This window comes from Diabrotica virgifera, chromosome 6 (genome assembly GCF_917563875.1).
Source record: "Diabrotica virgifera virgifera chromosome 6, PGI_DIABVI_V3a".
NCBI classification, from domain to species: Eukaryota; Metazoa; Arthropoda; class Insecta; order Coleoptera; family Chrysomelidae; genus Diabrotica; species Diabrotica virgifera.
This window is the reverse complement of record NC_065448.1, coordinates 91701595-91773683: the sequence shown is the minus strand read 5'-3', so window position 1 is coordinate 91773683 and position 72089 is coordinate 91701595. Positions and strand designations below refer to the sequence as shown.

The 72089-nt window shown below is 34.2% G+C and overlaps 1 protein-coding gene across 1 annotated transcript; it reads left to right on the top strand.

Annotated features, from left to right (window-relative positions):
- Positions 1-37600: 37600 nt before the first annotated feature.
- LOC114330780 (hexokinase type 2-like) lies at positions 37601-39431 on the top strand. The gene has a single exon (XM_028280190.2). It carries the CDS (start codon positions 37701-37703, stop codon positions 39384-39386), a length of 1686 nt encoding a protein of 561 aa, XP_028135991.2. The 5' UTR covers positions 37601-37700; the 3' UTR covers positions 39387-39431.
- The last annotated feature ends 32658 nt before the right edge of the window (positions 39432-72089 follow it).

Sequence of the window (72089 nt, the reverse complement as noted above, 5' to 3'; positions counted from 1 at the left end):
TTGCTATTTTTCTCGTTTTCTTTAAAAATATTTTTAAATTTTTAAAAATGTATGGGTTTTACAATAAACGTTTATATTTAATGCAGGTTAATGCATGTGTGCTTTTAAAAAAATGACAACGAATAGCAATGAAGGGGGCCCCTATATCTCTAGTGCCCAAGGACCGAAGTTAGGTTAAACCGGCACTGCCTATTTGCACACACATGGTAGAAAGAAATAATAAGGAACTTGACAACAGTAATGAAATGCACACATTGAAAAAGTCTAGAGATATTTTTATAACATAATATACTTACTAAACGGAAATTCGCGTGTTCATTTAATTGAATGTATACAGTGGCTCATCTTGTAAATTCTTGTGAGTAAAACATAACGTCAAATGTGATAACGAATATTTAACAAAGGTTTTTACAGAAGAGGAACAAACCAGGTATAGGTTTTACACTGCAGTAAATATTTTGCTTTCTACTTTCTACAGTGAGTAAAGTCATGACAAGGATGATACTAGAAAGAATGAAAGAAACTATAGACCAGTTGTTAAGACCAAACCAAGCGGGCTTCAGGAGTAATAAAGCATGCACAGATCATATTAACACATTAAGAAACATTGTAGAACAAACAATAGAATGGCAGAGCAAAATCTATATAAATTTCATTGACTTTAGACAAGCCTTTGACCGGATTAACAGAGAAAAAATGTGGGAAATACTAAAGAGATATGGAATTCCATTAAAATATATAAGAATTATCAAAATGTTCTATGAAAACTATACCGCACAAATCATGCACAATGGGAAACTCACAGAACCAATCAACATAGACAGTGGAGTCACACAGGGGTGTATTCTATCTCCAACCATATTTTTGATCTTAATTGACTGGGTCATGAAGAAGGCAACGAAAAATAAAACAGGAATTAGATGGAATGCTTTCGGTCAGCTTGAAGATCTAGACTTTGCAGATGATATATGTCTGGTGTCCGAAAAAAGACAACATATGCAGAAAAAAACAGAAAAGGTGACAAAAGAAGCAAGAAAAATAGGACTAGAGATTAACACAAGAAAAACCAAACTTATGAAGATAAATACGGAAAGAGAAATGGGTATATTTATTGAAGGAGAAGAAGTAGAAAATGTACAGAAGTTTTGCTATCTGGGAAGCATAATTGACGCTAGCGGTGGAATAGAAGAGGAAATTAATGGAAGGATAACTAAAGCCCAAAATGCGTTCTATATGCTGAAGAAAACATGGGAGTCCAATAAATTAACAACCAAAACCAAAATCAGGATATTTAATACAAATGTAAAGAGCATTTTGCTATATGCAGCAGAAACTTGGAAAATAGAGAAAAAGATTATACAAAAGGTTCAAACATTTGTAAATAGATGCCTTAGACGAATATTGCAAATATATTGGCCAAATCGGATAAGTAACAAGGAACTTTGGAGAAAAACTAATCAAGAGCCGATAGCCAAAACGATAAACAGACGCAAATGGAAGTTTATTGGACACACATTAAGGAAAAATGAAGATGATATAACCAAACAAGCCCTGGATTACCAACCAACTGGAAAAAGAAAACAAGGCAGACCAATGACATCCTGGAAAAGAAATATTACCAGAGAGCTAGAAGACAATGGGTTAACATGGAAAGAAGTGAAAGCCCTGGCCAGAAACAGAGATGAATGGAGGGGGACTGTAGAGGCCCTATGTTCCAAATGGAATCAAGAGGAGTAAAGTAAAGTAAGTAAGTAATGCATGTGTGATCTTAAAAAAAATGACAACGAATAGCAATGAAGGGGGCTCCTATATCTCTAGTGCCCAAGGACCGAAGTTAGGTTAAACCGGCACTGCCTATTTGCACACACATGGTAGAAAGAAATAATAAGGAACTTGACAACAGTAACGAAATGCGCACATTGAAAAAGTCTAGAGATGTTTTTATAACATAATATACTTACTAAACGGAAATTCGCGTGTTCATTTACTTGAATGTATACAGTGGCTCATCTTGTAAATTCTTGTGAGTAAAACATAACGTCAAATGTGATAACGAATATTTAACAAAGGTTTTTACAGAAGAGGAACAAACTAGGTATAGGTTTTACACTGCAGTAAATATTTTGCTAGTTTCCATTTTTCTATCCCTAGTTGGTTAAGGTTTTTCATCGTGTGTGCAGGTTTGTGTGTGGGCCTTTTACTTAAGTTTTCGTCTTGAGCAGTCCTCGTTCTAGGAGGATGCCGTCCTGTATTTTATCAATCCAACGTTGACTGCTCCTGCTCTTAAAAAAAGAATCTTACTCATTCATTTCTATTAGTGTTTCCTGTTGGAAACCTCTTTATGTTGGATTGTTTTCATGACTTTGGTCATTATGATTATCGTGAATGTTGTAAATGTAAGCATGGTTTATGGTTTCTGTGTTTGTCCTAAAAGGTGTTTGTTTCTTCTTAAAAGGTCTTGTTGTTTGTTTTCGTAACATATTTCGGTTCGTAGTGTAAACATATAGCACTTGATACAGTGTCTATAGTTGGATGAATATGGGCAATTTGCACTCTTAGATTGAATTGATCGGTTTGAAGTTGTGAGGTAATACTTATATCTGGGATCATTAATCACAAACACATGGTCACTACAGGAAGAGATAAGACGTAGATGTTGTATTAAGAATTATTTTGCCTTATTTTCTTTAATATTTCATTAATAATTATCTTCTTCTATTTGGTTTACCCATTTCCCCCTTTAAAAATTGGTTGGCCCTCTTTTATTATCCTCTTTTATTATCCTCTTTTATTATCCTCTTTGATTATCATTTTATTATCCTTTTTTATTATCTTCTATTTAATATATCTCTTTTTATTTAAATTATCATCTGAACATACTGAACGTACCTCGTATACATTCTCACTCCGTAAGTATCTGTCTCAATACGGAACATGCCCGCCACCTATGTCGCACTGTCATGAAAGTGTCACTTCATCCGTCATCCCTACTCTATGACATACACTGGAAGGGAAAAATTAATCCTTAACAAGGCATGTAATTCGAAAAAAAAAATCATTTTGTTCCATCAAATCATCTCTTGGGGTAAGAATAACATTATATTATAATTATATTTCTCCGAACAGTTTTTCTAATGTTTTTTATCTAACCTAACTTCCAATGTCAGACCATGTGTTCTGATATTTTAGTTTCAATTTCTGATCTTTTTAATTTACATACATGCATGTTTAGTGATCAAAATTTTAACTATTCTCCTCATCTTAATTCTATGTAATTTACCCTTGCCAATTACTATTTCTGAATACTATTTGGCAAAGGTACATTTTGGTTTTTCTTCTTGATCGTTGATATGTGTTTACTCTTCTAGTTTTTGGAATAAAATCACCGTTCTCCCTCCGGGAGTTTCAACAACCCTCAAATCGCCGGCGATACAACAACGAGGACCATGTCATCAGGGCTGCAACCACATAACCCAGACTGCAACGACCAACATCCGTAGGCCTGGTGGAATACAACACCTACAACCCCAGAGCCCGTTGCAGAACCAGCAGCAGTACCATACGACATCAAGAAGATACCATCAGCTACCAAAAGCCATAAGTATAATCCAGAATTGTTAGTTTTTGGCAAGAATTTGAATACATTTGTTAATGCAATTTACTAAGTCATTTTATTTATTATATCTTTATGAACAATAAACATGATTGGTTAAAATATATTGTTTTGTTTGCTACCATTCTAAATTTTCAGAGTTCATATCTAAGGTTAGGACAAGACGAACACACACCTGAGTGACTGAGCTAAGCTAAGGGTGTAGCGATGGCTATCTTAGTTGATTGAAGTAATATTTTCGAATATTATTTCGATTAGCGGGGTAGTCAATCGCCTAATTCGTTACAATGTGATCTAGCAAAAGTCGCCACAGCAAAAATTACCACAATATGGAAGAACTGTCAAATTTCAAGAGCGTTAAAGATGAGGTTGATCAACTGCTTAATATTCAAAATACTGACCTACGGATGTGAATCTTGGATGCTGAGAAATTCGGAAAGAAGAAAGATAGACGCCACTGAAATGTTCTGTTGGAAACGAATGCTACGAATTCCTTGGACCGCCCATAGAAAAAATAATTCAATTTTAAGAGAGCTAAAAGTTAGCCAACGACTCTCCAGTAAAGTCCATCTCCAACAATTAAAATACTTTGGACATGTTATGAGAGCAAACACAGAAAACATGGAAAGGCTCATTATACAAGGAAAGGTGGAAGGCCGAAGATCACGAGGAAGATCCTTAACAAGATGGATCGATCAAATTACAGGAATATGCAAAAGACCTATGCATGAGTAAATAGAAATGACTAAAAACAGAGATCTTTGGAGACGGACATCACGGACATATCGTCGGACGAATACACGACATCACGTCGACCACTACACTCCCTCGGGGGGGGTCAGGATTGAAGAGAGAGAGCACTCTTAGATGGTTGGTCTCGATTGGTCCAATGCAAAGTGTGCGATGTGTCGCTCTATGATTGACAGATTATTTAAAATATTTTGTGAGGACGTGACATCTGCTGTTTGTTTATTGTAAGGACTGACAATTATACCGTTACATATAATTCTACTACATTAATTTGTTCACTTACCTTTTGTTACATCACGACTAGGGTGGTTCGAAAAAAACTTTTTTTTTTTTTATTTCAGATCGCTATAGTGCGCAAAAGTTGCCATTGGTATAGACTTGAAAAAAGCACTAATTATTAGTTTTTTATTAATTTGTCTTCCGGTCGCGCAATGCCATCAAAATTAGCAAAAATTGTGAAAAACCTTAATTTTTCATATATTTTTTTAACAGGCCAGATGGTTTTAATTGCGTTCCTATACCATGAATTAACTACTAAAAGTATGTAAAATCAATATAAATGCACTTATTATACATTTGTTTCATATCTTTCTGTCGCGCAACATAATACAAAATGAGTAAAATTAGTAGTTTTTGCAAAATTTCAAAGTTGGACTGTTTGGTACGATTTAATCATACGACTTTTAGAGATGGTATAGTTTAATTTAATTACATTAATATATTTAAAATCCAAGCATATAAGATAAATTTTTATTCTTGACGTCGCGCGTCGCGTTGAACGGATGTTTAGGTCTACTAGGTACTTCTTTGACTTTTCGTGATCTTCGATGAAGGGCAGCCCTTTTATGACTGCCTTATATGGCACCTTAATTTTCACCTTTATTGCTTTGATTATTTTTGCTTTGGGATTTAATATTTTCTGTGCCGATTATGTCCTCTATTTGTCACCACTAGCCTTGAAGCTGCAGCTCCCATTTTCTCGCTATCGAAGCAGGAGGAAGTTAAGTCACAGGGATATTTTTTAAAATATTTTAGGTATTTGCAGAGTAGCTGTACCTACTGAAAATAGTGAACGTGTAAACGTTGAATGTCCAAATATGTAAAGTGTAGTATTAGTATAGTGTATGTACAGTAAATAAAAAACATATGTTGATATTATAAATATTACTCCCTAGTTCTTCTTAGCCTTCTATCGTCCACGTTTGGACATAGGCCTCTCCCAACTCCTTCCATCGGTCTCTATCCTGAGCAACATATTTCCAATTCGTTCCGGCTACTCTTTTAATATCATCAACCCATCTCATCTGTGGTCTTCCTCTCGGTCGTTTACTTTGGTAAGGTCTCCAATGTTGTATCGTGGCATTCCAACGTTGGTCTTTTTGTCTAACAGTGTGGCCTGCAAAGCTCCATTTAAGTTTGGCAACTTTTGTTGTTATGTCCTCGACTTTTGTTTTTGATCTTACCCAGTCGCTCCTCTTTTTATCTGACAGTCGTATACCTAACATTGCTCTTTCCATAGCTCTTTCTGTTGTAGCTAGTTTATTCATATTTGCCTTGGTTAGGGTCCAGGTTTGACACCCATATGTCATGATAGGAAGGATGCACTGGTTGAACACTTTGGTCCTCAAATATTGAGGTATTTTGCGGTTCTTAAGTATCCAACCAAGTTTTCCAAATCCTGCCCATGCTAGTCGTGCTCTCCTATTAATTTCCGCACTTTGGTTTTCTTTGTCAAGTTTCAGGATTTGGCCTAGGTAGATATATTCCTGGACTTTTTCTATCTCACTGCCATTTATAGTTATGCGTCTGGGGTCATCTGTGTTTGTCATTATTTTTGTTTTCTTCATGTTCATTTTTAGGCCGACGTATTGGGAGCTGCCTGCGAGTTCCTCTATCATAATTTGCAGTTCCTCGAATGAGCTCGCTATAATCACAATGTCGTCAGCGAATCTGAGGTGATTTAGCTTCTTGCCATTAACGTTAATGCCATAGGTTGACCAATTTGTCGTTTTGAAGACGTCTTCTAGTGCTAGGTTGAAAAGCTTTGGCGATATTACGTCTCCTTGTCTCACGCCTCTCTTAATAGGGATGGGATTTGTATTTTCGTCTAGTTGTACTATCATAGTTGCATTTTCATATATATTATGTATTAGTTGTCTATATCTCGAATCTATTCTACAATTATTAATAGCTTGTTCTATGGCCCACATCTCGATACTATCAAACGCCTTTTCATAGTCTACGAAGGCAAGAAATACGGGTAGTTGGTATTCATTTGCCTTCTCTATCAATGTTCTCATTGTCAGCAGATGGTCTGATGTACTATATCCTTTGCGGAAGCCAGCCTGTTCCACTGGTTGGTAATTGTCCATTTTGTAGGTCAACCGGTTGTTAATAATTCTCATGAATAGTTTGTATACTTGACTGAGCAACGATATCGGTATATAATTCTGTAGGTCACATTTGTCCCCTTTTTTGTGTAAAAGTATTACTAGACTTTCGTTCCAGTCTTTAGGGATCTTGCTATTATGGAGACATTTATTAAATAGCTCTGTTAGTATAGGGATTGTTACTGTCTTGCTTGTTTTCAAGAGCTCGGCAATTATACCGTCCTGTCCTGGAGCTTTATTATTTTTTAGTTCTTTTAAAGCTCTTTCTATTTCGAATCCCTTTATATTTGGTAGTACTTCTGATCCCACGTTTTTTATTTTTCTTTTGACGTTCTCCTTTGTTGATTCATTAGGCTGGCTTTGCGAGCTGTACAAGCTTTTGTAGAAGTCTTCGACTATTTTTGTTATTTTATATTTGACCTTCTCTTCCTTACTATTGGCGTCTTTAATTTTAATGATTTTTTGAACACCCAATGCGGGTCTTAGACATTTTAAGCCTCTGTTGTTTTCAATGACTCGCTCTATTAAGTTCTCGTTCCATTTTTGTAAGTCGCGTTTTAGTTCTTTTCTAATTGTTTTATTAAGTTCTATGTATTCTTGAGTATGGCGTTTGTTTTGGGTTAGTAGTTGTCGTCTTTCCGTCATTAGTTGTTTAGTTTCGTTGCTTATTTTGTCTTCTTTAGTACTTGTTTTCTTTGCGACCTGTAGTCCGGCTTCGAGAAGGTTCTTATTGATGTTTTTGTTAATTTCGTCAATTTCATCTTGATTATGTGAAGGATCATATTTGAACTTATCCGCTAAGACCTCTCGGAATTGCTCTTCATTTGTTTTTACTTTAAAGGCATCTATTCGCGTTGTTTTTTTAAATATTCTTTTCCTCTCTTCTTTCATGTTAATATTTATTTTTGCTCTAACTATGCGATGGTCACTACCCGTTGTTACGTTGTTTATTGTTGTTACGTCTTCGAATATTCTTTTGTTGTTTGAGAGAAAATAGTCTATTTCATTTTTGGTGGTTCCGTTAGGTGCAACCCATGTCCACTTTCTGTTAGGTTTCTTTTTGTAGAAGGTATTCATAATATACATGTTTTCTTGTTCCAGAAATTCCATAAGTTTTTCTCCCCTTGTGTTTCTTGTGCCGAATCCAAAATTTCCAATCTTGCTTTCAGAGTCTTCAATCTTACTTCCAATTTTGGCGTTAAAATCTCCCATTATTATTATTTTGGATTCTCTGTTGGTGTCTATAGCTTTTTTAAGATCTTCGTAAAAAGTGTTTATTTCTTCATCAGTTGCCTTTTCAGTTGGAGCATAAACTTGCACAATCTTTAATTTGGTTTTTGGATTTAGTTTTAAAATCATGTATGTAACCCTGTCTGAGATGCTGTCAATTATTTGAATTTGTGATTTTCTCTTCTTGTTGATTAAGAAACCTACTCCACCGTATGTATAGTCTTCATTGCCTTTATAATAGAGCCTGTTGCCTGAATGTAAGTCCACATACCCTTCACCTCTTCTTTTAACTTCTGATAGTCCCATTATATCCCAATTCATATTCCCTAATTCCTCTTCTAGTTCGTAGAGTTTTTCGTCTTTTGCCATGGAACGGATGTTGTAAGTTGCTATATGGAGTTGTTTGTTGTTCTTCTTTTTCAATGTCGACTTGCCTCCCCCAGAATCCTCGAGGCAGACCGTTATTTCGGTGTGGGACTGTGGAATAAACTTCCTACCCACCTGGGGTATCTTCCGTATATCTGTTGAAACCGACATTTTTGATTTGTGGAGGTTTTGGCCATAACCCACCACGCTGGCCAGACGGGTTGGTGGGTGGGAGGGGATATTAGGGAAGGAATTTGGGGTTTGGATAGGATAATACGGAGGTTGGGGCCTGGTTACCTCTAAATAGGAAATGGAGGAAAAAACCAACTCCCTAGTTAGATCCCCTAAAAAAATTGTACGCAATTGGATTCTACCATATTGTATCTATCAAAACTTCCAATATATATATTTTTAATTTGTTCTAATAAAGACGATCTGTAGCCCTGTACTTTCCGACATTTAAATATCGCCCTATATCGCGCAATGTGGAGAGCTATTGTTGATTTGATTAGGCAAGCCGTACATTAACAAAAAAATAAGTTGGAAGTCATGGCGTCCTAATTACTGTTTTTTTCTGTCCCGTAGTCCTTCAAATACTATGAAAAACATACTAATTTGAGACACCCTGTACTCTACTAGGCAACTTATGATCAGATTAATAATATGAAGTCTACAGTCAATCATATTAGACGCAGATAGATTTTTTGGTACCTACAGTAAGTTTAATGTTTCTCTTTTTTCAGCCAAATTATATTCGGTACCTAATTACGTTACACCAGCATAGCGTTCAATGGTAAATCAATCAATGAATACAAGACAAGGTCTTTAAAAGTTGTAACACTTTTCTACCAAAGATATATCATAAGTTCTGAATATACCGCAAATATCATCTTAATAGCCTAAGACCTGAATGTCAGTTGATAAATCTTTGATGGGAAATATCTACAAATGCGACTCATATCATTGTATAAAGCATATGCGACAAGAGGTCTATTCATAGCCTAGTTTATAGTACCTTCCGAATGAATATCAATAAAATATCCAATGCGGACTTCATATAAAAATAATCATTATTGTAGTTGAACAGAAACATACGCCGTTCGAAGGATCAGTTATTTATATCTGACCCGAAGACAAGCTTTTCAAACTTCTCAGAATCATACTGCACGACTATAAAATAGGATTAAATCTTGCTGTCTTTGTGAATCCAGAGGTGTCGGTTGAAAGGGGCCGCATCAGTCTGAAGTATCTCGATTGTTGATACATTTGTGTACATTATAGACATATTCGTAAATACATAATAAGTACTCACTTTCACTTAATTTACATTTCTAAACCCTCATAATTTTTGTCCTGCGTTCTTTCTTTTCCTTTCTTCGTTATACAGGTCACAATACATCTACGTTTAAAACTTTCTATTTATCTGGATGTCTAATAAGTAAACCTCCTTCGCCGATTATGGAGCTCCGATTTGAAAAAAAAACATTAGTTCTAGAAAGTCTAACATTATTAGGTATTTATGTCAAGTAGTATATTTTTGACAATTTTGGCCAAAACTGACCGAAAAGGGCATAAACACAAACGGAGAAAAGCTTAGCCATCTGAGGTTTGCATATAATATTGTACTAATAGCTGATAGGGTACATGAGGCCCAAAAACTTTTAAATCAGCTCTACTTTTTCTCGCTAGAAGGGGGATTGAAAATAAAGATATCTAAAACCCAGATGATGACAAATCTTGTAGTTAGCGAAGAGATATGCGTAGGAAGAAGATCCACAAACCTGTTAATGGCTTATATATGGGTCATGCGATTCGCATATGAAAAATAACCACACCGTTGAAGTTCTCCGTCGTATAAAACTGACTTGAGCAGCCTTCGGCAAGCTGACAGCTGAACTAAATTTTCAAATCGTCTGATATACCAATATGTCTTAAAAGAACAACGTTTAATCAGTGTGTTTTGCCATTGTTCATTTACGGAGCAAAAACGTTGACCATGACAAGGAGAACAGTGCAAAAGATCCGAGTGTCTCAAAGGGCGATGGAGGTCATTTCACTACGAGACAAGATCGCGCTAGCTACGACAAAGATCAGGAGTGGCTGATGCAGTAGAGATAATAGCAACACTGAACTGGAACTGGGCAGATTACATGGCTCGAATGACAAATAACAGATGGACAAAGAGGATACTGTAATGTAGACCAAGAGATGATGCCTACCGAAGCAGTGGTCGTCCATCAACACGTTGGACTGATGATCCAAAATGTTTTCCTAGGAATTGGATGCCTCACAAGATCAAAACAGATGGAAAATTATGAGGGAGATCTATGTTCAGCAGTGGACAAGCGAAGAGCGAGTGATTGAATAATTATGATATTTTTTATAGCTGTATAAATTTGACGTGTTTGGAAAAATTACGTTTATGGAGAAAAACGATTTTCGATATTCCATTAAACAATATTATTTGAGAAATAAAATAGCGAAGGAAACAAGGAAAACTGGATAAATGCTATGGAACTAATGCTGCTTCAGACTACACTTGAAATTTTGATTTTGGCCGTGAATTTCTTAGTGGCCGTATATCTACATTGGATGATTGGAAGTTTAAACTTTTTATCAAACATGAGGATGTACATCAAATGAATTCTTCAGAGCAGCCATCTCTAAACTACTAATAGCTACGATGATTGACTTGAAGAAGTTAAATAATGGTCCATTTTTCTCCCATGCCGAAACATCAAAAACTGGTCGAACGGCAGTACTCGACCCATTCTTCAACAAAGATATGGAGGTAGAAAGTGCCAATTTTAGAGACTTAGATTCGAAGGTATCATTATTCATTCTTCGCTTCGCCACTGCTGGACATAGAAATCGCTCATAATTTTACATCAGTCTCAATCTTGTGTCTCTTTCATCCAAATGCCATAGCAATGTTTTAGATCATCATGTTGTAGTCGATCTCTGCTTCGATAGGCATAATTTATTGGACTCCATTCCAGTATCCGCGTTGTCCATGTGTTATCTGTCAAACTGAAACAAAAGTCATCATTTAAAACAAAATTATTTTGTATAAACAAATTTTAAATTATAAACAAATTATAAATTAAAAAAAGACCAAGTTTTTAATCTAATTGCACATGAAACAACACCAAAAAATGCTGTTCCACATCCTACCAGACTGAAAACAATGGGAACCTTCTCTGGTAACACCTCCGAGGCTTCTACAATTTGCAAATTATATATTATATGTGGACATACGGCAGCGTATGTCGACAAGTATTAAGGAGCATTATCAACGTGCCTTGGTACTATAGCATTAGTGAACCCCAAAGGAACTTAGAAATGGATACTGTCTCATATGACGTTGGAACTACTTTTATGTTCTAAGCATATATGACTTCTTCCCCCTATACATTTCTTTTTTAAAAGTCTAGAAGCAAATACAGACTTTTTTAAAGCGTTATTAGAATAAAGGAATACTCCTTTAGCAGGGTGCAATATTTCGCCTGCAGAATTGATTTTTAAGAAACAGTTGCTTTCAGATAAACTTTTGAACCATCCTTGAATAGTGAGTCACAGAAACTAGCTGAAAAAAGGAACATGGATAAGATTCATTAAGATCAAATTTCGAAAGGTAGGTCAGAATTTAAGGTAGGTGATAGTGTAATAATCAGGTTAGAAAAAGAGAAACACTGGATACCAGGGGGAATAGTAGGGAAATATGATACTCCTAGTCGTATATGGTTCGGGATAACTTTGGCAGAGTAAAGAGACGAAATATTTCATTTTTCAGACCATCACCAAATGAATGTCCTCCCATTCAGAAAGAAGATAATATGTTTCCATTCATTAGGTCTGAACCTTGCTCCTCACAAACAAGTTTAAATATTAATAACTTCAAGCCTGTGATTTGTTCAAATGAACCAAATCTTTGAACCAAAATTGCGTCTAGTAACTCAAATTGTAACAGTAACCTTACTTTATTTTACTTTACTTTATCGTGTCCGGACATGTCATTTATAAAATTTCGGCCCAGTATCGGGCTACGTCGGTTTTATGATCGTTGGCGAGCCACAAATCTTCGAGGGTACACCGATAAGGACAGTTTCTGCATGTAAAAAGATGTTCCATATTCTGCGTTTCTCCACAGTCACAGTTTACATCATCTTGGTCTATTTTCCCCCATTTTACCATGTTTGATTTCACTAAAGCGACCCCCGTTCTTATCCTATTCATAGTTTTCTAAGTTTTAAAGTCTAAAGACTGGCCGGTCCATTGAACCTGAGGAACAGGAAAATACTCAGGCGATTCATCCTGCACTGTTCCAAAGAAGCTTTTCCTGGATTTTAGTCGCTTTCGTGGTGTTCGAGCTTTGTATAGGGCATGCCGCTCGTCCGCAATCTGTTTGATTTTCTCTATGTGCTCTGCAACGCCTCTGCGTGTTGAGGGTTTTGCAAAACCCGCTGCTTTATATAAGCTTGAGAGTGGTGTTGGTTTCATGCTCCCCGTTACTATCTTGCATGTTTCATTTAGCGCAGTATTGACTTGTTAAGCGTGGGTAGATCTGCCCCAGACTGGGTATGCATATTCAGCAGTTGAGAAATACAGTGCCTGTGCCGTTGACGCCAGGACATGCACCTCATTTACTTCCCGTTAGCTTTTTGAGGATGCTGTTCCTAGTTGTTACTTTTCCTCTCGTTTTTATGCAATGTTGTTTGTAGGTAAGGGATCGGTCGAGAGTTACTCCAAGATATATAGGTTGGTCTGTGTGCTCTAGTATATTACCATTCCACACAATTTGGAGTTTTCGCTTGGCTTTCTTTTCGCGAAGGTGGAAGGCGCAGACTTGTGTCTTAGAGGGATTGGGTCTCAGGGAATTTTGCAGATAGTAGTTTGTCATTGTTTTTAAGGTAGTTTCGAGCCTCTTCTCCACTTCTTCAAAGCTATTTCCTTGAGCACATACTGCAAGATCGTCAGCATAGAGGAAATGCTTGGTTTCAGTCGGCGTAGGTTGGTCGTTTGTATATATATTGAAAAGCATTGGTGCTAAAACACTTCCCTGTGGGAGGCCGTTCTTTTGGACTCTCCACCTACTTACTTTGCCCTCCAGCACAACGAAAAAACGTCTGTTTTGCAGTAAGGAATATACGACCTTACCCAGATGGTGGTCATTGAGAGTGTCGTATAATTTGCGGAGCAATGTTTTGTGCCTTACTGTGTCATAGGCTGCTGTCAAATCTACGAAAGCAGCCCCTGTTATAAGTTTTTCTTCAAAGCCCTCTTCAATGTGTTCTGTTAGTACGAGGACTTGACCGGTGCAAGATTTGCCGGGTCTGATTCCTCCTTGTTGTGGGATGAGGTGCTTGTCGACATTTTTTTTCTATTCTGGCGAGGATGAACCTCTCATATAGTTTGAAAAAGTGCCACAACAGGGAAATAGGTCTGTAGCTACTGGGATTTTCTAGGTCCTTTCCTAGTTTTAACAAGGCTATCACTTTAGATTTTCTCCATGATTTTGGAATTTTGCAGTCTTTGCAGCACGTGTTGTATTGCAAGATCCAGTTTTTTGCTCCTTGGCCTAGATGCTTTATTTGTTCACTGCATATAATATCATCCACACCTGCAGCTTTGCCGTTTTTTAACCTGTTCATACCGCCGTGGTAAAAGTGTAAAAGTGTATACTTATTAGTGTAAAAGGAGTTCCTAGGTTGTTTGTCTCCTGATTCAATCCTCTTCTAGTATATGGGTCTGTATATGTGTTCTTATTTCTTCCATTCATAAGGAGTTGTGTAACAACTTGGTTTGCTGTAACCTTGCAAGGTGGTTTATGTTCTTTTGGGTTACCGCTAAGTTTTTTTACAAAGTTCCATGCTATTTTGCTACTATGTGTCATGTCCATTTTCTCCAAGGTTTCAATCCACTTTTCCTTTCTGGCTTGACTTAGCTGTTCCGCATTCAACCGTTTCTTGGCTAAAAGGGTCAGTGGAATAGAGGGTTTCGTATGCTCTCATTAGTTCTTTGGACTCGTTGGACATCCCGGGAACATATTGTTGCCTACATCCTCTAGGTGTAGCTTTTCTAGACACATTTTTTATTACTTTTACAAATTTTTCGTAGTTCTCTACTTTTGGCTCAAGACGTAGCAGCTCAGAATCTAGTATGTCTGCATACTTTTGCCAGTTTGCCTTTTTGAAGTTAAATCTCCTTCTGAATGGAATAGTTTGAGGTCTGACAATTGGAAAGATGTTTATACCAATTGGTCTATGCTGAGTTTTGGGTATGGGGCTATATACTACTTTGGTACATCGGTCTTCGAGGTTATTAAGTTATTACTTGATAAACAGATATCCGGGTTATATCCCCTTTTCCAAACTTTGCTCTGAAAAGATGGTGGAAGTTTAGGATCGTGGATTAGCGCGAGGCCACTCGTTTGAGCCCATTCTTCTACTCCATTCGCATCCGAATTTGCATAGCCCCAGAGTAAACTGTGACCGTTAGGCCCGGTTGTACAATCGAAGTTCAACTCCGGCTCAGCGCCATTACCGAGTTCAGGGCAAGTAGTGCGTTGTACATACAAAGTTTAATTCTTGAACTCGGTTTAAGCCCGGGTTCAGCTGAGCGGTCGATGTTCGGCAGTTTAACGCTGGTTCAAGGATTTTTAACCTCACATTTTTGTCGTTGTCAACGGAAATCATAATATTTTCACCTTAAAAATGAACTTCACTGAAAATTTTAACTAGTAATGAAGATTTTCTGGAAATGATAAATATTGTAGAATGAAGGAGAACACAGAAAACAGTGTAGGGCTAGAGAAAATCATTTTGAAAAATGGAATGATAACGAATTTTTGCCAAGATTTTGGATATCTAAGATGCTGTGTTGTTCACTATTTGCATGAAACTATTGCTCATAGAATAAAAAATCGAACAGATAGGTAAGAACGAAAACAAGTGGCAAATTTGTTATTGACATTTCAAGAACCAAGCTGTATCTTCTAAGAACATGGTTTTTATTACCCTAAATTATGTAAGGTTTTATGCAGTGAAGTGGACCCATATCAGTTTTAAGCAACAGGCTCCTTTTTGCAACTTGTGGATGATTTTGAAGCAAATGTAGAAAATGATTTTGTTAATCTATTAAAGTAAATGTACATAATTTATTAATAAATTTTGTATGCTTATGTATAGGTACATATCACTTTATTTAGTAACGATTACAAATTAATTTACATTCTAAAATTATTTAAATACCCTACCTACTTCCCTAGAATAAGGCAAATATTAACATTTTTGATTAAATTTTAAATCATAGCTGTAAACAGTTACATATTTATGAGAAGAGAATGTGAACATTGAATTAGTGTCTTCGTTGGTGATAGTGGTTACGGAGTCAAGAAAAACCTAATAACACCATTACGCAATCCTTCATCACAAGCTGAAATTTTATTTAATGAGGCACAATGAGAATGCAGAATGCATAGACAAAATTGAATGGGTATACCGAATAACAATTGTTAAGTGCCATGTGATTGGTTTTTAAGAAATCGAACTGTTAAAATTGGAATAATGGTAAATTTATAAATTTAAGGGTTAGTTATTACAGTGAAACCTCGATTATCCGTCAGGGCACAGGATCAAGGGTACCTATGACGGATAATCGAAAAGACGGTTAACAGAACATCAAAATTTTTTTAAAAATTAGAATAGAATAGAACAGAAATATGATTTATCGTCACTGAAAATTTTGACAATTTTATCGACAAAGCTTACAGTCAAAAGAAAAATAATATCAATACCAAATAAAAACTACAATTTCCTAAAATTAGATAAATTGTCAATATACAGTATATAAGATATAAAAGCAAAGACAAAAGCAATTTATTGCAAAATTTATATAAATTGCAAATTGAACATACTTACAACAAATAAAATACAACATTAGGAACTGACAAGTTTACACATAGTGACAATTCACAGTACAACTCTCAAATTTTATTTGTATGTTTTATTTGACAATATGTCATAAGAGGGATTTGTGTTCATACATCTAATACATACTGTTGTACATGTGTTCGACATACGTTCGTACAATCGAATCAATTTGGTTTAAAATATTCTGAAATTTTTGTTTGTTGTACTGTTGCCTCATATTTTGAAACGGCTAAATTTCTTAATCGGCTGAAGATCATGTAATCTACTTTATTGACTTCTTCTTGTCGAGAATACCACTAGATGCATTGTTTCATGATGAACTGTTTATTTCAGCGAATTTGGTTTATCACAATGCTCAAACACAATGAATTTGAATAAATTTTTGCTTATGTCGTCAATACCACTTACGTACGGACCCTAACGGTTAACAGAGGTGATGGTTAATGGAGAGATGGATAATCGAGGTTCCACTGTAATACAGTTTGTGACTAACTGTACTGTATTATTAACCATTTTTTAATGGCATGGACTATCTGTCAATCAGCTAGTCAAAACATGACTAATTAAGAAGAATATACATTTAAAGACCGTAAACTTCATAAAATATCAATAACGAAGTAAAGTTAGTTCAGTTGAGATGTAATTTAAGTACTGAAATTAAACAGATGGTACTAAGCTAAAGTAATTAATTACTAATCATTAAAATGTATAAATTTACCATTATTATAATTTTAACAGTTTTTGTCCGATTTCTTAAAAACGAATCACATGGCACTTGTTATTCGGTAGACCCATTCAATTATAATTGGAGCATCAAAGTTACACAATATTGCAATGCTTTTTAATAACCCTTCGCCATACTACAAGAAGAAGAGGAAGTAGCAATGGCATTAGCCAAAAATTTAGAAAATTTAACTGTCTAGAGAATCATGAGAAGCAATACAATTTGTCAAACGTAGGAAGAGGTTGAAAATCTTTTGCATGAATACTTTGTTAATTTAACATTTAGAAATTTAAACTAATACATACAACTATTTATTTATAAAAATATCTTAATATCTGCTACAATCAATGGCTTTGATGAACTTCTTTAAAATTTTGGGGGCTGACATTTGTTTCATTTTACTTTGTACAATTTTGCTGTATTTTTTGGACAAATATACCAATATTTCTTCTTGAGAGGTGAAATTGGAAGGTATTTTTGCGTCCATTGTAGAAAAAAATACCAACAAACAATTTTTTACAAAAAGAAAATAAACACATTGCAATAATATCCTAATACTTATAATACCTATTCAAATGGTCTGTTCACAAATTTAACGTAGGAAATTGATTAAACTAATAAACCAAACGATAAAAAAATACCGATAAAACTAATAACAGTAATAAAAGAATAATATACAAAAACCAAATAATAATAGATAAATGGCGGGAAAATTGATGTCAAGAATTGAGGGGAATTGCTTTGAATACGCATGCCTTACGTTGCCAACCTAACCAAAATTTATATGAACCTCGGCTTAACTGAACTTGGCATTGAACAACCCGAATCAAGTTAAACCGACGCTCAAAATTGAACCCGGTTCAACTAAGCGATCGCTTAAGCCACCAATGTACAATCGGGCCTTAAGTCTACCAGTATAAGCTGATTCGGTTGTGAATGGAAGTTTGTTGGGGGTGAAAATATAAAAGGGTCGTTTGGGAGCTTGTATATCGAGATTATTGTGCATTTTCCGACAATGGTTATTACCTCTATACCGTTTACATTTGTTGTTCCCACAGATGAGACTATGGTTTGACTTCTCACAAATATCGCGCTCCCATGCTTATTGTGTGGTATCTCCGCAAACAGTTTCATACCTGAGATTATCGGTCTCGCTGCAGTTAGGTCTCTGTGGGTTTCCTGAATGCACAATACCTCACATTTAGTGTTTTTGCAGAATTTCGATAATATGTCTTGCTTTGCTGTAGTGATGCCCTCGATATTTATGCTCGCTACCGTCAGTGTTGGCTCAGAGAAGAACCGTTGTGGCTTGATGTTTGCCATTTGATTTGGTTTGGTTTGGTCCGATGTTGGAAGGATCAGCCGTCTACTAGTAGAGGTTTCCAGGGGACGCCGTCAATAGTGTTTACTGTTTTGTAGTTGATGTGGCAGTATTGATCTCGTGGAGGCTCCTTCCGTGTCCCGCAACAGTAACCTGAATTTAGGTATTAGTAACATAGTTACAACAAGGTCTGGTAGAGCTGTTGTTAAACCAGCTAGGTATAAAGACTAGTTTTGAGTTAGACATAAGATTTCGTAGATATATTCCTAGAGTATGGTCAGAATAGTTGTTTTTGTTTCTCAATTCTTTTAAAAAATAAATGTATAGGAGGAAGACGTCTCACATGACGTTAGAACTACTTTTATGTTCTAAGCATATATGACTTTCATGGCCTTAAGACAACTATGGCCAACTTCATGTTACTAGACATAAGATAACCTCTTTTGTAACATGTAACATGTAACATGTGACTTGAAGTAAAACTTTAAAATGAAATAAAAAGTAAATTATTTCTATAATATCAAACGCAAGACAGATATTGTTAACAAGACCACTAAACAATTTACCAAAAGTCACCAATAACAACTTTTTTAACAAGTCCATTCAGTTAAGGCCATCCAGTTCCTTGCCAACACAGATCTGGCTAGAACACTTAAAAGGAAGAAACCATTCGTGTCAGTTAAGTGAAAAGCAGAGTATAGTGCAAGTAATGATAGAAGTTAATATTTTTGCAATAAATTAACAAAATTTAGGGAATACTAGTGAGCTTGCCATATTCTCCAGTTTTTATTAATAATTTAGGCTAGAAAAAAGTTTTCCATTGATGATATTGTTTAATCAGATATACTGTTCTAAAGCATCTTATTGGTGTTTATAAAGTACTCTTTGATTTGATTTGATTTGAACTTTTAATCTGAAGTACCTATGTTTAGCCAATAGACTAGTGGAACATTTAAATTATAATATAATTTTAAGACAAATATCTATAAATTATAGGTACCAACGAAAAATGTGTAGTCAAGAAAAAATGTTTCGAAATCAGACACTTTAATACAATTTTTTATCTTAATTCTTTAATATATTAGAAATATTGACTAGTTCCTATTTATTGGTAAGGGGCAAATATTTAATAGTTATTTATGATATAAATGTTAAAAGTACAATTTTAAGGCACGCATGTGAAAGTTTGCAGAATGAGCGAAGCGAATTCTGCAATTCACATGAGTGCCTTAAAAATGTACTTTTTAACACGTATATCATACAATATTTTTTCTACAAACGTTATAAATTTATAAAATACAATATTTTTGTTAATTGCTGAAACCATGAATCCTATGACCCGTAAAAGGTAGAACTGGTTGTCTACACTCGAGGGGAATACAGTTTAAATTAAATTTTAAAAAACCTTTTAAACCACCTTTTTCAAATTGCGCAAGTTGTACTATTAATATTAATGTTAATAAATGAAATATAAATATTTTCACGTTTTACAATTTGACAATTCACTTTTAACCTTAAATTTTTTAAAGCACTAGTGCCTTAAAGTAGCATTTTTAACGCTCTTATGGAGTGCTAAAATAGTTATTTATGAAACAGTTCGTGAGGTATGCTTTTTGCGAACTTACGCGATATTTAGAGCACGAGCGACAACGGAGTTGTCATCGCGTAAGTTCGCAAAAAGTACTTCACACGCACAGTTTCATACAATATTGTATCTACTCTTCGATAAACAAATAAAAAAACTGTAACTCTTGGTCACTGGAATTCATTTCTATTCTAGAATTTTTAGAACTTTGACATTTAAAAATAGTTTCAAACTACTAACAAATTTAAAAAGCTACTTTCAAACCAATAAGCTGTCAAAAAATTTGTTGTAAGTCATTGCTCATATTGTCATCACCATGAGAACGCGAAAGTTAAGGAAATTTTATTATATAAAAGTGTGCCGAAAAACCCATTTAAAGTGTGCGAAAAAGTAAATCCCATCTAAAATACACTGTTATTTCACGCACACTTTAAACCCTTCACGCACTGTTATCTATAATGACAGTTTTCACAAACTAAAAACTTATACATAATATGACATAGAGTAGTTAATTGCATTTTTAACACGGTTGTAGAAAAAGATATTTTAAACTTTATGAAACCACAAAAACAATACTGAATGTTGTATATTATAATCTTTATCATTGATAATAAATAATATGAAAAATATTTGTGGGCTACGCCAATGGATATTGAATTTTATGCCAATTGATCCAATTGATTGTATATCCTCAAAATCCCATAAAGTATATTGTAATGCATAAATTCAGATTAATGATTCAAAGAAACTCCTACAACATCGCAAGAAAAACTACCAACTTAAAAAATTAATAATATGCAATAAATAATGAAAGCAGCTGCAAACAATTTCGAATTATTTTTGAATTTAAGAAATACGTCAATATAATGTGTCAATTTAAATGTAAATTGTTTAAATTATATCAGAAAGTAAAAAATATTACCGTATTGTTCATAAAATAAATGATGCATCAGAAATAATTAGAAATATAGTTTTGATCTGAATAAAGGTATTATAATTATTGTCGATATAGTCATTTAATAAACATAATGATCTATTAGATAAACTTAAATATTTCAAGTTGTTGTTGTTTATTTGGGTTTATATGACTGCGGACACAAAACTAAGTTTTCATTTCAAGTTGAAAACTAAGTAAAATACAAAAAAAAAAACAAATTACATAAAACGAGATTTACCAGCATCGAGCAGCATAAGGACACAGTACTCCAGAGAAAAGATTAACAAAATATGAAAAATAAAATTTAAGAAACGCTTTTCTTTAGTTACGTGTAACTAATTTCTTTAGTTACGTGTAACTAAAATTAATATAAAAAAATCAACCAAAAAACAAAAAATAAAAAAAAGTCAAACTCTAGGGATTATTCGAAAAAAACTGTTAGACAGATTACTTAAATATCCAAAAATCTCACACATTCGTTAAAAAATTTAAAAAATTAACACATTCGTTACAGAAAAGCGTGGGGCGCGTCTTCATCGAATAAGCGGTTTGAGGATAAATACTTTTTTAATTTTCGCGCCCGACACTTTTCGTTAACGAATGTGTTAGATTTTTTCAAACTTTTAACGAATGTGTGAGATTTTTGGATATTTAATCTGTCTAATAGTTTTTTTTTTTCGAATAATCCTTCGAGTTTGAATTTTTTGAAGTTATACTTCTTTAGGCGCGATTGAGAGTAAAATTTTTCATAAATCTGCGCGCATGCGCACACACACAGTATGACGTTTAGTTGCTAATCTTTCAAATTATGTATCAGCGCAAATAAGCCATTAAAATAATATATTAGTGTTTTTTAGTAAATGTATTATTTATTATAATTTTGTGTCTTTGGATTTGTTTTCCTTGGGCGTAAAATAATAAAACATCTATTTTTATATTTCACTTGTTACCGTGATGTGTAATTATGTATATCTGAAACGTCAGTAACATGCGCCTTGATGTCCTGGTTGGTAGAGCATTGGACCAGAGATCGAGAAATCGCGAGATTGCGGGTTCAAATCCGGTACGATTCATAATTTTTTCTTTTATTTTTAATATTTGGCATTGTTAAGTTGTGGTTAATTTTTGGTAATTGTTGTTAATTGTTTGTATTGTAACTGTTAAGTATATTTATTTCGTTGAAATTATATAATAGAAGTATAACTTCTTACGTGCGTACAAAGTACACACACACATTCTTTTTTTTATTTTTTTGCTTTTTAGTTGATTTTTTATATTTTTAATTTTAGTCACTCGAGTTATAGCCATTGACCCCCTATTGGCCAATACCGTAAATCCTACGTGTCAGCGCCTGAACTATGGTCGACCTTATTCCCAAACTGCAACTTGTGTATTATTGCTTATTTTTCAAATGTGTAATGTATTTCATTTCATTGATTGTTCGAGGTGTGCAAGTATTTGGAAGGGAATTGAGAAACGATCGTTCGCGAATAGCGGAGAAATATTGCAACTTTCTTAAATAATTCATATTGTCAATTGAAATTGTCAAATTGACGTACATTTCATATCGACTCTCATTGAATAAGAAAAATTATATGTTGCTCCACAATATTGATATGCTATGCAATTATTATATAAAGGTAAATTTAATTAATTCTATTTTGCTTGCAGTACTGCATTTTAATAACTAATTTTATTTACAACATACAATTGTTTACGTTTTAATAACATAACCTGAATATTATTTTTTCTTTTTATTATTTTTTTGGACTATGGCCTTGACAATTATCCAGTAACCAGGACTAATATAATTGGCCAATATATATAAAAGTGCGAATAAAGTTGCAGAGCGTAGAAATAGATGTCGCTTTGCCGAACTTTCTTTGTAGAGTAAAGTCGCATTTTTTACATTGTAACTATTAGATCACAAAAAAGTCAATTCTCGCGACTTGTATTTTTAAAAATTGTTTTTAAAAATAGTTCCGAAAAGGAAGAAATTATTAGTCTCGTAACTAAAGAAAAGCATTTCTTAAATTTTTTTTCATATTTTGGAAAAGGCAGTCAAATTAACGTCTAAAGGTTTGACGCAAACTATTGAACTAAAGAAAAGCGTTTAATAAGGCAAAAACTACCATGTTCAGGACATCTGACCAATCAGGTTGCCAATGGGTTTTTTGGGTACGACATACTTAACTTTATAAATACAAAAATGCCCGTCACACTTGGGACGAGAATTTTAGTTATTAATAAATAAGGGTAAATAATGGCAGTTTTTTTCGTTTAAATCGCTACAGGTAAAAATGGGGTAATAATTAATGCCTGGTTGCACCAACAAATCTTAAGCTCCAGCTTAGCCCAGCTCAGCTTTTAGATAGGGCCGCTTTATATCTCACTTACGATGCACCACAATTTTAGATTCTTACACGATTTCTTCGATTTGCACATCATTGTGGCAAGCTGAAAATTGATCTAAGACTCAATGGTTCAAAGCGTAAAGTGGTTCAAAACATTGTTTCGTAAACTAAGCTTTAAGCAACCAGCTGTTGGAGCAACCAGGCATAAATTATCTTATTTAGAGTATTCATTTTTGTAGTAGATGAACAGTGGTTTAAAATTGCAGTTTTTAAATTTTGGTTCAACGATTTGTTGCTTCGCAAATTGCAAAATTAGATTAAAATTTCGAAAATCAAAAATTTGCTATAACTTGTGCGAAAATAAACTTAAGACTTTGATAATGCATGACAAACAAGTTAAGTCAAAAAGTACATAATATAATGCAAAAGAAAATTCAAGATGATTCGTGAATTAGTTTAAATTTTATTCAATTTGTTTATCCCACGGAGCTTTTGTGCAATGTTATTGTTCAGAAAGTAATAATGACAGCATTTTGCGGGTATCACATTAAAGAAAAATACCAATATTTTCATTATGTTTAATAAAAAATCAACAAGTCATTTTTGCAATATTGCAAAAATATTTTAATAAAGTAGAGTGATTTTTTGCCTATAAATATTTGAATAACTTTGTTAATATTAACTGTAAATTAAATCCACTTTGTTATGTGTAATGATATTTTTAGACAAATTATCACAAACAAAAATTTCGCCTAGACCAACTCAGGTCAAAGTTAGCCACTTTTTTTATTTAACTCACAGCTAATTTCACTAAGTTCAACACAGTGGTTAATAAAGCTTTAAAATAGACGTCTTAACGAAATCGGCACGGGGTCGGTGGAGGGGACATATTAAAATCATTTTCGGATTTTGATCATTAATTTTTTTCGTACAGTACATTTGTATGTACATACTCGAATATGTCTTGTAGAGTACGTTATGTACACCTAACATTAAAAATGTTAGGGGGAACCCGTTATCAATTAGGAATATGAAAAATAGATTACGGCCGATTTTCAGACCTACCCAATATACATAAGTATATAATTTCATAAAAATCGGCCAAGCCGTCTCGGAGGAGAATGGCACCTAACACTGCGATAATAGTTATTAATGAAACAGTTCATGAAGTATGCTTTTTGCGAACGCACGCGATTTTTAGAGCACGAGCGACAACGGAGCGAGTGCTATACATCGCGTAAGTTCGCAAAAAGTACTTCACGCACAGTTTCATACAATATTTTATCTACGAGAAACAAATAAACAAACTGTAACTCTTCGTCACTGGAATTCATTTCTATTCTACAATTTTTAGAACTTTGACATTTCAAAATCCTAACTACTTTCAAACCACAAAACTGTCAAAATTTTTTTTGTAAGTCATTGCTCATATTGTCATCACCATGACAACGCGAAAGTTAAGGATATTTGATTATATATGAAAGAGTGCCAAAAAAACCATTGAAAGTGTGCGAAAAAGTAAATCCCATTTAAAATACATTGTTACTTCACGCACGCTTTAAATCCTTCACGCACTGCTATCTATAATGACAGTTTTCACAAACTAAAATCTTATACATAATTGACATAGAGTAGATACAAGAATTTTAAAGATGTTAATATACAGATGGCCATTAAAAAACGTGTAAAATTTCATAAAAATCGGTTAAGCCGTTTCGGAGTATGGTAACTAGCACTTTTAAAGGATAATTTTATTATCTATATTATAGAAGTAACTGTGAGTTAAATAAAAAAATCGATAACTTTGACTGTAATTAAGCTGGGCGAAAAGTTTTTTTTTAAATTCGTGTAACAATACCAGCTTTTTAAATCCCAAAGTGGATTTAGCTCAGATTTAGATTATGTGAAGAACAAGAGACATTCACCAAGTCAATTTACCAACTGGTGAAGTGTTTTAAACATTTACTAAGAGCAAAACTTTACGATATATTTACGTTACCTATGTAGTTACTCAAAATTAATTTAAATATCAGAATCTTCCTCTACGGCTTCAATACTGTCTAGATACTTTTAATAGCATATAAAATAAATTTGATTGGTTTGTCAAAATCGGTATATATCCATAAATGATCAGTATAATATATGTTAATAAATGCTCCAGAATAGTCGTATTATATGAACATTAAAATAGTGAAAATAACGAAGTTATAAAAAATGATATAATAAATTTGGTAGTCCCAGTTTAAAATGACAAAAATAGAACGAAACTACAGTTACACAAATAAATGATCAAATCGGTGTTAAATGTATCGGAACTATAGGAAAGAATGGAATCGAAATAGAAAAGAAGTAGACCACCAAACACTTGAGGGTAATGAAAAGGTACAAATTCCAGTGTTTGTCCAGATCACGTCTGAACGTTTGTCCCGTGAATGGTCTGGCGAGGGTGCGGAGGAGATCGACCATTTAGGTCACTAATTGCGACTATGTCACACTCGCGGCTACAGGAAATGAGATAATCCAACTTTCGGAGAATCTTTGACGATATTTTAAATTTTTGTATTATACGGGAAGGAAAATTTACGTGACACGAGGAACTTTTACGGAATTTTAGATATAAATAGATAAATCCTATATTTTAGGTGAGTTAATGTTTGCAAACAACCAAAATTATGCATTGATATTGAACCTGATATTTTTTTATTTATTTTAAAATATAATCTGGTACATCATAGTAAGTACCTAACACTAATAAACATTTTTGTTAAGCGAAAATATAATATATAAAGAGTTTTAGTTAAATAACTATCAACTTCTAGTGGGTTTATTATTAAAAACTAAAACTAAGTATAGATACTTGTTTTCAAAATGGTAATTCCAAAAAAGTTCTAATGTTTAGTCTATTTAGTTGTGTGGAATTGTCCAATAAATTTATTGCTAACTCGTTGAAGTGCTTTTTCCAGTCATCTAAAATATTTATCACTGCATTTGACGATCATGTGCTTCACTGTAGGGATCTTTCAATCCCTCTAAATGTCTGCATTTGGAATGAACCACGACGCATTGGTGGTGGCACGAAAAATCTTATATTGAATTCGCTCCAGTAATGCTAGGTTGCTGTCTGCTGCAGTTCTCCACAGTTCAATCACGTATGTCAAGATGAGCAGGATGATTGCTTTATTCACTAATATACTAATATTTCGTTAGATAGAGATAAGGTGGATTTACGGTCGAGTAACCATTTTGAATTTTACTCCTAATTTCTTCCTCTACATCCAGATATGTGTTCCTAATGTTAGCCTCTTGTGAAGGTGTAATCCAAGATATTTTATATCATTTTTAGAAATGTTAATGTTAGGCATTAGGATATTCGGTGTTTCTTTATGATATTTAGTAAGTAGGTAGCTACTACGTTAACTGATTTTGCTTTCTTGATCTTTATATTCCATTTCTTAGCCCATATTTTAATTAAATGTATGTTTTCTTACAATATTTCAGCTGTACTAATAAGTACACGTATTTGTGGGATCTGAGTTTTTTGACCAGAATTGCAATGTCATCTGCGATTGTTGCGATTGTAGATTCTTCTCCAATTGAGAAATCAGGTTTAAAGATTGTGTAGAGAATTGGTTCCAAGACGCTACCTTGCGGGACCCCAGCATTTATGTGTGTGTGTGTGTGATGAGAGAGTGGATGGCATTAGACCATGTCTATTTGCCACAGAATTTTTTAATTTAAAATTGATTGTATCTTCTAGGTATAATTACTTTTTCATATATCTATTTTAGCTTCTAAGATAAATTTAATTAAAATATCGTAAATTCCTTTGTCTTGTTGTGCTAATAGAGTAGTGATACTAATCGGTAGACTTGTAAGTTTTCTTAGTTCTTGATACAGCGTATCTGTATATGCAGTATATTTTTGACACTCTAAGAAAATATGATTTATATCGGCTACAGGATTTTCCGGACAATGGGTACAATGCGGAGAGTCAATGATACCTATCCGAAACAAATGGGCTGGGAAACGTCCATGATTCAATTTTAAACGAGATACTATAGACGAATGTCGCCTATTATAATTCCAAGTGTTAATATGTGGAATAATTTTTGGTAATGCTGGGGGAATTTTAAAATAATGACTTTCAGAATTGGATGAAGATGTTCTGTAATGAGCCTCCCATCTATCCCTAACATCTTCCTTATACAAATTAATAATATCTAATGAGTTATAAATATTTAAACTCAATTCTGAATTCAATGCTTTTTTGGCTGCAAGATCAACAGCTTCATTTCCAGATATCCCTGAGTGACCCCTTACCCAAACTAGTGTAACTCCTATACCACGCTCTTGCAGTTTAAATATACTATTTCTTATAGATAATATAAGATTATTTTTATAGTGTTTTATTGGGGAACTATTAATTGCCTGCAACACTGAAAGAGAGTCACTTACAATTATCACAGATGAAGTTACATTAGCCTCGCACCAATCTAGAGCTTTCCCTATGGCTATCGCTTCTGCACTAAAAACTGTTAAATAATATGGAACTTTAAATTCCTCAACATGATTGGTGTCTGAAACGAGAAATGCACAGCCTGTTTTATTTTTATTTTTTGATCCATCCGTATATATGACTGTTTTATTTTCTCCTAGATTACCAAGTACAGATTTGAACATTAATTTTGTGAGATTTGAATTATCCGGATAGTTTGGTATGATAATGGTTGGTTTAAGTATTAAAGCTTCAAAGTTTGTTTCGTATAATGGATAGTTATTTAGGGTATATATAAGTTTTTTATGCTTTTCTGTATAAATAAAGGCATCAGCAAGTGGAGGAGAATTTTTAATTCTCCAATATTTGTTTATAAAACTCTGAACTGCTACATCTGCGATTTTCTTGACCATAAATGTACTAAACGTCCTGTATTTTATAATTTGTTTGTTCGCTAAATATTGTCTACGAAAACACAAGGGCGGTTCTTGTGCTTCAGCAAGAATTGCACTATTTGGTGAGGAGACCATAGTTCCTAGACATATCTTTATTGCTTTATACTGTATTCTGTCTAAAATTAATAAATTTGACTTACTAGTTGAGGCGTAAAGTGTACATCCATAATCCATTATTGATCGAATGTAGGACTTATAAAATGTAAGGGATATATTAACATCTGCACCAAATTTATATTTGGAAACTACGCGCAGAAGGTTAAGCCCTTTTTCACATTTCTGCTTTACGTGTTTTATGTGACTCGTCCATAAAAGCTTATTATCAATATGGACACCTAGATATTTATATTCTGTCACTAAGGGAATAGTAATGTCACCTATGGTACAAAGATCAGAGGTTTTTAGTCTGTGTCTGGTAAGACACATTACCGCTGTCTTGTCCTGTGAAATACTAAAACCCATATTATTAAACCAATCACGCATGCAGTAGAAAATATGCTTTAAGTCTCTAATACATTGTTCATATGAATCTTGGATGGTATAAAAACAAATATCGTCCGCGTATTGGATAATTTTTATAGTGTCATCCATCAAACCATGCAGTTCAGCTGTGTATACGTTAAATAAAAGTGGACTCAATATAGATCCCTGCGGTAAACCGTTACATACCGTTCTTGGTCCGTGGAGTACATTTTTGTGATCACGAATATATATTTTCCTGTTTAAAAACAAGTTTATTATATCAGTTGCTACCCATTTGCTGATACCCATTCCACACAATTTTAGTTTTAAGATACTCAAATCAACCACATCATACGCACCTTTTAAGTCGACAAATAAACATAACATGTATTTATTTTCAGAAAAACATATTTGTGCATCAGTAACCAAATGAGTCAATGCATCAATAGTACTATGACCTCTACGAAATCCGTACTGTGCAATGGGTAGAAGAGAATTGCTTTCAATAAAATATTCTAGTCGAAATTTAATCATTCGTTCAAATGTTTTAGTAAGACACGACATAAGTGATATAGGACGAAATGATGACGGTAATTTTGGATCTTTATATGGCTTTTGTATTAGACATATGACAATGTTTTTAAGACTCTCAGCATAATCTTGTTTCAACCACCAGTTGTTGAAAACTTTTAAAATGATTTGTTTTGCTGAGTCTGGAAGATTGTGTAAAATTTTATAGGTAAAACCGTCCAAACCAGGAGCCGTGTTCTTGGTTTGTTTTAGTGCCAAAGAAAGCTCTGAAAAGGTGAAAGCTTCAGAAGTACTATCAAAAGTAGACCGAAAATGAAAATTATTTAGATCTTCCACGTTGACATTGGAGGCTGAGGGCGGGGCAAGCTGATTCAAAACATCCTCAATTAAATCGTTATTTAATGGAGGTCTCTTTTGTTGGTGATATTTGTTTCTGATTGATTTTATATAATTCCAAATTTTAGAAAGTGGAGTAGATCTATTAAGTTCATTAATAAAATTCACCCAGCTATTTCTTTGTTTTAATTTGAAAATGCGTTTAGCCTTTGCAGAAATATTTTGATAGACCAGGTAATTGGGAAAATTTCCTTGTCTTTTAAAAACCTTAAGGGCTTGGGAACGAGCTTCTACTATTTTTGAACACTCTTCGTCCCACCAGTAGGGCCTTGGCGAAGAAGGAAGAAATGGTTTTTTAACAGGCATTGATTTAGAAGCTGCTGAAGATATAACGTCAAATAAATGTTCTGTCAGTTGACAGTTATCTAGATCATTGACAGGAAAGTTAATATTTATTTCATTTTCAATAAGTGCTTGGAAAAAAGACCAATCAGCCCGAGAGTCGTTCCATTTGGATGCAGGATTTATTTCGAAAGATGTAGGGGAAATCTGAAGTTCAAATTGTATAGGATAGTGGTCAGAACCTAGTGTATCTTCTCGTACGGACCAATTTATCAAATCCGCCAAGAAAGGAGAGACAATGGTTAAATCGACTGCAGAGTGGTTGCCATTTGGATTTACCCTAGTGGGTGATCCATCATTTAAAGTAACTAGTTCCAAAATATCTATAACTTCTATTAAAACCTTTCCACCACGATCTTCCGGGATAGGACCCCACCTGTAATGGTGTACATTAAAATCACCACAAAAAATTGTACGAGAAATATTAAACTGTTGAAATAAATTTAACCAATCCTTCTTTGTCACAACTATATCAGAGGGTTTGTATATTGAGACAAAAGAAATATTCATATCCGGAATAAATACTGCACATACTTCAATGCCGTTTTCAAAATTTGGGACTATTACACATTCTTGATAGTTTATGGTTTGTAAAATAAAAATACCAACGCCTCCATAACCATTATCTCGACATTTTTTATAGAAATTGTAACCTTTTATATAAAAATTACTATTAGACTTGAGCCAAGTTTCGGAAACAATGATTACGTCAACGTGGTTTGTATTAAGGTAATTTAATAAACTACCTTTGTTAGTTGTTATTGATCTACTGTTCCACTGTAAAATAACTAATTGACTTCTAAATATTTGTTTGTTAGCCATTAAAAGTACTTATTAAAAAAATTGTTTTTCACTTGAATCAGATTCACTAAATGTATCCATAATATCAGTCGGATCGTTTGAAACGAAGGCATTCTCAACAAAATCCCTGATGTTGGATTCCGTAAGAGTATTAAGTGAAAATTGAGAATTTTTTTGAAACTTATTTATAAAAGATGTAATTAGCATTATAGTTTTTTCTTTATAATCTATAAACTCTTCTCTGTAGGGGTTAGGAATAATGGGTTTAGATTTTTGACTAGGTTTATTTGATTTTTTAGGTGGCATATTATCAGCTGTAGGAGAGGTTGGATGTGATCGCTTAATGGATTTTGTAATGTTTGGTTTAGGCATTGATTTTGGTTTTTTAATAGTGAAAGTAGATGAGCTATTACCTGAAGTGTTTGGTAGGGACGGAAAATTATTATCATTACTTAATATTGAAAATCTATTATTAGTCGTTACTTTTGCATATGATGGGTTGTTATATATGTGTTCTGCTTCTTTAAAAGATATATTTTCTAAGGCCATAATTTGTTTTATCCCTTTTTGTTTTGTGTATACAGGACAGACACGTGATACTGAAGGATGGCTGGTATTATTACAATAAATGCACATGTTTTCTTCCTTACATTCTTCTTCCGTATGACTGGTATCTGCACACCTTCGGCATCTCTGATTTTTTGATTTGCATTGCTTGGCTGTGTGGCCGTAATGCAAACATTTGAAACACTGTACAACGGGTTGTACATAAGGTTCAACGCGGAAGTTACATAAATTTATTTGTACACATTGAGGAATTTCATTCCCTAAAAATTCAATAATGATCATTTGTCTATCAATTAAGCACGCATTTCCATCAGAGTCGATAATCCGCCTTTTCATACGCTGAACACCCACTACCTCTCTGTTTGATTTGATTGCAGTTAATAAATATTCTTCGGAAAAGAAAGTATCTACCATTTTGACCACCCCTTTTTTATGAGTGTAGAATTTAGGAATAAATGCTATTAAATCATTTTTAAGAATAACATCGTGATTAACTAATGAATTTGCTATTTCTAATGAATTGAAAATAACTTTAACTCTATTAATTCCAACGGGTTTAATGTCAATTACATTATTCTTCAATTTCTCATCAACAAGAAGAAAATGGCCAATCTTAATGGGGAATAACCTTCCTAGGTTCAAATTTTTATGCTGCACGAAAACAAAAAAGGGCCCTTTATCGCCTGGTCTATATTTATTATTAAAATCGATTTGTACATACCTGTTCTCCGTGTTATCAGTTTCACTGTTTTTTTGATCGGGCGGCTTATCGGCCGCCCTTTTTTCGGACATTACTACTTACTAATTAATAATTGTGTTAAACTAAATCCTATCAAAACTAAATTTATATTGTCTCTTTTTTTAAATCACTTCCGCAATAATAAACGCACAAAACTCGAATACGACTGGTCACTTTGCCTAACGAATTCGAACTGCCCAGCATTTATGTTGAGGATGTTAGACACACTTTCCTCGTATCTTGCATAAAATAGTCTTTCTTCGAGGTATGCTTTGATCTTTTTTATTTTTCTACTATCCTCTGCACTTGTTCAGCTGTGTCGGGGTTTTCGCGAAAACCGAACTGATGATTAGGTATATTAAAAATGAATAACCATTTTCAATTTCGTTGCAAAACGAAAATACACCCGCATCGTAGTCTAGTCCAATCAGAGATTGCAGCAAGCACCTCTACCGGTTTCGAAACTTATTAGTCTCTCATCAGGAGGCACATATTATGCTGCTCTCTCTGATCCAACCAAAACAAACCCCGGCGTGCAGTCACGGATTGCAACGAACGCAATGGCATAGATGTCCTAGCAGCAACTGCTAGCAAAAGACTAAGTTTTCAATCTAATGGCATGTAAAACAACATAATGTTACTCCACACCCAATTAGACTGAAAACAATGGGAACCTTCCCTGGTTACACCTCCGAGGCTTCTACAATTTGCAAGCCATAACGGATGCTTAGACTAAGGAAGATGTGGGAATTTTACAATTTATAATTCACGTCCCATCTGCTCATCGCGGTAAAGTTCCAACGAGAATGGTTCCCTTCGTACTCCAATCAGAGTAAATATGTAAATCAAAAATGAATAACCAAAAATTAATAATCAATAATGAAAACTTAGTCTAGATTAAAAACGTAGTCATTAGGTATATTATTGTTGTTCTAATAATCAGTCTACATGCACTGATTTTCTCTGCAACTTTGGACATAACTCGTAATAGACTAATGGGTCGGTAGGATGTAATCTCATGTGGAGGTTTTCCTGGTTTTGGAATCATAATGATCGTAGTTATGCTCACTTCCATTGCGCAGCAAAGCAGCCTGTTCTTAGTATCGAGTTAATGATTTGTATTAGACTTACTATTCTTTTTCTGGGTAGGTCATTTAAAATGTTGGCTCTAATCAGATTATGTCCAGGCGACTTCTTTTTATTGAAGTTTTTTATTAGACCTTTTATTTTATTAGGAGTTCTACATTTGGGTGGAAGATTCATTAGATTAGGACTATTTAATTTAAATATTTATAGATGTCGTCATTCTCATTTGCTCTGTTTGTTAGCGGCTGAAATACTTCTCTAGGTGTTTTTCGAAAGTGTCTGCTTTTTCCTGATCTGTCTTTAACCATTTGAAATCTTCTGTTCTGATAGGTGGAATTTGGTTTTGTTCAGATCACGTCTGAACGTTTGTCCCGTGAATGGTCTGGCGAGGGTGCGGAGGAGATCGGCTATTTAGGTCACTAATTGCGACTATGTCACACTCGCGGCTACAGGAAATGAGATAATCCAACTTTCGGAAAATCTTTGACGATATTTTAGATTTTTGTATTATACGGGAAGGAATATTTACGTGACACGAGTAACATTTACGCAATTTAAGATATAAATCGATAAGTCCATATATTTTAGAAAAATTATTGTTTACACACAGCCAAACTAATAACATTGTTTATATAGTAATAGTTGGTCAGCCCAATAGGTAAATTTGTTTGATTCTAAACAAGACAATCACCAGATGTCACCAACATTTTTGTCAGGGTCGCATCGTCACGCGTAACAAAGATACATCCAAAATGCATTGACACCAAGTTGGATACGGTCATATTCATAACACCCCCACTTTTATAGTTTCCAATTATTTTCAGATCTTGGCTGTGAATTCCTTGCTTGTTGGATTTTGTGTAGAATTGGCACCATCTTGGCGTGCTTTACTTGATCAAACCCTTTCTTGCAATCAACCAATTGACAATACGTCGCAATTGACGTCTCTGCAACTCTGGAATAAGACTTGTATTGAGAATGCAGCCTCTCTCGTACCAACAGAATTATTTATGAACCTGAATTGGTTGTGGGAAATTTGATTTTTGTTTAGCTTGTAAATTTCCTTATAGATTATTTTTAGGGTAGAAGAAGAACTAACTGACTTGAAAGCCGTCAATGCGAAAAGACAGGAGGAATCCCTAAGCCCTTTATTGTTTGTTCAACTTGATCATGGATGAAATAATAAAACAAGGAATGGTAGGGGAACCGAAGCGGGGATTTTTGCAGTTACTCGAGCGCGTCAGATTATCACATGGGGAGAAACCTGGTACCCTGTAGATGTACCTCTACCATATATTGGCTCTTAACACAGGGAAGTTCGTTAAGAGGGCCCGAAAAAAAAAATATATCCTTAAAAATAATCGAAATTGTCAAATTCACATAAGGTAAGTTAAGTACATGCAAAAGAGTGTATATTAAAAAAATCTGACGATTTGAGCGGGGCGTAAGCAAATGGGTGAGTAAAATAGTTTCAAAAAAAAAGCGAATATTTCGCGAAATGAACGTCAGATCGAAAAACTAAAAAATACGTCTTCAATATTTTTGAAAAATCTATCGAATTTTACTAAAATTGACCCCCCACTGAGAGGGGTGGGGGTTACTTTAAAATATTAAATGGGACCCCCAAATTTTTATTGAAGATTTGGATTCTTTACGTAAAAATAAGCAACTTTTATTCAAGACATTTTTTCGAATTATGGATAGATGCCGCTATAATCGGAAAAAACGATTGTTGGAAATGCAAAATTAAATTAAAAAATGGAAAGTCCCCACTAAAATAGAAAATTTCATTTAACTTTTTTTGGTTTTAGTACCTAGCAATCACAACCCAATAGGTCCCCATAACGCTCGAGTGACTGCAAATTTAGCATACTTTGCTCCCCTACCATAAGAACTAAAAACGGATACTAAATGAGAATAAACTAACTTAAACTAATCTGTCTGCTACGGAGACGACGCAATAATAATCTCTCAAAGGAAGATGATTATCCAAGTATACTGCAACAATTTAATATATCCGCTAGAAAATTTAACATGTTAATTTCCCCAAAAAGGCTAAATGTATGGTTAAACAGCAAACACTAAGATATAAACTAGAGCTGGACCGTCAGATAATGGAAAATGTTATTGAGTTTAAATATCTCGGCAACACACTGCATACCAAGCTAAGGAAATCTTGAAACAGAAGTGGAAGTTCAAGTGAATAAAGCAAACAGAGCCGTAGGTTGTCTAAAAGAAACAATATGGAAATATAAAAATAGCCGAAAAGAAATGAAAGGCGGAATTTACAAAACAGTCATCATACCAATAATGACATACGCAGCAGAACAGAATCACGACGGATACAAGAAGAAAAAGAATGCTGGAAACATCAGAGAGAAAACCCTTTCGAGAAGTGCAGATATATGAAGGAGATGCAAGGTGGACAACACTAATAACTGGCAGAAGAGCAGAATGAAATGATCACATAAGCTGAATGATAACAAATAGAGTAGCAAGTGGTAATAAGGACGACGGGAGACAGTTCCTCAATAGGAAGGTGATCAGTGGGGGGGGCCACGAAAATGATTAAATGACAACTTACATATCTCTCCCATATACCCATCACTGATTCTTTTTCACTAGTGAGTGTTGCATTTTTTTTCATATGAATTGTAATTCTGGTATCCATTTTCAGTTCTTTTTAACTTATTGATGAAACGACCTTTTATATTTTTTCTGAAATTTGTCCTCTATTTCCTGTATTATTTTATTCGTTGTATTCTCTTTTATTTCGTCTACATACCATTGTCATTATTCGTCTTTGATCTTCGTAACTCTGGTTCCTACCATCATTATTATATTTGGATGCAAATAATTGTCTTCATATTTCCTTTTCCTCTGCTATTTTAAGGCATTCTTCATCAAATCAATTCTTCCCTGCTTTCATTTGTCTCTTTTGTCGAATAATTTTATCATTTTCTCTAGTTATCACATCTCTTGTAGTCTGCCACACTTACTCTATTCCTGGTCTCTCTTTGTTATACTGGGGTAATAGCCCTTTATTTAGTTCACTGATATACTCTCTTTTTAGTTCCACTTCGCTTAGTTTTTCTATATCATATCGATTTTTTCTCTTTGAACTTGTTTTTTCCAATGTAGCTATCTTTTTGCCCCATTTCACATATTTGACATCTGATCAGAAAATTTCCGAATCCATTTCGGCCCCTTTCATATTTTTTTTTAATTTCATGTCGTTTCTTTCCACCAGTACGTGATCAATTTAGTTAACCGCCTTTCCGTCAGGAGACCTCCAGGTTCCTTATGTATTAGTCGTTTAAAACTGATTAGTCTTTGGTCATTATCATTTTTTGTCACTTCATGCTTGCTATGTATTCCAGTTATTGCGTTATACATATCTCCTTTTCTCACTTTTGCATTGCAATCGCCGATTACTATTTTTATATCATGTTTTGGTATATGCTCATATTGATCCGTTAGTTTCTCGTAGAATAGGTCTTTAGTTTCATCTTTTTCCTCGCACGGGGCGTGTATGTTAATTATACGTATATTCCTTTTTTCTCCATTTATTCGTATTACGCCCATTCTCTCTGAGATAGGCCTAAAGAACATAACTTTTTTTAAATAAAAATAAACATACATTTTTTTCCAACTGCGAAACCTGTTTCCAGCATCCTATCTTTCCCGCCACTCTTAAAGAGCGCTATACCCTCAACTTTGGTTATTTCATTTCCCATTTGTTTAGGCTTCTGTAAAGCCAAAACGTCTATTTTGTACTTCTTTATCTCAATGGATAGCTCTTTAAACGCCCCTTCATAAAAGAATCCTCTAATGTTCCATATCGCTAGTGTCATCCCATTTGTGTATTTTTTCTTTTTAAACTCCCCCATCAGTTCTCTTGTTTCGTCCTTTCAGAAGATGGAGAATAATGCAGAAGAAAATAATGGAGAAGATGGAAAACATATTAAGTTGTGAGAAAAAAAGAAATGAAATTAGTAGAGATAGGAAATTTAGCGATAGTAACCTATAAATTTACAGTACATTGATTATTTCCCACCTTTAGACGTATCAGAGGAGTATGTCAACTAAAACTGTCACTATCACAGTGGTAGTTGCCAAACTCATCCGATGCTTCTAAAGGTAAGAAACAATCAATACAATGTAAACTTATAGGCTACTGTCTCTAAATTTCTCACCTCTACCTACTAGTTGCATCCCTTTTTATTTCCCAACTTAATATGCTTTCCATCTTTTGTCATTATTTCCAGTTATTATTAACTTTCTACTTGCTTGGGTCATTTCCTTTACACCAGTATTATCAGCCCTTATCATTTTTTTTGCTTTTTCTAATTTTTTTTTCTCTCTGTTCCACTTCTATACATGCCCTTATATCGTTATCTTACTAAAGCCCATTTTTACTTGTTTTCCAGTTGTTCGTTCTCCAGTTGCTCTTTGTCTTATCAGTTGAAATAATATACCGTCCTGTTTTACAATCATGACACTTTGAAAAATATTAACAGTCGACTATGCTATTCTCTAATGACATACACGTCATTTAATTTTATTTAAATCTATAACGTTCAAAATTCTAGTTTTATAAATATTATAGCTTTGAATTATATAATATGGCCTCACAATGTAAAAGTGCAGTATGCAATCCTCCACATTTGCGGATGAATCCACCACAAGATATGGAGATAATTCCAGCTCGACCAGAAATAAAAGAAAAATGTAACGAGTTAATTATTACAGATGCCAAAATGAAAACCTATATGAAGTCTTTTCTTGAAAATATTGAAAGAGGTTTAAAAAAATCAACACATCCCAAATCTATTGTAAAATGTTTTCCAACATATGTTCAAGACCTTCCTGACGGAACTGAGACAGGCAAATATTTAGCTCTCGATTTAGGTGGCAGTAACTTCAGAGTTCTATTGGTAGATATTAGGAACAGGCAGTATACAATGGACCAAAAAATCTATAGCATACCACAAGAAATTATGACAGGACCTGGTGACCAACTATTTGATTTTATTGCTGAATGCTTAGCAGAATATACTAAAGAAAAAGGAGTCGCTAATGATAATCTTCCCTTAGGGTTCACTTTTAGTTTTCCACTAGAACAAAGAGGGCTTAAGGTTGGTATATTAGAACGCTGGACGAAAGGCTTTAGCTGCGAAGGTGTCATTGGTAAAGATGTAGTACAATTGTTAAACGATGCCATCGCCAGAAGAGGAGATATACAAATTAATATAGTTGCGGTTCTAAACGACACCACAGGTACTCTTATGGCATGTGCATTCAAAGATTTAGATACAAGAATAGGGCTTATTGTTGGTACAGGCACCAATGGTTGCTACGTAGAGAAACAAGTTAATGCAGAACTGTTCGATGAACCAGACAGAGGTTCTGGAAACGTTATTATAAACATGGAATCGGGAGCGTTTGGTGACGATGGTGCATTAAATTTCTTAAGAACTCAATATGATAGAGATGTTGATGCTAGATCCATAAATACTGGTCGACAGTTACACGAAAAAATGATATCAGGCATGTATCTTGGAGAACTAGTTAGACTGGCAGCAGTTAAATTTGCAAATGAAGGAATTCTCTTTGAAGGTAAACTTTCTGATGATTTTAAAACACCCGACAAATTTGAAACTAGATTTGTTTCTGAGATTGAAGCTGATCCTCCGGGTGTTTTTACTAATGTAAAAGATATTCTTAACAGCTTAGGAATGACACATGCAACCGAACAGGATTATCATGATATTAAATACCTGTGCCAGTGTTTTTCAAGGAGAGCTGCGGTATTAGTTTCGTGTCTTATTACAGTTTTGATACGAAGAATGGCTTATCCCAAAACTACAATAGGAATAGATGGAACGCTTTACAAAAATCATCCTCACTTTCATGATACATTAATGTCACAAGTAGAAATGCTTTTGAAACCGGATACATACAAGTTTAACATTTTGCTTTCTGAAGATGGTAGTGGAATTGGAGCGGCGTTAATTGCGGCTGTGGCTGGAAAATACGGTCCAGCATCTGAAGGAGGTCCAGCTCCTGCCAGCGCTCCATCAGCTACAGCGGAAGTCGAAAAAGAACCAGATGCAACTGAGGGTGTACCCGAAGAGGAACCCACAGAGGAACAAGCTGAAGGTGAAGAAGGGGGAGCGGAAGGTGAAGAAGGGATAGCGGAAGGTGAAGAAGGCGGACAGGGAGGTGAAGAAGGGGGAGAGGAAGGTTATGATCCTGATGGAGAACAGCGGGGAACAGAAGGGGAAATTCTGGTGACTGCAAAAAAATAACGCGTATAACTAGCTCTCTATCTCAATAAACAAATTTTAACTTTACGGTATTAAAGTTTATTTTAGATTGTTCATTATTTTAGTGTGTTTAAAAATGAAATCTGTAATTTGTATAATAATTTGTAAATTTTGCATAATAGTGTTACTTCTTTTCATATTCCTACCTTTATTTTGTTATTATTATTCTTATGCATTGGTAGATTAATACCTTTATGGAAGGGTATTGCTCCAGATTTTGCATAGTTAGCCCAAACTTCCACAGTTCAGTGATTTTTCTTCTGGCACTTTAACCTACTCTATTCGACTTCTTCTTCTTCTTGATGTACCTATCCGTGACACTCATCATGGCAATCCTTATCTTAACTGCAGCAGTGCGGAAACGTTGCAAAGATATTGTGTTGAATCAGGTTCTGAGGTTCTTCTACCAGGATGTTCATCTTCTTCCTGAACCCCGCTTTCCAAAAATTTTTCTTTGGCGCATGGCTTGTAGAAGAGCATATTCATTTGGCCTGGATCCCGCTTACCAAAAAAAAGCTGATTAACAGCAAGCTGACAATTTGTTAATAGGTTAACGGTGCCTACTCAGACAAACTTAGATGTACGGGAACACTGGAACAGGGGAAGTTTTAATTGTGAAACAGGTTAAAAATTTGGAACGTCAGACTACGAAAACGTCTCATGTATTTTGTCGGACAGCACTTCCAATTAATTTGTTGCCCTTTTATTAAGGGAATGGGTACGAACTTTTGACTTCAATGCTATTTAAATGGGATTTATTTTTTTTTCGAATCCTGAAAAAACTAATAATTATTTTTGAAATATTTAAACGCAGAATAAAAGATGACGTTATTAACGAGTAGGGTGGAGCGAAAAACGTCAAGTTGATAATTGAGTGTCGCTATAGTGCGGAAAAGTTGTGATTGGTAATTACAAGAAAAACAAAAAAGAAATTATTCAAATCGGACTTTATCTTCCGATCCCGCAACGGGCCTAAAGATTATGAAAATAATGAAACTTAACCTTTTTTTAAAATTTTTTATTTATCCTCCATGTACTTTTTAGTTATCGCTATAGTAAAATTTATTTACAGTTTGTATGGTTGAATAATAAAAAAATTACTTTTCCGCATTCAACGAATATCTTCCGATCCCGCAAGGTCAATCACAAGCTATAAAAATTGAAATTTTGGATGATTTTGATAAATCAAAAAATATTTAGTTATCTCACGTTTCTGTTACATTGTGAAGCTCTTTGCTTGTTTAGATATTGTATGACAATATTTAAACAACTCAGAACTCACAACGAGAAGGTGGTTGCACTTCTAGCTCCACTCACATCCTTCTCTCCAACCAACAAATGAGTGTCTGTTTTTTTATATTATTTGCAGATGTACATTTCGTTTTTGATCTGTTTGTGTCTAGCGTTTAAACGCCAACTTTTTATTGTGATTTGGTGGTAAAATCTGGCAGCATGTACCTTGATTTAAGTGTTGCCCTGATGAATCCATCTCTTGATTGGGACCCACGACTCACATACATTAGACGATGCTTCCTTGACCAACTTTGCGCACCGTCCGACAGCTTGCGGGTGGCAGGGATAGTTTTATACATTCCAGTCTGTTATGATGTACCTATTGCAAGAACTTATATCTTCATTTGAAACTCTGCGAAGAACTGGTGGATAAGATAGTTTTGCAACATTCCAGTCTAATATTCTAGTGTAGTCCTGCTTCAAAATTTAAAGTAGGAGGAATGAAATCTCTAATACCTTAGCCCTTGTTTCTAGTCTGTCCGGCTTTTAACTCTCTCCATAGCCCTAGCTCTCTAATGTGTTTCCTTTCTCCCTACTACTTGAAATTTTGAAGCACAGGACTAAACTAAAATAATAGACTGGAATGTTGCAAAACTATCTTCTCCACCACTTCTTTGAAGAGTTTCAAATGAAGATATAACGATACATTTTTGGCAAATTAACGTAAGTGACATTTTTGACGAAAATCATGTTTTTCCATTAAACTAACGCTATTAGTGTTTAGAAGGTACTGCGAAAGTGTAGTAAGCCTAGAATTACTTTAAACCTTTTTTTTTTAACTATTTTAAAAACGTATGTCCAGAATTGTTTTAATCATACCCGCAAAAGAAACGCAACTTTAGCACTATTTCCATAATAATAACGTAAGCAAACGTCGTTTACCGTCATAATAACGTAAGTACCGGTTGGTTTCTGTTACTTACGTCAGATTTTCGCAGTCAGTGTTTGGCTTACGACAGTGACAGATTCGTGCTTCAATCAACTAAATTATTGATTTTAGGTAAGTTATAACGAAAAACATGTTTTTGTAGTTATATTTCAAAAATCTCTAAAACCTTAACCAATATTATGAACCTGTAAAACTCTTTTTCATATTTAATTTCGTTTATTTATTACAAATTATTTTGACATAGCCTAAGAAAAAATTTGGTTGAATTGTTTGTTAAAAAAATCTTTGTAAATTTTGATATGAAATGTAAAATGTTTGTGAAAAAATAAGTTAAAAATTGTAAAATTATCAATTTGAACTCTTGTATCTAGAAAACAGTTTTTTTTATTAATGGCTTTGACAGAGCCAATTAGCCAGACTATTTGTGTTTTTTTGTATGGTATTACAATAACAATTTTAAGTTAATATCTAAGCCTACTTATTATCTAAATTTACAGAGTGTTTTACTATATTAATGGATACATTTTTCAATTTTGTGTGATATTTTTATAATTTTATTATCTAGGCCTATTTAAAATTTAAATTTACAGGACGTTACATATTCGTAAAGACATTGTAACGTCTGCTTATTTTTTGGAAAAAGAATTTCGTTTAAATTGACAGGTAAAAGAAATAAAGAAATATTGCTTGCATGCACGGGCGCCCATATAAAAATTTTTAGGGGGGGCCAGACGTGAAAATGTTGCACATTACATTTTGTATACATTGGATAACCATATATAGTTTATGGCACCCGAAAAGCTAGGGGGCCACGGCCCCCCCTGCCCATGGGTATGGGCGCCCATGCTTGCATGTTTCTATTCTGATTTGCATAGAATAGTGCAGTCACTGAAGCTTTTCACCTTCGATTTCGTTGAACCTTCATCGATTTTCATGAAAATTGGTGAGTAGTTAGAGGATACCTCAAGGAATAAAGGTGACATGATGCAAACTTGCGCTTTTATCCTGGGGGTGGATGCTACCCCTTCTCGGGGGTGAAAATTATTTTATTAAAAATAATACCATAAGTCGGTACAGGGACAAATTCTAAGCCAAATTTGTTATATACCGTTATTAAAATAAATTTGCGTTTTGAGTTATTAAATATCAAGGATTTTATTTTTTCGTAAAAAATGCCTGTTTTAAAGCTGTTTTTCACGTATAACTCAAAAACTATAAGCTTTTACAAAATAGTTATTATTGACGAAATTGAAGATAATAAAAAAATAAATACTTAAAGAACTAAACTAATGTTAATTCAAAGTGAGTGATGGGTAATTGAGTGTATATTATTTTCGACGAGTACTCAAATCTAAGTATTCAAGCTTAAATAACGGGAAAACGATGCACTTTATAAAATATACCTGTTAAGCAGTTGTCTTCGGAATATCGTATCAAATGAGCTGCAGAAGAAGTTAATACCTTGAAAATTAAGCAAGTTATGATAAAAATAAGAAAACCCTTTCGATTTTTTTAGGAAAAAGTGAAAAATAAAACATCCCATTTCCACAAAAATTAAAAATTTATAGTAATCCTTACAAGAATTTCTTTATATTAGTATTAGTAATTATCCCAACAAGCTTAACCGATTTAGAATGCATATTTTTGAAAAAAAAAAGTGTAATTAAAAAAAAACAGAATTTTTCATATGATCGTAAGTTTCATTTTCTTTTGATAATAACTCTAAAAATACTCAATATAAGTAAACAATGATATATAACTAAATTTTAGTTTTTTTCGTGTCAATATTTTACCTTTTTTACTTAATTAATTGTTGTAACGTTATTTTGTGTTTCTTATAATAAACGATTGTTTCTAATTCTTTCGAAATTACTTTCAGTGTTACAGTTTCCCGCCAAAGTGACGTATGTGTGTGCTTACGTTACATTTTTTATCAAGACTCAAGATTTTAGAACCCGTAAAATAACTTAGGTATCAATTAACCGCTAAAACTATACAAAAACTTTAAAAAATATTGTTCTTTATTAAACTGTAGACCTCAAAAAACACCCTGGTAAATTTTGTATAATTTAAATAAGCTTAACCAGGTTAAATTAAAAACATGGTTTTTCTACAAAAACGTTTTTGGTGACTTACGTTACTATGCCAAAAATGTATCGATAAGTTCTTGCATGACATCGGGTGCCATGCCAGACTGGAATGTACAAAACTATCCCTGCCACACGCAAGCTGACGAGTCGTGAGTAGAGTTGGCCACGGAAGCATCGTCGAATGTCTAATGTATGTGGGCCCCAATCAAGAGATGGATTCATCAGGGCAACAGTTAAATCAAGGTCAATGCTGCCAGATTTTACCACCAAATCACAATACAAAGTTGGCGTTTAAAAGCTGGACACAAACAAATCAAAAAGAAATGTACATATGTAAATAATGTAAAAAAACACACTCATTGGTTGGTTGGAGAGAAGAGTGTGAGTGGAATTAGTAGTGCAACCACCTCCTCGTTGTGAGTTCTGGGTTGTTTAAATATTGTCATACAATATTTAAACAAGCGAATAGCTTCACAATGTAACAGAAAAATGAGATAACTGAATATTTTTTAATATACCAAATCATCAAAAATTCCAATTTTTTATAGATTTTGATTGACCTTGCGGGATCTAAAGATATTCGTTAAATGTGGAAAAGTTTTTTTTTATTACTGAACCACGCAAACTGTAAATAAATTTTAATATAACGATAAATAAAACGCACATAGAGGTTAAATAAAAATTTTTGAAAAAAAAGGTAACATTTCATTTTTTCATAAACTTTAGGCCCGTTGCGGGATCAGAAGGTAAAGTCCGATTTGAATAATTTTTGTTTTGTTTTTCTTGTAATTACCAATCGCAACTTTTCCGCACTATAGCGATATGGAATTATCAACTTGACTTTTTTCACACCACCCTATTAACGAGGGCCGAAAGTTCCTGAAAACTTCTATATTGTTTATTTTAATAAGTTACAGGGGTGAAAAACTAAGAGAAAATTTAGTGTGATTTTTAATTTCAAATATCTCATTCAAAAGAAACTTTTTATTCATTCTAAGGGACTTTCAGCCCTCGGTAATAAAGTAATCTTTCATTCTGCGTTTAAATTTTTCAAAAATAATTATTCGCTTTCTCAGGATTCGAAAAAAATAATTACATTTAAAATACATTGAAAATTTTGACAGGCGTCAAAATTTTGCATTTTGTTCGTTTCTCCTTAAACAAAATATCTTCTCAAATAATTCGGAAATAATTGGTAGCAACTATATTGGTCTGTATGACTCTACCTACGTTATTAATTGTATACATTACTAATTTCCCTAATTTGGGAATCATGATTAATTCAGATGTTTTCCACGTTATTGCTACATATTGCAAACTGAATACTGCATAATTTATAATGGTAGGGGAGGCCAAACTGGGATTTTTGCAGTTACTCGAGCGCGTCAGATTAGCATATGTGGAGAAACCTGGTTTCCATATATTGGCTCCATATACATACCATATATTGGCTCTTAACACAGGGGAGTTCTTTATGGAGGGCCCGAAAAAAAATCTATCCTTAACAATACTCGAAATTGTCAGATTAAGATAAAGTAAGTTAAGTACATGCAAAAGAGTATATATTTCAAAAATCTTATGATTTGAGTAAGGAAATGGGTGAGTTCCAAAGTTTCACAAGAAAAAAGCGAATATTTCGCGAAATGAATGACAGATCGAAAAACTAAAAAATATGTGCTCAATATTTTTTAAAAATCTGTCGAATGATACCAAACACGACTTCCCACGGAGAGGGGTGGGAGGTAAATTTAATGTTATAAATACGAATCTTGCGATATTTCTCTAGATTAGATCGAAAAACTGTAAAATACACTTATTCAATATTTTTGAAAAATCTATCGAATAGCACCAAACACGACCCCCCACGGAGGTGGGGTGGGGCTTACTTTAAAATCTTAAATAGGAGCCCCCATTTTTTATTGCAGATTTGGATTCCTTACGTAAAAATAAGTAACTTTTATTCGAAACATTCTTTCGAACTATGGATAGATGGCGTTATAATCGGAAAAAAGATTATTGGAAATGGAAAATTAAATTAAAAAATGGCAAGCGACCACTAAAATGGAACACTTTACTTAACTTTTTTGGTTTTATGACCTACTCCTCACAACCCAATAGGTCCCCATAACGCTCTAGTGACTGCACATTTAGCATACTTTGCTCCCCTACTATAAGGTTTGTGACTTTTACGGTGGTCTTTCTAGGTAATTGTTGTAGTATTTCTCCTGTTATTAAGTCAAAGCCTGGAGCCTTTTTGGGATTGATATTGTTTTTGATTACGTTGGTTACTTCTTTAGAAGTAGTAGGCTTTATTATGCCTTGATCAGTATTGTTCACATCATATTCAGTCCTCTCATCATCATCGTTTTCGGCTTGAATATTATTTCCAATTTCGTTATTTTGGAATACATTCTCCAAGTATAAAGCGAAAACATTTGCTTTTTGTTTTCCGTTTGCGGAATTTGCGGAATCTGTTGCGTTAGTCTATTTATTCTTTTTGTACATTTCCACAACGAGTAGTCAGTGATTTGGTCATTTGTCAGATCGTTTTAAGTATTGGTTAACTGATTCATTTTTGATTAAATCCATTTCCCTTCTCAAATGCATTTTTATTTTCTGCAGTTCCGCTTTTTTGCCATGTCTTCCTAGTTTTTATTGTTCTTTGCACTAGGTCTCGAATTACTTTGGGATAATGTTGACCTTTGGTTTTTCTTATAATTTGTTTGCTATTATTCCATGCTGCTTGTTGTATATTTATGGTTAGTGTTTTTGTTTCTTCATCAAGCTGTTCATTAGTTTTGATTGGTACATTAAGGTATGCCATCTAGTGACGTATTATTTTGTATATAATTTTTAATTTTCGATACTAGTGTTACTGCTTTTCATATTCGTACCTTGATTTTACTATTATTCTTTTGCATTGGTGGATTAATGCCTTTATGGAAGGGTATTGCTGCATATTTTGCGTAGTTAGCTCAAACTTTCACCGTTGAGTGATTTTTCTTCTGGCCTTTTAACCTACTCTACTTGACTTCTTCTCCTTGATGTACCTATCTGCGACGAATGATGACGATCACTATGGCAATCTTTATCTGAACTGCAGCAGCGCGGAAACGTTGCAAAGGTGTTGTGTTAAATCAGGATCTGAGGTTCTCCAACCAGGATGTTTATCTTCTTCCTGAACCCCGCTTTCCAAAAATTTTTCCTTGCCGCATGGCTTGTAGGAGAGCATATCTGGATTCATTTCGGATAACGTGTCCGAAGTATTGTATATTACGAGATTTGATGATGGTCAGTACCTTTCGGTTCTTGTTCATTATTCTGAGACCTCCTCATTTGTGACTAGGTCAGTCCACGGGATTTTAGCCCGATCAGGGAACATAAAATTTTACGAAAACCTCCAAAAAAAAATGGAAGGATGAAAATTTGGGAATAGGTAGTTGAAATTGTCTATTATTATATAAGAAAAAGTTTACAATTCTACATCCCCTTCATTTTACAAAAATTGGGAAACACTTGGTGAAAAATATTTTCTCAGGGGTGAAAAAATATACGTTCAAAATAAGTCCGAAATTGTTTAAAATGACTAATTCTAAATAACTTTTGTTCTATATAGTTTTTTTACTACGTTAATAATTTTCGAGTTATTTTCGAGTGAATATGTTCATTTTTAAAAATAAAAAAACATGTTTTTGAACGGTTTTTCGCAGATAACTCAAGAAGTAAGTATTTTAGCGAAAAACTATTCTTAGCAAAAATATAGCTTATAAAAAACTAAAAAAAAAGTGTATGCATGAGGTCTGCGGACCTAGTAGCAGAGTTATAGCTAATGAAACGTAGATTCTTCTCCGTCAACTTCCAAATCGAATATTTCAATTTGAAATATCCCAAAAACCGAGCTCTGTTCGGGGAAAATTCATTACAACTTTTTTAAAGTGTTTAAACAAGTTTTTTTTTAACTTCTAACATTAAAAGTAGATGAGTTACGCTCAAAATATTGCTGGTCTTTTTTACTTTTTGCTAAAAAATCGCGAAAATCACCCCCTAATTAGCTTCCCAAATAAAATTAATCGTTACCGCTTCACAAGTTACTTTACTTATTTTTTTTTATATAAGATCTGTACGATGTTTGTATACTGCTATCTGGTCACAAATGACCAATTATCAGTTATTCTCTGACCTAACTTAATAACAACAAATACTTAAATCTAAGGGCATACCCTATTACTAAGACTTACTCTTATTATATCTATCAACTAATGTACTATAACTAACATGCAATAACATCACAGCACTACACATCACACATCTCTGCTTGTTACACTAAACTCTTACACATTTACACTAACTCAAATGCTTTGGTCCTCATGAGTCTTCTCTTTAATTCAATGTTGTCAAGAAGCTGGATTGCCTCGACATTCACATGACTATGCAGCCTCTGCTCGTGACTTGCTGCTGTTCTCTTGATTACTTCGGTCACAGTTTCCATACCCAGGTCCTGGTGGAGGTTGCTGTTACGGATATACCAAGGAGCATCAACAATGTTCCTCAGCACTTTGTTTGGAAATCTCTGGATAATATGTAGGTTACTAGTTTTGGTACAGCCCCAGAGTTGGCACCCATATACCCATACTGGCCTCAGTACTTGTTTGTAAATGGATAATTTATTATGAATGGATAATGTTGAATTTTTTCCAATCATCCAATACAATTTCTTATACCTCATATCTAGCTCCCCTCTTTTCTTTTTGACATGGACTTTCCAGCGCAGCCTCGCATCTAGGGTAATGCCCAAGTATTTTGCTGATGTTGCATAAGGAACTTGGCTATCATTTATTCTAACTGGGAAATTTTGTATTTTTTTATTTGTGAAGTTAATGTGTGCCGATTTAAACTCATTTAATTTTATTCGCCATTTTCTGGTCCAGGTATGTATTGTATTTACTGAGAGTTGCAACTTATCAGTCGCTTCTTCACTAGTGTCTCCTATCGCTAGTATAGCTGTATCATCAGCGAAGGTGGCAATAGTGTTCTGTTCTAGTTCTGGAATGTCACACGTATACAGTAGGTACTTTGATCTCCCTTAAATCGGTGTACACTTCTTCTTGTTTAACTCTGAAATATCTATTCGCAATGTATGATTCTAGGATTTCCGAATACTGTTTAGACATAAACTTTCTTAATTTATAGTTTAAACCCTCATGCCAGACTTTATCAAATGCCTGTGCTACGTCCAAGAAGATTGGAGAGCAGACTTTCTTTTCTTCTAATGTTTTTTCTATTATATTTGTTCTTCAGTGAACTTGATCTATAATGGAATGTTTATTTCTGAAACCAAATTGATGATTTGGTATAAGATTTTTTCTTTCTAAAAAAAATCTGAATATTTTTGATTTTTTGTTTTCTTGTTAGCCAAAAATTGGTTATGCTATGGCTGTTCAAAATTTGCCTAAACTTGATAAGTTACTCTTTCAAGCCATTTTAACTAATACAGCTTTTTCAAAAATAAGCACTTTGAACCGATGAAACTTACAGATCATATAAATAATACATAAGCAAAGTAACTTGTCAAGTGGTAATGATAAAATTTATTTGTGATGCTAATTAGGGGATGATTTTCGCGATTTTTTTTACAAAAAAATAAAAGGGACCAACAATATTTTTGGATTTGGAATTTGATGAAGAAGAACCTACTTTTCATTAGCTACAACTCAGCTTCTACTGGGTCTACAGACCTTATGCATATACCATTTTTTAAATTTTTTTATAAGCTTGATTTTTGTTAAGAATATTTTCGTCCAAAAACATGTTTTTTTTTTGTTAAAAATGAACATATTCACTTGAAAATAACTCGAGAAGTATTGAATTAACGAAAAAACTCTATGGAACAAAAGTTGTTTAGAATTAGTCATTTTATCCAATTCCTGTCATATTTTGAATGTATATTTTTCACCTTCGAGGTATTCCCCTTTATTTTGTAAAATGAAGGGGATGTAAAATTGTAAAGTTTTACTTATAAAATAATAGACAATTTCAACTACCTATTCCCAAATTTTCATCCTTCCTTTATTTTCTTTTGGGTCAGATTGTTCTTTGATCGGGCTATTTTAAGTATTTTCCGATATAGCCAAATCTCAAATGCTTCATTTTTCTGCACATTCACGATTCACGATTCAAGATTCAAGATTCACGATTCAACACCATAAAAAAGAAGGAGGTTGTGGTGGATCTAGCCTTTCCAATGCTCGCATTTATCTCTTGGTTGTTGCTGCAGTCTTCATTTATTCTAGTGACGGGGTAGTTGTAGTGCTTCACTATTTTTACAGGGGTTTGGTTGACGTAGAGTTGTTAAACTTCTACAATCTTTTTCTTGCTAATTATCATAAGTTTTGTCTTTTTTACGTTTATATTGAGTCCGTGTTGTTGACTGTAATACGTGATGTTCTTCATAAGGACTTGTAAGTCTTCTAGGTTGTATACCATAGTTGGATACTATAAGTATAAGTAGTACTATAGTTTGGATACATAGTATAAATTTGGATACCATAGGTCCACATTGGTTTTAATATAGCTTTATATATCAGCAGTTTGTTTACAAGTGATAGTTGAGATTTACGTCCGGTGATCCAGTACATTTCTCGGAATTTTGTTCCGAGTTGTTTTCTTTTTGTGAACATGTCCTTTTGCCAAGTTAATCTCCTATCAAGGTGGATTCCTAGGTACTTGACAGTATCGGTTTGTGGGAGTTGTGTTTCATTCAGAGTTACAGATGGACATGTTTGTTTTTTAATGGTGAATGTTACATGGGTGAATTTACTCTCATTCACCTTTATCTTCCATTTTTTAAGCCATGCTTGGATGTTATTAAGGTCTTTTTGAAGGGTTATAGATGCTGTGATTGGATCATGGTGTGAGGCTAGTACAGCAGTGTCATCAGCAAAAGTTGCACACGTTGGTCTGTTACTTGTTGGTAGGTCAGCAGTGTAGAACAAGTACAATATTGGTCCCAAAGCACTTCCTTGTGGTACACCGGCTTTTATTGGTCTTAGGCTTGTGTATTCATTATCCTGCTCGACTAGGAAATGTCGGTTGGAAGTATAGCTTTTTAGGATTTGATAAAAAGGATGGGGAAGGTTTTTCTTTAGTTTAAAGAACAGAACAGTATGCCATACCGTGTCGAAGGCCTGACCAATGTCCCGAAATTCAGCACAATATCTTTTATTTTCTAGATCGTGTCTGATGTGTTTTACCAGTCTATGTACCTGTTCTGTCGATCAAGGAAAAATAGAACAGAAACGGAATCCAGGCCGTAGAAGAATGTCATGGTTGCGGAGTTTGAGAAAGTGGTTTGGCTGCACCACTAATGAACACTTTGGGGTCAGCTGTAAACAAGGTGAGAAGAGCCTTGATGATTTCCGATCTCCTATAGGAAGAGCACAAGAAGAAGGACTGTAGGAGAGCAGCCAGAGACAGAGATATTTGGAGGCGGATGCTGAGGGAGGCCAGGGCCTGACTTGGGCTGGAAGAGAGAGAATACGTTTAATGAAAAGACCACAAAAACAGCAGCTACACGACATCAAAGCAAAAGTAGGGAGAAAGTGACATATAATAGCATAATACGGAGAAGGGTACAGAACTTATGCGGAGGTCTTTATCCAGAAGTGGATGCAAATTGGCTGAAGAAGAAAAAACATACTATCTAAAGTAGTGGACTTAAAATGGGATTATCTTAAGTTGAGTTTCTGGTGTGACTTACCCAAACCAGGATATCCCCTCTACATTTTTTATCTTTATATTTTTATATGAAGACTGAGACAAGTTACTCATTTCTTCTTTATTTGGGCTAACGAGGATAATGATTTTGGAACACACAAATAAAGAAAAACCAAGCAATTTATTGTAAAGACTATCTCTAAACTATTACGAGCACCGATATAGGCCTGGATCCCGCGTACCAGAAAAAAGTAGGAAGCTGAAGATTTGTTAATAACTTAACGATGTCTAGTCGGACATACTTTGATGTAAGGGAACACTGGAACAGGCAAAGTTTAAAGTGTGGAACAGTTTAAAAATTTGGAACGTCAGATTACGAAAACGTGCCATTTATTTTGTCGTAGAGAACATCCAATTGATTTGTTACCCTTTCATTAAACTCTCATGCAAAAATCAGAATGCTATTACTAACAAACATGATTCCTCTCATTTGACATATTCTTCGTGTTCCATTCATTAAAATGCCCAGTTGGTGACAAATACCACTCTAATTTTTGCATGAGAGTTTAATGAAATGATAACAAATCAATTGGAAGTTCTGTCCGACAAAATACATGGAACGTTTTCGTAGACTGACGTTCCAAATTTTTAACCTGTTCCACAATTAAAACTTCCCCTGTTCCAGTGTTCCCATACATCAAAGTTTGTCCGACTAAACTCAGTAAAGCTATTAAAAAATTTTCAGCTTGCTATTAATCAACTTTTTTTAGGTCATAGGATCCAGGTCTAAGAGTATAAATAAGATATTACGGTCTAAACAAATTAGGTAAAAACAAAATATACAGAGTTGTTCTACTACGCCTATGGCACGAATATAAATCCGGATTTGTTTCATTGATACGTCCTTTGAAACCTTTTATTACTCTACGCATTAAAATACATGTAAAATAGAGGTATCAATATCATATATATATTTTATTAATTTTTAAATCATACTGGCCAAAAGCTGTACCCTCTTACTTCTTTTTTTTTAATTTATTATAATATATTAATATCTAAGTCAATAAAAGTCTATTGCTCTTAATCAAAATACTTTACACTGGCATTTGAAATATTTTCCTTTTGTATTTTTTATGTAGGTACCATACCAGTTTGAGATCACTTCTAATAGAATGATTAAACAGAATATAAAAACACAATTAATTATAATCCATCGATCTTATCGCTTGGCCCCAGGTGTCTTGGTTGAACCAAGGAATGATCTTCATATTTAAATCAGAGGCGGCTCGTATACTTATTAATTTTGAAGGGAATACTGGAGATTCTGTTCGTATGCATCCGGATCAGATATTTTGACTACCGCAATGTCTGCAGCCTAGTGAACTTGTCTGGTGTTGGTTGTCTATATTGTTCATACAGTGGAGTCCCAGCAATCCTAAATAATTGGAAACGGACCCATTTCGGATTACCGAATTTTTAGAATTATACAGATTTTCTTTAAACACTCTTTTAATAATTAATAACATTCCTGGCTTTGAAGAGGTGACAAACAATGATGCAAAAGGATGAGTGTGAGCTTATGATGATGGCCAAGAGACATATGGTGATCAGAAAATCATTGAAATGGTTAGAGAAAAACCTTCAACACCCTCTGACGAAAGTGATGGGGAAAATGATGTCAACATCGAACAGCGGGTAACCCACACTCCACACAGACGCTGCGGCTGCGTTTGATCTAACTCTACACTGACGCCACGCCAGTTGGTAGCATGTTTTTGACACGCTGCTGGCTTAATTTAGCTTTGAAAGACAGGAAATTTAGCCTCATTGGACCAAAGAAATTAAGTGATCTTATCACTAACTTATCACTATCTAGCTACGAAAAGCTCGAAACGAAAGTAAAAGATCAAATGAATACAGCCCTGAAGATCAGAAAGGAAACGAAAGGACGAATTTACAAAACAGTCATCAGACCAATAATGAAATACGCTGAAGAAACACGACCTGATACAGAGAGGACAAAAACAACGCTAAAAACAGCAGAAATGAAATCCTTTCGAAAAATCGTTGGTAAGACACTATGGGACAGAGCTAGAAGTACAGATATACGGCGGGGATGCAAGATTAACAATATTAATAATTGTTTAAGAAAGAGAAGAGTAGAATGGAATGACCAAATAAGCCGAATGACAACAAATCTGGTAGTGAGGACGGCGAGAGTGGTTCCCAATAGGAAGACGATCAGTGGGAAGACCACAAGCACTATGGAACGACAACTAGTCATGTCTACACAAGAAGAAGGAGAAGAGAAGAAGATTTTTGTTTTTGTTGTATGTCTCGCGATTTAAATTTGTGGCCCATGTCGAGAGAGGCTTTATTGGTGATCATAAGGCTTTTATTTATTTCAGGTTATTCTTCGTTATTTACGATGATGTCCATGAATTCGTTAGAACCTATCATATTAAGTATCTCGTCGTTCATCCATTTCTCTTTTTTCCCTGTGGAAGTCTTTAGTATTTCTTTACACGGTTCTAGTAGATAATGTTTGAGTCGTTCCCACTGCTCGACAATATCATTGATTTCTACGTTCAGTTTGCTACAGTTCTTATGCAGTTCGTGTTGAAGGCATTCTTTTACATTGGGATCTTCAAGCTTGCTTGTGTCTATTGTAGAAATATCTTTGGTGTCTTTTAAAGTTTTGAGTGTAAGTGTAATCCTGGCGTTAATTGGGTTGATATCTGGGGACACGTCTGCTTCGGGATATGATTTCACGGCTTTAATAGCATTACGGTATTTTTCATTTATTACAATGTGGTATATCTCGTTCTTAACTACTTTCGTCGATATATTTCCTGCCGGCGATGTACATGTATATGTACATATACAGTGGTCTGCTTGATAGTTTTAACAATGTATTTGTAATAATATAGTTCTGCTCTTGACAAGATTGTAATTGGCGGTCTCGTCTCTCGTTGCGATTTTCCAAAACGTAGCTTCCTACTTCAATTTACGCCTTTCAAATCATTGCAGTGAGGTCACCTATGAGTATGGTGGTTTCTCTAGTGCTCGCTATTTTCAGTGTCTCTTTGATATTCCGGTAAAATAATTCTACTTCTTCGTAGGTATTCGTCGTAGGAGCATAGATACACTTGTATCAAGTTCAATGTGGCATAAGATATCACTAACGGTAATACCAATGCTTTTTCTGAGGTTAGGAAAGAGCCTTTCTACTAGTGGGTAGTCTTATTCTCTCGGCTTCGTTCTTCTGACAATCAATTCGCTGATTAACGACCCGAGAGGCCTTGCCTTTTCCTCCCCTGGCAGATCTTGGCTTCCGAGGGCCATAATCAGTAACGCTGTTGTTAGTTTCTAACACCAAGGTATATACCACGTATACAAGATGTAAAGATATTGTAAACGTATATTTGATATTTTCATGCTTTGGCTAGAATTTGTTTGACTGTGAAGAGTTGGTCGACGCTAGGTGTATTTGGTCTAAACCTTTTTTTATATTTACCGATGATTTTTCTAGCTAAAGGTTGAGTCTACAAATATGTATTTGTGAGTATTTTGTATCCCGAACAAAGTAGACATAATAATTTTTCTCCTAATTCGTTCTTCAATACAGAGGAAGAGATTGGAATAAAATAATTATCCAAAGAAAAATAACAATTGAAAAAAATGCTGTCTGCATAGTTTAATTATTCTGTTTTCTTCTCTCTGTTTCTGATTCGCTTGTTTGCATTTTTCATCGAATCATTTTTTTTATCTTTGTTATGGTGTTGTTCACAGGACTTCTTTTGTCGTATTCAGTATGAGTCTACTTTTGATGTTTCACTAATTTGCCATTGGGGCTTCAGTTCCATTAACTTTTTCGTCTACTTTTCTTATTTTCTATTACCATTGAAAATTTTTGTTGTACTATAGATACTTTTAGGTTATCTAAGTTTAGTTTGTTTTGGATATTTTTCCTTTGTCTGTCGACTGATTTTACATCTAAACCGTGTCTGTAATAGTAGATGGTCTGTATCTAAAGTATCCAAGTATCTAAAGATCTCTTATAGTTTCTTGTTTACTTGTCGTTAACGATATTGCTTTTTTAGTCTTTTTCTTCTTTTTGTATAGAAGAAACCGTATAGAAACAGGCATGACTATGCCTATTTTTTTAATGTGCCTCCAGTAAATTGTCATTCCATCGTTTTCGTGGTCTTCCCACTGATCTTCTTTCTGTTGGGTAACCGTCCCTCGCCGTCCTTACTACTCTATTTATTGTAATTCGTCTTATGTGGTCGTTTCATTTTACTCTTCTGTTTTTACCCAGTTAATAATGCTGTCCACCTAATTAGCTATATTCCATATCATCTTACCATCGATTTTTTGAAGGGTTTTCATCTCTGCTGTTTCTAGCATTATTTTTGTTCTTTTTATATCAGGTCGTGTTTCTGCGGCGTACGTCATTACTGGTGTGATGGCTGTTTTGTAAATTTGTGACATCTAGGGGAATGGGGGGCATGACGGGGTCTCGAGGTAAGACGGGGTACCGCACACAAACAAGAAACTACACGTTGGTGAATAGCATGCAGTAACTCAATAGGAAGAGTCATTCGATTAACGGTCCCTGTAGGAGAAACCGTGAATGAGAGTGCACGCGTTTTTTATTTACAAACGGAAAACTGTTTTAGCGATCCGTTGATCTAATTTTGTGCAAGGACAACCATCGTTATTTTAAGGTAATTATGATCACCTCATTAATGTCTTTTTTATCGTTGTTTACTAGTATTCTTATTTTGATAATGGCATATTGTTTGTGTGAATACGTTAAACATTTAATTAGTGAATTTTTTTTTGTTCAAAGTTACCTTTTGAGGCAAGATGGGGTATTGGGTGCGGGGTATGATGGGACATTGGTGGTAAGTCTGGGTTAATTTAAATTTCTTAATAAATAACATTGGATTATTATTTTAGATAATACCATGGTACGTACTTACAAGAAAAAAACAAAAAGAGGAGAGTGGTCGAGAGATGCTATGAAAACAGCCATAAAGTGACATCGTCAGAACCCTGGGTAGGCTGCCAGATCTGTGGATGTTGAGCTCACAATGCTTGTGCTAGGGTGGACAATGAAGATCTGGAGCAAATACACATTTTTGTTTGTTTTGTGAGAATTAATTAGCATCACCATCCTGCCCCTATTCCATTACCCCATCATACCCCATAGTATGGGGCAAGATGGTTTTTCATAATGTTTTTATTAATGGATAATTGTTGAAAAATGTGATAGGTTGATTTTCCAAAGATTGTACCAAATCATAGTTAGATTAATGACGTAACGTGCCATCAATTAAAAATAGTAATAAACGTAGTAATTATGTTGTATTTTTGTTATTTTCCTTAGCTACCCCATCATACCCCCCCTCCCCTATATCTTTTCCGATATTTTTATTTCTACATATTGTTTCATTCAGGCAACTTTCGGTTCTGTTTGCTTCATTCCTCGTGATCTTCCACTTTTGTTTCGAGATTTCCGTAGCTAGATAATGTGATGCCTAGATATTTAAACTCCCTGACTTGTTCTATTATTTTACCCTCTAGCTCTAATTTACATCTAAGTAGATTTGCTGTTATAATAAGGCATTTGTTCTTTTTAAGGAAATTAACGCGGTTATACAGGGTGTCCCGGAAAATAGTGCGTTCCTTTAAGGTATGGATAGAATACACAATTTAGAACAAAAAAGTCCTATACCATTTTTTTCTAAAGTTAACCGTTTCCAAAAAAAGGATTACATTGGTTTCCATATACCTGAATTTTAATCTTCAGGAAATTAAATAATCTGGCAACATGTTACGCACTGGTGAATAAGAACTCTTTTGTGTCTTACAGTATTTAAAATAATCCAACCTAATACTTACTACTTTTGTTTACTATAATTTTTTTTTAAATGTAGTTGAAATATGGCATAATTTTAAACGAATTATACTTACATAATATTTTAACATGAAAACACATTTTAACTGAACCACCACTTTTGCAAACACATGAATTCATAGAGTATCCTACACTCATACGACGAGAAATTCCAGCAAAACAGTTTGAAAGAAATTATAGTAGGTATTATGCCTCTCCATTTATTGATCTGCCCTAAATAATCAACATATCATAATATTACTCATGAACACACGATTCAAAAACATTTTCGGCGTTGACACTAAACAGGATTCTGCCAAATTATCTGTTTACTAAACATGAGACTATTTACGTTTAGATTTTTGTACTTCACAGAGTTGCCAGATTTGAATTTACATTCCAAAATGTTTTATAGTTTTTTGGTCAAACGGTTGAATTTAGAAAAAAATGTTATAAGAGTTTTTTGTTCTACATGGTGCCTTCTACCTATACCTTTAAGGAACGCACTCTTTCCGGGACACCCTGTATTAATTGATGCAGCATACCTTGCAAATCATCTTCACTTTGAGATATTAGTATTGCGTCGTCTGTAGAGCAGATCATTTTAAGTTGCTTTTCTCCATTTTGGTATTATTTTTTAGTTCTTACTTTTTTTATTATTTCATGCAAGATTAAATTGAACAATAGTCCTTCTACTTTTACTTTTGTTGTGTTTTTCTGGTAGATATTTTCGATCGTTTTAACTATTCCTTGAGGTACCTCTCTTTCGTTCCTAACTTAGCCGTTCCGTTTACAAAAATTCCAGCTCACACAATACATCTTGTATTTTGTTGTAAGTTACGAAATATTGTTATCGGCAATTATTTAAACTACATTCCAAAGACTCTCCATGCATACAATCGAAAATATATATGGGAATAGCAAATTCAACAAAGTGCATAATAAAACTCGATACATAATTCGGATCAATACCGTGTTCCTTTATCAGATCAAAGACAAGGAATAAAACAAATGTGCAGAAATGATTTTCCAAATGAATCATACTTTAAAAACGATATTTTATACGACGAGTATTTGTTTGGATGACTTTAAACTAAGCTACCAAACCAGTAACGCACTTAATGAAATTTATAGAGAGGATTTCACACAAAGCGGAGAGTCCAGGTGAGCTAATTTATTTATCACCTTCGCTAAACAATAGCAAATAATAAGTTGGAGTTCTTATATATCTGACCTTTGAACCAAGAAATAGGTGAGTTTTATTGTGAATGTTGTGTTAGTAGTAGTTTAATAATTTTAAAGTATCTGACATCAATTATTTCAGAATTAACGCATATGTTGACAATTATTCAGGAGCGGGGTTCTTAATACTAAATACCCAAATGTACAGGGTGGCCAGAAACTCTTCTGACAAACGAAGATCGAAGATTCCTTAAGACAATTTAACACGATTCACCTCAGGCCCGGCCCCAGGGGTGGGCGAACTGGGCGGCTGCCCAGGGCGGCAGATTTAGGGGCGGCAAATTTTAGAGGACAGCCAATTTTTGGAATTGAAAAAATGATAAATTATTATGTTTTTTATATTATAAAAAATCAATTATATGAACAAGAGCGGCAAAAATGCAACTGTAAAAACGAGAATTACATAAGTGAAACAATCACAATTATTGCAAGGTTTATTCGACGGGAAATCGACAACACCGCCTTCTTCTTCATCGCATAAGAATAGTGGGATCAGCATCACTACTTGGGAAAATGCATTCAAAACGAAATTATTCAGCTCCTCCATGACCAAATCAAAAATAAAATTTACACTTTTTTAGTCCAACAATAGAACAAATGGTTCTATTTTTGCACGTTTTGTCGATTTAGGTTCCTGTTCACAAAGTGTTAAAATTGCAGAACATTTTTTTGGATTTGTGCCTGTACTGCAAACCACTAGCTTGGGACTTACAGGAATTATTTTGCAAAAACTGAATGAATTGGGAATATCTTTGGAAGATATGAGAGGATAAGTGTATGATAATGGAGCAAACATGAAAGAGATAAATTTGGGAGTTCAAAACAGAATTTTGAAACTAAATCCTAGAGCATTTTTGTCCCAAGATCTAGCTATGCACTCAACTTAGTCGTGAACAATGCTGCTAAAGCCTCACAGTTTGCAGTTTCTTCGTTTTCCTTAGCCACAAAAATGTACAACTTTTTCTCAACATCTATTCATCGTTGGGCTATATTGAAAAATCATATTTCTACCCTAACATTGAAACGTTTGTCCGAAAGTAGATGGGAAAGCAGAATTAATGCAATTACCCTCATCAGATACCAAATTGAAGAAATCTATGATGCTCTTATAGAAATTACTGCCAATAATAACAACGATAAACGGTTGCTCATGAGGCAAGCTGTTTGGTAAATCAAATCCGTGATTTTACTTTTCTTTGCTCTGTGATAATATGGCATAATATTTTACTTCACATCAAAGTAGTTAGCAAATCACTGCGGAGTATTGATATGGGAGTGTATCAAGTCGGTTTATTAGAAAAAAAAAACAGAAATCAATTTTAAGTCTTTGAGAGGCGATTTAAAATTCCAGGGCTATTTGACAGATACAATGATGGAAAAGAGCTAGGCATCAAAGTTAGAAATTGAGAACTCAAAAATCGGAGGCACAGTCATAGCAAGAAAGAGGAAAGTGAAAAGACAATTTGGCTATGAGGCTGAAGATGAAATTATTGACCTATGTAGATCCAGAGACTGTGTGGTGAAATTTTTGAGATTTTGTACGACATAAACCAAATTAAGGATATAATTGTTAGTGATTTATCAGATAAATGTTTTAAGCTATGTGATGATTTAGCTTTTAATGAGTCAAAAGATCTAAATTGTGCTGATATAAAAGATGAACTCAAAGTACTCTCCACGATTGTGAAGCCCAAGAGTACCTACACCTCTAGATATCCTGAAAATGATTAGAGTGTATGATTTTGATTTCGCACCCAACGTTAATGTTGCTTTGAGGATTTTATTAACCCTACTAGTGACAGTGCTTCTGGAAAGAGAAGCTTTTCAAAGGTAAAACTAATAAAAACTTATTTAAGATCAACTATATTCCAGGAACTTTTGAGTGCTCTAGCAACAATCTCTATTGAACACGAAATAGCTGAGTCCCTGGATCTTGGAGAATTATTAAAATACTTTTTTGGTGTTAAGCCAATAAAAGTGCTACTTACTTAAAAAAGTAATGGTGTAATTATGGATAGTGAGTTTTTGGATATTAAAGCGTGTTAATGTATAGTAATCTGGTAAAATTTCATGAAAATATTGCAAAATATATGTGTTTTTAAGCATGTAGCGTTCAAATAAAGTGGAAAATGGCCTATTATATAATTTAGCACAAAGTACACATCAATAAAAATACAATCGTGGTTTAAGATGGCGTTCGCTGAAGGAAGGTGGTGAGTCATGGGTCTACCAAGAGAGGAGGGGGGCGGCGGTCACCGATCTTGTCCAGGGCGGCAAAATCCCTAGGGCCGGGCCTGATTCACCTAGTCCGAAAATGCTTTCTAAGAAAGCTATAGAGTTCTTTGAAGATGGCGTCCTGTAATTAGTCTTTTTAAATACCTCCAGAATGCGTATAATATGTATTTAGAAAAATGCAAACTGGTACGCCTATTAATCTTTTAGAGATAAAATGATTCCATCAATAAAAATTTTGTAGTATCAGTCTTAGGTATCCGCTTTGGGATGGGCAATGGTTATTTTATCGCATACTTTTTTGACTTTGACTTTTAAGTATTTATGACACTAGATTATTCCAGTAAGTACTACAAACGGCACTCTTGCTTTCAGTCTGTAGGATGCACCGTGTTCTAGAAAAATCGTTTGAACATTTTCCGTTTTTTGAATGTGAAATTTTTTTTCAAAAAAAGATATTTAGAAAAACGAAAACTGGTACGGGTATTTTTCCATAAACGAATCGATTTCATCAATTGTGAACTTCTAGTACTAGTCATATGCATCCGTTTGAGTAGGTACGTAAACGGTTATTTTATCACATATAACATTTTGACTTTGATTTTTAAGCGTTTTTGACACTACTTTATTAAAGTTATGAGGTATTCTAGTACTAAAAGTTACTCGTGTTTTTAGTCGATAATATATACCGTTTTTTTTAATTTTTTTACAAATTCAAAAAACGCAAAAGTTTCCTGTCGATTTTGCTAGAAAACGGTGTAACCCAGTGAGTTAAAGCAATGGTATCTTTCAATACTAGAATAACTCATAATTTAATAATCCAGATTACGCCATTTTTTGTTGCAGATGAAAAGCAGAAGTAGTAAGAAAATAATGTCGTTGCCAAAGAAAAACAATACATATCAGCACAAAATGATAAGAATCATTGTAATTTTAGTGATAAACATAGAGAAACTAGAGAATTTAAACCGTACAGATTGACAATAATTGTATTGGCTATAATACCTACTTCCATATTCCCCTTAGAAGCTTATAAACTTTATGATGTTTATATTACAGAAGCTTTTAGCAATGCTATTATTATCTTTAAAGAACCAACACACGCTATAGTCGAAGAAGAAATATCATTTATCCATGATCTCACATGTTTTAACTTGGCAGCAGATAATGGTTTGGATACAAGTATAATTATTCAGGATAAGGGAATGCAAGCAAGAGTTCTGAAACTGAGAGCTGAATGTTCTTACAAGATGCAAAATCTAAATATGCTGAAATCTAAATTTTCTGACCCTATTTGCTCTTGAAATTAGCATTTTGGCAGATTTTTTTAGCCACTTTGACAATTTGAACAAGAACCTCCAAGGAAAAGAATATTTTAACAGCTAAAGATAAAGTAAAAGTGTCTCATGCAAAACTACGTTTGTGGTCAACTTTTCTGCAAAACAAAATGTTTGAGTTTTTCCATATGTTCAGAAGATTATTGAAGATAATGCAACAGACCAAAGTTTTGCAGAATAATTGCATAATTTAGAGCTTGCATAATTTACAAGAGCAACTTTTGCCATACTTTTCAGACTTGCACTCTGAAGCTGACAATGGGCATAGATGGATTTTAAACCTTTTTTTTTTTTGAAAAACCAAAGACAAATCAAAAATGTCTTCTAAGTTTAGCTGCTGATGGCATGCTAAAAATGGAATTTTATTCGCAAGTGTCGACGTACTTTGGATGAAAATAAAACACCAATATCCAGAGCTGGCAAGGGAAGGGAAGACAAGGGAAGCTGTTAAATTATTAGTGCAATTTGCCACGTCATACCTGTGTGAACTGACATTTCCTTCAATGGTAGACATTAAAACTAAAACGAGAAATAGACTGCAATTCGAAAATGATTTAATTATTAACCTTTCAAAAATAGCACCACAACTTGATAAACTTTTGAAAAACAAACACGCACATCCTTCCCACTAAAATTGTGTCTTAAGAACCTCAACTTTTTCTTTCAGTCGGCGACCCCCCGAGAAAGGCATCGCGACCACCCGGGGGCTCGCGACCAACAAATTGACATACACTGACCTAGACAAAATAACAGAATGCGAGGTAAATAGCTAATACGATTTGATAAATGGTTTGATAGAGACATATGAAGAAAAACTGAGTAAAAAAGAGTAAGATTGAAACAATGGATATCAGATGAAACTTGAAATCTTATCGAGGAGAGAAAAATTCAGCGAAAAAATATAACCAATAAATTCAACCAAGAACTGTAGAAAAAAGAGATAATAGCAACAATAATCTGAACGAATAAATAAAGCAGTTAAAAGAAGTGCAAGAAGAGACAAAAGAGGGTGGTCTAAAGAACTGGCAAAATAAGAAGAAACAGCTGCACAAGCTGTACAGCATCATTTTAGATCAGAATCCTCCTGCATAGACGACATAGATACTGTGAGAGTAATAATGGAAAAATGTAACACACCCTTATACATTGTTTTGTCGATTTTGAGCGTGTTTGTGACAGATTCTCTCATGCTGCAATATGAAAAATTCTAGGGCTAAAAAACATCTCGGAAAAAATAGTTTCCATTATATTATAGCTGTAGATTATATTCTCTCCAGACTAATATTTTCACACAAGAGGTATATAATATAGGTTAATGACACGCCTAAGCGATCTGAAACATGCCGATGAGATCTGTCTCTTACGACAAAGGTTCCTAGATGTGGCTGACTAGTTGGAAACGCTTTTCAAGGAAGCTAATAAAATAGGTTTGAAAATCAATAACATTATGCAGTTAGTACGCAGATTAAGAACGTAGAGAATTCTACGTATCTTGGATACAGCATCATCACAGAAAGCGGAGGTACAAAAGATGGATACGAAAAGCACAACAAGCATTCAGCATGTTCCACAATGTTTGGAGGTCCGGCCAATAGATTACAAATACAAATATCCTGAAACGAAAAAAAAGGCGATAGACTACCCCAGCTCATTGAAACACCATTCGAAAATAATATTTCTACCAACTAGGATAGTTATCGTTCACCCCAGCCTAGCTCAGTCTCTCATGGTGTGTTCGTCTTGTCCTAATCTTAGATATGAACTCTGAAAATTTAGAATGGAAGCAAACAAAACAGTATTTTTAACTAATCATGTTTATTGTTCAATAAAAATATAATAAAAATATGACCTATTAAATGCATTAACAAATATATTCAAATTCTTGCCAAAAACTAACAATTTCTGGATTATACTTATGGCTTTTGGTATCTGGTTCGCTGGTAACTTCTTGATGTCGAATGGTACTGCTGTTGGTTCTGCAACTCGCTCTGGGGTTCTAAAGGCTGTATTCCACCAGGCCTACAGATGTTGGTCGTTGCAGTCTAGGTGATGTGGTTGCAGTCTAGATTTCATGTTCCTCATTCTTGTATCGCCAGCGATTGAGGATTCTTGAAGCTCCCAGAGGGAGGACGGTGATATTTATCCCAAAAAAACAAGAGAAGATTTGATTTGGAACAAATCTAAAGCTCATATTATTAATTCTTCCCTTCCATTTTCAGTTTGTGTCAGCAGGTAAGGATGAAGTGTCACTGTCATATCAGCGAAACACACAACACAGAACATGAAATTTGAAATAACGACTATGGAACACAAGATTAGACGAGATTCTAGAATGTAAGATTATGAAATATGTTCAGTATGACTTAGATGAAACGAGAGTTGCCTATAGAACGGGCGCCAAACAAGTTTTTAACGAAAAAAAGGTAAAACGAATACAGAAGATAATTATTAATGAAATATTAAAGAAAATAAAGTAAAATAATTATTTAAAAATAAAATAGCAAAAATGTGACGTTTGTAACGTTACAATCCGAATATTCCAGTCAAAATGTCATGGCTGTTTTACGCTACGGATGTGAAACCTGGAAAGTGATAAACACTCACAGACAAACCACAGGTTTTTTTTAACAGATCATCATCCAACCAATTTACGTCCACTGCTGGACATAGGTCTCCCCCAGATTTTAACAGATGCCTGCAAATAATTATTCGTATTTTCTGGCCTTTCATCATCAGAAACGAAATTCTGCTACTCCTAAAAGAACAAAAGAGGGTAGAAAATAAAATAAAGTCAAGAAAGTGGGGTTGGATCCGTCATACACTTAGAACAAATAGCTCTAAGATTGCAAAGACTAGGAAGAGAACAAGAAAATAGAAAAAGAGGTCGCCCAGCACAATATTGGAGAAGATTATTCATGGACGAGATATGAGGTCAATGAAAGTCTTGGAATGAGGCGAATCCTTAGTGGTAGGGGAGCCCAAAGCGGGGATTTTTGCAGTTACTCGAGCGCGTCAGATTATCATATGGGGAGAAACCTGGTGCCCTGCAGATGTACCTCTACCATATATTGGCTCTTAACACTTAGCGTTCGTTAAGGGGAGCCCGAAAAAAAAAATCTATCCTTAAAAATATTCAAAATTGTCAGATTAAGATAAGGTAAGTTAAGGACATGCAAAACAGTGTATATTTCAAAAATCTGACGATTTGAGCGGAGCGTAAGGAAATGAGCGAGTTAAAAATTTTCACAAAAAAGCGAATAATTCGCGAAATGAACGTTAAATCAAAAAACTAAAAAATACGTGTTCAATGTTTTTCAAAAATCTATCGAATGATACCAAACATTACCCCCACGGAGATGGGTGTGAATTTTAAATACAAATCCCGCGATATTTCTCAAAATAAACATCAGATCGAAAAACTGCAAAATACACGTAATCAATATTTTTGATTATATGTTCATCCTAACATTTAGACAGAATGAAGATATAAATAAAATTTACAGCATAACACACATACTTAGTTCGAGAGTTGAAATCGAGCCATTGAGGAGTTCCAGATTAGTCCCGCAATGTAAAAGATGCCAGGCTTACCGACACACGTGGAAATACTGTAAAAAGGAGCCAAGATGTGTAAAATGTATTGGTAAACACTAGGGATGGGAAAAACCTACCGGTTTAAACCTAAAACCGGTTTTTTTACTTCGCAATAACCGGTTTTACCGGTTGTTTTTTTGTCCCGGTTATAACCGGTTCTTTCTTTTTAAAGTAAAAACCGGTTATTAGGTTTTTAGGGTGATTAGGATTAGGTTAGGTATTATATTGGATCCCAATCATAATTATTATTCTCAAGTAATTATTCCAAAAAAAACCATAATTCAAATTTTATTTTATTTTATAAAATACAGAAGCAAACTGAAAGTGCAATCTCACATCAACCAGAAACAATTATTAAGTTTTATTATAATATTTCCTTGAAAAGGTATTTGCAATTAAATTAAAGGAAATTTACATAAGAAGTGATCTGGTTGAATTAGACGCAAACATCATCTATTTTTCACACTTAACTCTTGACATTAAAAGTGGTTGACATTAAAAAATAATGCTCTGACTATGAATATCGAATTACTCATTACGAATACGAATCTCCAAGAATTTCGCTACGTTTTCAAAACGATACACTCATACAGGAAGTATTAAATGAGTTAATATGTACTTATTCTATAAATATACAAACGTGTTAAAAGTAATACATGTTCTTTCAATAGTACTAATTTTGATCATATTGATATCGAGTCGAATGGAGTATCGCAAACTAAAGTGTATTGTAAATGTAGCTTTGTAACCTATTGGATTAAAAAACCGAAAACCGGTTTTTCCAAAAACCGGTTTTTTGGCCGGTTATAACCGCCAGGTTAAACCGTAACCAAAAAAACCGGTATAACCGAAAACCGATGTTTTGTCAAAAACCGCCATCCCTAGTAAACACCTTACTAAAAATTGCCAAAAACCACCGGAAGATAAACCAAAATGTGTTCATTGCGGCGAAAACCATCCTGCAAACTACCGCGGATATTATGTAGCTAAAAAATTACAAACAATGAGAAACCAGAGAACAAACAAAGACAATATTATAAAAGCACCCCAGAAGGTTATTGAAAGCAAAAAACTGAAAACGGCAGAGGTCAGTCAAAGTAGAAGTTATAGTGATGTAACAAAGAATGCAAGGAGACATGCACCATCGCAACAAGAAAAAGAAACTGATATTACATTAAAAATGATATTGGAAAAGCTCACTAAAATTGATGACAAAATAACTCAAATTGATATTAGATTCACTCGACTAGAGCATAGCGCTAAAGGAGCTATTCCGAAAATCAGAAATGGCTAAGGACCTCCGAATAATGGCGTGGAACGCAAATGGACTGTTACAACATCAGATTGAGTTGCAAGCAGTACTAGACATTGAGAAAATTAATCTGTCTCGTTTCTGAAACACATTTCACTAAACAGTCATATATAAAATTTAGGAGGTACAGAGTATATTCAACTGTACACCCAGATAATGCAGCTAAAGGAGGAAGCGCTATTATAATTAAAGATAACGTTTTGCATCATGAGGAATTAAAATATGCAACTGAGCACATACAAGCTACAACAGTTTGTGTAAAGATGAAAACACATGCCATAAATATAAGTTCAATATATTGTCCTCCTAGACACTCCATTAAAAGAGAACAATACAAGGAGTTTCTGAACACTTTTGGAAAAAGATACATCATCGGTGGCGACTTTAATCCAAAGAATACCCACTGGGGCTCTAGGCTAACTACAACCAAAGGAAAAGAACTATTGTCAGCTGTTAAAGAACAAAAGGGTGAAGTAATATCTACTGGTATACCAACATACTGGCCTACCGATAGGAACAAAATTCCAGACCTGATAGATTTCTTTATTTACAAAAATATCTCAGCTAACTATATGGATATCAATGATGGCTGCGATATGAACTCTGATCACTCACCGATAATTTTAACTATGAGTGATACAGTAATCAACAAAGAGTTCAATCCAATATTGACTAATAAAAAACTGACTGGGAGAGCTTCAAAATAAACATTGAACACAAAATTAATCTTGCTGTGCTATTGAGAAACACCAGGCAACTTGATGACGAATTAGAATATTTTATAAAAACTATCCAACAGGTAGCTTGGGAAAATACTCCCACAATAACTCCCAGAACAAAAGGAAACAATTATCCAAAAGAAATCAGAGAACTGATATTAGAAAAAAGAAAGTTAAGAAAAAAATGGCAGCAATACAGAGCTCCACGAGACAAAACTAGTGTAAATAATGCTACACAAAAACTAAAAAGGGAGATATAGAATATAAAAAATTCAACAATTAATTCTTTTTTAAGTAATTTAACAGCTGACCAGAACACAGAATATTCGTTATGGAAGGCAACTAAAAGAATGAAGAGACCAATTATTCATTCTCCTCCTATCAAGTTGGAAAACGGCCACTGGGCTAAAAGTAACGAACAGAAAGCAGAAAGATTTGCAGATCATTTAGAAAGCACGTTCAAATCCAACGACAATGATGGTGAAGAACTGAGATGGAAAGAACCATTCCAAACGGAAGAAAGAATAACGTTGACATCAGTTAGAGAAGTATCAACAGAGATAAGAGAGAATATAAATCCTAAGAAAGCTCCAGGATATGATCTCATAACAGGAGAACTGTTAAAAAATCTCCCAAGAAAAGCCATAGTTAAGCTGACAAACCTAATAAATGCTGCTTTTAGATTGAGATATGTTTCGAGACTCTGGAAAGTAGCCGAAGTCATTATGATCGCTAAACCAGGTAAACCTCCTAATGAAGTGACATCGTATCGACCAATATCACTCTTTCCGGTGATGTCAAAATTATTTAAAAAACTCCTATTGAAAAGATTAAAACCAATAATAGAAAGAAAAAATCTTATACCAAATCATCAATTTGGTTTCAGAAATAAACATTCCACTATAGATCAAGTTCACCGAATAACGAATATAATAGAAAAAACATTAGAAGAAAAGAAAGTCTGCCCTAGAATCTTCTTGCACGTAGCACAGGCATTTGATAAAGTCTGGCATGAGGGTTTAAACTATAAACTAAGAACGTTCATACCTAAACAGTATTCGGAAATCCTAGAATCATACATTGCGAATAGATATTTCAGAGTTAAACAAGAAGTGTACACCGATTTAAGGGAGATCAAAGCTGGCGTGCCACAAGGGAGCGTATTAGGTCCGGTCCTGTACCTATTGTGTACGTGTGACATTCCAGAACTATAACAGAACACTATTGCCACCTTCGCTGATGATACAGCTATACTAGCGATAGGAGACACTAGTGAAGAAGCGACTGATAAGTTGCAACTCTCAGTAAATACAATACATACCTGGACCAGAAAATGGCGAATAAAATTAAATGAGTCTAAGTCGGCACACATTAATTTCACAAATAAAAAAATAGAAAATTTCTGAGTTAGAATAAATGATACCCAAGTTCCTTATGCAACATCAGCAAAATACTTGGGCATCACCCTAGACGCGAGACTGCGCTGGAAAGTCCATGTCAAAAAGAAAAGAGGGGAGCTAGATATGAGGTATAAGAAATTGTATTGGATGATTGGAAAAAATTCAACATTATCCACTCATAATAGATTATCCATTTATAAACAAGTACTGAGGTCAGTATGGGTATAAGGGTGCCAACTCTGGGGCAGTACCAAAGCTAGTAACCTACATATTATCCAGAGATTTCAAAACAAAGTACTGAGGAATATTGTTGATTCTCCTTGGTATATCCGTAACAGCAACCTCCACCAGGACCTGGGTATGGAAACTGTGACCGAAGTAATCAAGAGAACAGCAGCAAGTCACGAGCAGTGGCTGCATAGTCATGTGAATGTCGAGGCAATCCAGCTTCTTGACAACACTGAACTAAAGAGAAGACTCATGAGGACAAAACCATTTGAGTTAGTGTAAATGTGTAACAGTTTAATGTAAAAAGCAGAGCATAGTGCTGTGATGTTATTGCATGTTAATTGTAGTGCATTAGTTGATAGATATAATAAGAGTAAGCCATAGGGTATGCCCTTAGATTTAAGTATTTGTTATTAAGTTAGGTCAGAGAATAACTGATAATTGGTCATTTGTGACTAGATAGCAGTATGTATACTGTATACATCGTACAGGTGTTATAATAAAAAAAAATATTTTTGAAAAATCTATCGAATGGTACCAAACACGACCACCCACGGAGGTGGGGTGGGGAGTTACTTTAAAATCTTAAATGGGAGCCCCAAATTTTTATTCCAGATTTGGATTCTTTACGTAAAAATAAGCAACTTTTATTGGAAACATTTTTTCAAATTATAAATAGATGGCGCTATAATCGGAAAAAACGATTGTTGGAAATGGAAAACTAAATTAAAAATGGAAAGTCCCCACTAAAATAGAAAACTTTACTTAACTTTTTTTGGTTTTAGGACCTACTCTTTAAAACCCAATAGGTCCCCAAAGCGCTCGAGTGACAGCACATTTAGCATACTTCGCTCCCCTACTATAGCGTTTTCACTGAAGATCTATGCTTCACTTAGTAGTTCAATAACCTTGAAATTTATTTGTCAGCAGGGGAACATTGCATCTGTTGTGAATCTTGTACTCTTTTCTTAGTATAAAGGTTTTTACATACACCCATTCTTATAAAAATTTTATCTCCAAAAATATTTAAAATTTTGTGAATGAAATAAAAAAAGAATGGGTTCCTACAAATTCTTTCAAACACAAGGTGAAAATAACCATCCACGACAAGAGCTCCCCGCTGCGTAATAAAATTATTTAAATACATTATTTCCAACCTAATACCGCCACCTCCAGATGCATCTGCGTTCGTAATAAAATGGGCTGGAAGCGTCACAATAAAAGTAATTCCAACCCAAGAACGAACAATAATTTGTGGCGAAGTTTTAAGGCATTAAAGGCTCTTATTAAAGCCTGATTATAAAACATTGTAATAAAATTTCACACATTAAAATAAAATTCGAATAAATTACAAATAAACTGGTCGTCATTAAGAATATATTTACGACTCTTAGTGTCAGCTCGGTTCATATTTTTGTTCATAAATTATTAAAAATGAAAATAATAACCATAAAACTATAATATGACTACTGAACTTGGTGTCGTCTTTTAAATATGCATGTGGTTCGGCCTGGACTTGAATTGTACTGTATTTTATTAGATGATATCCTCGTCAATTTTTTTAATTTTCTATCTTAAGCACACCAGAGAAATAGAATATTAAACAGACGTTTTTAGTACAGCTCGTTAATATTTTTGTGTATGCATAATTAGGAACTTCATTATGAAATTAATAGGACTATGTGCTTATGAGAAATTAATAAAAAAAACCAAATCCTAGTTGAATATCGTAGAATAAATTTCGTATTTGGTTCTCGACTTTGTTCCATTATATTTTTTTGTTGATTACATTAAAGACGGTTTTAAGAGATAAGGAGAAAATGCAAGAGAACATGGACTTGGCGAGCGTACTAAATGAGGAGGTAGGTTGGTATAATTTGCCCAAGAGAGAGAAATGGTAATATGTTACCCTTATATTTCAGAGCGACGAAAAAATAACACTTACTGAATACCAAGGAAAGAGAAACACAAACGTGATTTTGTTGGGCTCGTTGTATCAATCAGTAAATGTGGCTGTCTATAGAAAAAAATCCTGAAACAATAAATTTTTATAAACAAACCAAATATGGGGTTGGTGTAGAAGAAGAAATGGCGCGTCTTTATACTACAAAAATTCTACTACAAAAAAGACGATGCGATGGCCTATTCACGTGATTTTGTAATACTCTTGACTTGGGAGCAATAAATGCATGGATTATTTATAAAAAAGTATCTGGGAGTAGACTCAGTCTTCGTAAGTTTATTCGCCGGCTGTGTAAAGAATTATGGGCTCCATACCTTACCTCTTGAAATCTGGTACTACATCCATCAACACGGGTTCTACTAACAACCACCACTGTTACTATCCAAAAACGAAAAAAACGTCAGTTGAAAATATTTTGTAAAGGAAATCGTACTTCCAATCTGTTGCAGCGAATGTGTTGAACAATGAAACTGATAAAGAAGTTCATCTAGAGTTGATATAATTTCTTTAAACTGAGTTTATATCGATTTACGAACTTGTGGTAGACGAAGCAACGAAGCACTAAAAAGCCCAAAACCTAGGAATTTTGTGCAGTAAGATGAATCGTCATGGAACTTTTTGCATTCGATTAGAGAAAGTATCAGGCAACTTTGTGAACTAAATTCATCTAGGGCAAAAATTTTTGTGCATAAGAAAATGCATTTTAAAAGTGCATCTCGACGAGGTGAAAATGAAAAATTTAGAACTTAGGAAATATAGAGATTGACG

Bases quoted from the DNA above. Each gene is read 5' to 3' on its own strand.
- LOC114330780 (XM_028280190.2), top strand. From the start codon at position 37,701: ATGGCCTCACAATGTAAAAGTGCAGTATGCAATCCTCCACATTTGCGG.